The sequence below is a fragment of the Lissotriton vulgaris genome, chromosome 1_1 (genome assembly GCF_964263255.1).
Source record: "Lissotriton vulgaris chromosome 1_1, aLisVul1.2, whole genome shotgun sequence".
NCBI lineage: Eukaryota > Metazoa > Chordata > Amphibia > Caudata > Salamandridae > Lissotriton > Lissotriton vulgaris.
In genome coordinates, this window is record NC_141685.1 from 57,458,056 (window position 1) to 57,529,388 (window position 71,333).

The window sequence follows — 71,333 nt, forward strand, 5'->3', positions numbered from 1 at the left end:
ACTCTGAGGCAGCTGCGGTACGAGGGGACCCAGGGGAGACCCGGAAACTGTTGGCAGCATCTTGTGGGTAGCCTCCGTCCCTACCTGCATTATCTGGACTGACGATCTTTGATTCTAAAGCTCCCCCCATACCGCCAACCCAGATGCACATACTCAGTGCATTCTGGGAGTTGAAGTCCGTGCACTATCTCTGGACAGCAACAGGTGAGCCTAATTGACTGGGGAGGAGTGGCCAGACCCGAACATTAAGGGAAGCAGGACTGGGATTCATTTGTGAAGGCTTACCTCGCACGGCAAGGCGCTGAAGAAGGCCTACGCCGAAATGCATTCGCCACCCGTGCAACTGCTGCCAATAAATGCCTGGTTTACTCTGTAATCCCCTCTGGCCTCCGATTCTTCTTGTTTGGAGGGATGTTGTGCTGATATTTTCTGCTCCAGTCAGAGGGGCAGTGCGGATGGCCCTGTAGCAACAAGAGACCCGGAATCCAACTGACAATCATCGTTGTTATGCAGCGACTTTTCTGCTCGGGGGACCGAGAGATCCGGTGTCCGCCTCATTCTCCAGAAGGTCTCAGGCGGTAGGGGGTATTTTACCTCCGCTAGGATGCTATGCTCAATGGCTGTCCCTGCTGAATTTCCTACCTGGACTCTGAGGCAGCTGCGGTACGAGGGGACCCAGGGGAGACCCGGAAACTGTTGGCAGCATCTTGTGGGTAGCCTCCGTCCCTACCTGCATTATCTGGACTGACGATCTTTGATTCTAAAGCTCCCCCCATACCGCCAACCCAGATGCACATACTCAGTGCATTCTGGGAGTTGAAGTCCGTGCACTATCTCTGGACAGCAACAGGTGAGCCTAATTGACTGGGGAGGAGTGGCCAGACCCGAACATTAAGGGAAGCAGGACTGGGATTCATTTGTGAAGGCTTACCTCGCACGGCAAGGCGCTGAAGAAGGCCTACGCCGAAATGCATTCGCCACCCGTGCAACTGCTGCCAATAAATGCCTGGTTTACTCTGTAATCCCCTCTGGCCTCCGATTCTTCTTGTTTGGAGGGATGTTGTGCTGATATTTTCTGCTCCAGTCAGAGGGGCAGTGCGGATGGCCCTGTAGCAACAAGAGACCCGGAATCCAACTGACAATCATCGTTGTTATGCAGCGACTTTTCTGCTCGGGGGACCGAGAGATCCGGTGTCCGCCTCATTCTCCAGAAGGTCTCAGGCGGTAGGGGGTATTTTACCTCCGCTAGGATGCTATGCTCAATGGCTGTCCCTGCTGAATTTCCTACCTGGACTCTGAGGCAGCTGCGGTACGAGGGGACCCAGGGGAGACCCGGAAACTGTTGGCAGCATCTTGTGGGTAGCCTCCGTCCCTACCTGCATTATCTGGACTGACGATCTTTGATTCTAAAGCTCCCCCCATACCGCCAACCCAGATGCACATACTCAGTGCATTCTGGGAGTTGAAGTCCGTGCACTATCTCTGGACAGCAACAGGTGAGCCTAATTGACTGGGGAGGAGTGGCCAGACCCGAACATTAAGGGAAGCAGGACTGGGATTCATTTGTGAAGGCTTACCTCGCACGGCAAGGCGCTGAAGAAGGCCTACGCCGAAATGCATTCGCCACCCGTGCAACTGCTGCCAATAAATGCCTGGTTTACTCTGTAATCCCCTCTGGCCTCCGATTCTTCTTGTTTGGAGGGATGTTGTGCTGATATTTTCTGCTCCAGTCAGAGGGGCAGTGCGGATGGCCCTGTAGCAACAAGAGACCCGGAATCCAACTGACAATCATCGTTGTTATGCAGCGACTTTTCTGCTCGGGGGACCGAGAGATCCGGTGTCCGCCTCATTCTCCAGAAGGTCTCAGGCGGTAGGGGGTATTTTACCTCCGCTAGGATGCTATGCTCAATGGCTGTCCCTGCTGAATTTCCTACCTGGACTCTGAGGCAGCTGCGGTACGAGGGGACCCAGGGGAGACCCGGAAACTGTTGGCAGCATCTTGTGGGTAGCCTCCGTCCCTACCTGCATTATCTGGACTGACGATCTTTGATTCTAAAGCTCCCCCCATACCGCCAACCCAGATGCACATACTCAGTGCATTCTGGGAGTTGAAGTCCGTGCACTATCTCTGGACAGCAACAGGTGAGCCTAATTGACTGGGGAGGAGTGGCCAGACCCGAACATTAAGGGAAGCAGGACTGGGATTCATTTGTGAAGGCTTACCTCGCACGGCAAGGCGCTGAAGAAGGCCTACGCCGAAATGCATTCGCCACCCGTGCAACTGCTGCCAATAAATGCCTGGTTTACTCTGTAATCCCCTCTGGCCTCCGATTCTTCTTGTTTGGAGGGATGTTGTGCTGATATTTTCTGCTCCAGTCAGAGGGGCAGTGCGGATGGCCCTGTAGCAACAAGAGACCCGGAATCCAACTGACAATCATCGTTGTTATGCAGCGACTTTTCTGCTCGGGGGACCGAGAGATCCGGTGTCCGCCTCATTCTCCAGAAGGTCTCAGGCGGTAGGGGGTATTTTACCTCCGCTAGGATGCTATGCTCAATGGCTGTCCCTGCTGAATTTCCTACCTGGACTCTGAGGCAGCTGCGGTACGAGGGGACCCAGGGGAGACCCGGAAACTGTTGGCAGCATCTTGTGGGTAGCCTCCGTCCCTACCTGCATTATCTGGACTGACGATCTTTGATTCTAAAGCTCCCCCCATACCGCCAACCCAGATGCACATACTCAGTGCATTCTGGGAGTTGAAGTCCGTGCACTATCTCTGGACAGCAACAGGTGAGCCTAATTGACTGGGGAGGAGTGGCCAGACCCGAACATTAAGGGAAGCAGGACTGGGATTCATTTGTGAAGGCTTACCTCGCACGGCAAGGCGCTGAAGAAGGCCTACGCCGAAATGCATTCGCCACCCGTGCAACTGCTGCCAATAAATGCCTGGTTTACTCTGTAATCCCCTCTGGCCTCCGATTCTTCTTGTTTGGAGGGATGTTGTGCTGATATTTTCTGCTCCAGTCAGAGGGGCAGTGCGGATGGCCCTGTAGCAACAAGAGACCCGGAATCCAACTGACAATCATCGTTGTTATGCAGCGACTTTTCTGCTCGGGGGACCGAGAGATCCGGTGTCCGCCTCATTCTCCAGAAGGTCTCAGGCGGTAGGGGGTATTTTACCTCCGCTAGGATGCTATGCTCAATGGCTGTCCCTGCTGAATTTCCTACCTGGACTCTGAGGCAGCTGCGGTACGAGGGGACCCAGGGGAGACCCGGAAACTGTTGGCAGCATCTTGTGGGTAGCCTCCGTCCCTACCTGCATTATCTGGACTGACGATCTTTGATTCTAAAGCTCCCCCCATACCGCCAACCCAGATGCACATACTCAGTGCATTCTGGGAGTTGAAGTCCGTGCACTATCTCTGGACAGCAACAGGTGAGCCTAATTGACTGGGGAGGAGTGGCCAGACCCGAACATTAAGGGAAGCAGGACTGGGATTCATTTGTGAAGGCTTACCTCGCACGGCAAGGCGCTGAAGAAGGCCTACGCCGAAATGCATTCGCCACCCGTGCAACTGCTGCCAATAAATGCCTGGTTTACTCTGTAATCCCCTCTGGCCTCCGATTCTTCTTGTTTGGAGGGATGTTGTGCTGATATTTTCTGCTCCAGTCAGAGGGGCAGTGCGGATGGCCCTGTAGCAACAAGAGACCCGGAATCCAACTGACAATCATCGTTGTTATGCAGCGACTTTTCTGCTCGGGGGACCGAGAGATCCGGTGTCCGCCTCATTCTCCAGAAGGTCTCAGGCGGTAGGGGGTATTTTACCTCCGCTAGGATGCTATGCTCAATGGCTGTCCCTGCTGAATTTCCTACCTGGACTCTGAGGCAGCTGCGGTACGAGGGGACCCAGGGGAGACCCGGAAACTGTTGGCAGCATCTTGTGGGTAGCCTCCGTCCCTACCTGCATTATCTGGACTGACGATCTTTGATTCTAAAGCTCCCCCCATACCGCCAACCCAGATGCACATACTCAGTGCATTCTGGGAGTTGAAGTCCGTGCACTATCTCTGGACAGCAACAGGTGAGCCTAATTGACTGGGGAGGAGTGGCCAGACCCGAACATTAAGGGAAGCAGGACTGGGATTCATTTGTGAAGGCTTACCTCGCACGGCAAGGCGCTGAAGAAGGCCTACGCCGAAATGCATTCGCCACCCGTGCAACTGCTGCCAATAAATGCCTGGTTTACTCTGTAATCCCCTCTGGCCTCCGATTCTTCTTGTTTGGAGGGATGTTGTGCTGATATATATATATATATATATATATATATATATATATATATATATATTCACTGAAAAAACCATTGGTTATAGACCATATATAGTTAGGGATTAGCCTTTTCAAAACCTTATTTTACTCGCATAAAACCATTGAAATTCCATATATAGTTAGTTGCACTAACTATATATCGCGGACCCGCAATCCACTGCTAATGATGTCACATATTACATCATTCATGACATGGTCAGTGACATCACTGATGACATCACTGATGACATCTCAAATGACATCACTGATGACATCACTGATGACAACACCCAGTGACTGTATGTTTCTGTAAAGTTAAAATATGTCTTATATATTGAAGAATGAGTGGATGTATAAGAGTCTGGATGAAGGATTTAGTAGGTGCATGACTGACTGTATGAGAAAATGATTAAATGTGTCTCACTGAGTGCATGGGTTAGTGACTAAAGTGTCTTAATTTGGCAATCATTATATATGTTGTTCTGTAAACTGCTGCATGTGTAAATCAGTAGCTATATGAGTAACTATATGGGTTATTGAATGGTTGCCCAAGTATTTGTATGGGAGACTGAGTATGTGTGTGGGTGGCTGGGAGGTGTATGCCTCTGTGCATAGATGTGTGAACAGTTAATTCCCTAGGTGTATGGGTTCAAAATTGCATGTGGAAACAGCTGTATGGACAGTTGACTGTGTGCATGAGTGTATTGGTTAGTGAATGGATATCTCAGTGCTACATGTCAAAGTAAGTACATATGTAAAACACAGTCCATGTGAGAATTGACATATATAAATAACTGAACATAAGAGCCACTTAATGTGAGAGTGGCTGTATGGATCATTGTGATCTTGTATCAGGGATTGTATAAGAGAGTAAATATGTGTTAGTATATGTTTGAATAAGTAAGGTGTGTATAACTATATAGTTGAGGAAACGGAGGTGTGATTGATTCTTTGCATGACTGACTAGGTGTGTGAGTAACTCCATGGATGTGTGACAGTCTGTGAGTGTCTGTTTACACTGAGTGTATCTAAGGTTATATTACAGTCTGAAGATGTTCATTGTATTATCACATAAATGATATCATCAGTGATGTGATCAATAATGTCAAATGAGATGTCAGTGATGTCATCAGTGATGTCATTTGAGATGTCATCAGTGATGTCATCAGTGATGTCATTTGAGATGTCATCAGTGATGTCATCAGTGATGTCACTGACCATGTCATGAATGATGTAATATGTGACATCATTAGCAGTGGATTGCGGGTCCGCGATATATAGTTAGTGCAACTAACTATATATGGAATTTCAATGGTTTTATGCGAGTATAATAAGGTTTTGAAAAGGCTAATCCCTAACTATATATGGTCTATAACCAATGGTTTTTTCAGTGAATTTACAAGGTTTTGTAAATGCAAATTCCTAACTATATATGGACTATAACCTATGGTTTTTTCTGTGAATTTCAATGGTTTTTTAATAGCAAATATCAAAAGCTGTCAAATGTCAAGTACGTGATAGGTAAAAACGTTTTTGTGTTTATGCACGCTGATGTGCTTTGAACGCTGCCCTCCCCCCTCCCCTCTTTACTCTTAGTAGTACTCTCTCTTTGCAGATAGTGAACGGTAGTTAACGCAGACCTTTAACCCCGTTGTAATCCGTCGTGCCTGCTTGTCTCTCCATTTGATTGATTGTTAGCCAAGCATTTACTATTTTAGAATTGGTTCTCATTGGTTCATTCTCTATTTACAAACAAGCACAAAGTCGCAATACTCTGTTTAGTCTTTGCAGATACTGAAAAATCGTGTAAAAAAATATAAATAATCGAGCAAAATCAGTAGGCCACTAATTGGATCTCTTTTTGACGTCGCTAAAATAGAAACATTAGGAACAACCCTTCATGAGAAATACGAAAATAGTGAAATGAATTGAGCTCCACACCATGAGGGCTGCAAGACAGCTCGGCTCCGTCACCCACCCCGCCCAAAATAACGACAAACCCTATGCAAATATTAAAAATATATACAACACACCAGCAAAGTAACAGGGAAAAACATTTTATTAAATAACTATTTACATAACTATTTTATACTTTTTGTTGCCCGATCCGGCTAGCTCAATCGATCGAGCATGAAACTCATGCACTCTGATAGCAAGCGTTGCTGCTGATGCTATGCAGACCAAAACTGGTTTTCAGTTTGTACATTTTTCTAGATTTTTCCATCCGAGGTTGGTTGAGTTTGTAGAACGATGGCTTCAGATTTTCCACATACGGTGTGGTGGCGCGGACTGGGAGGGGGCGCTTCGCTCCTGCCCCCTCCCCAAGTAAGATTTTCATACGTGAAAGTACGTTAATGGTTTTGGTCCCTGAGTTGCTTCGATGTCACTGCCATTCTCAAATGGCATAAGTTCTGGATGTTGGGTGCCATAGTTCAGAGTTCTGAGCAGCGCTTGTAACACTGTCTGAAGCTGATTTCCACCTACTGCAGCTTCACTATTCCCAAAGTAAGTGAGGGTCGTTTGTGGACCTGACTGCATTTGAAAACAATGTGATATAGTACCTCCCTAAACCTCTTGACGGAGGCCCCCGAGGGGCGGTGTGATGGCACGGACTCGGAGAAGACGCTTGGCTCCGACCCCCTCCCCAAGTCTTATAGCACTGGTGTAGCCTGAGATCGCCCCCGACATAGGCGGCCGGCTCCCGGGGTCCGGCGGAACTTTTTGCCTTTTGATGACTCTTCTATTCTGGACCTTGTCCCACAATCCGTTTGGCCTGAAGACACGCTGTAGTGGGGCGCCCCTTTACCGTTTTAGTTGCCATTCCGCACGCTTTTGCTACACTGTGCCTCTTCCGCCATTCAGCTGTTTACCGCCCGCTCTTGCGAGTACAGCGTCTCGCTCACCATGTAGTTGAGTTGCTCCCGCTCTTGCGATGCAACGATAAGCGGCTGCCACAGGACTCTCAAAATGGCGGCCGGCTCTTCAGATTTGGGCGTGGTCCACTAAAATGGCCCTGGGACACCTTGGAACTCGGACGCTTCCCTGATAGGGCTTGGGTCCCATTCTCGAAAGCGTCCCCTCAGCCGTGAAGATTCTACAAAAGTCTTGGGGGCCCCCGACTCCCGCAGGCTTCTGGTGGGGAGCGGCTGCCATGTTTGCTCGTGGAATGGCCACGACGGAGCTACGAGATGGTGGTGCTCTCATGCTGACGCCAGCTTTAGTCTGAAACATCCAGAAACACTGTAGACTACCAATTCGATCAGTTCCGGTAGCGCCCCAACATGACCCGGTAGAAAAGAACTTGCCCTCCCCTCTTTGACTGATGGTTCTTGTTGTCTGTCCCCTCTGTTGTCATTTAACAGAACTTTTTGGACTGCTGAAAGGGGTTGTGTTCCGAACGCTGGTTGGTGGAGACATTTTGACTATATTCTTGACCTACGTTGTTGCGTAATGCGTTATATGACACGCCGCGTTAGCGCACCCGGAAGTGATCCGGGGCGCAGCGCGTAACGTAAGCATAACAGGTCATGTGACTTGTTAATAAAACTTTTCATTGGTTCATTTTACTTTTGTTATTTTAATGATGAAAAGCTTGGTCATATGACCTAAAAATTACGCTTTTTATTGGTTTCGAACATTATTTTTTTTTAAACATATATGTTGTGATGTTCCAGGCTAATGTACTTTCCCGGAAAATTTACAACTGTCCTGCAAGTAAAATATATTCCTTTTTCGAGAAAAAGGGCGTTTCTTCGTCCCATGACGGGCCGTTGAGTAAAAGAGGCTCGGCCTGCTGTCTTACTCGCCGATACGCCTGATTATCAGATTCTTATCGATCACTTTATGTTGCAGGAGTGGAAAACACAACTGCCCTTGACCATTTATCTTTACTGCGTTCCTACGTATTATACCTTTTATCCGTCATGTAATTGGACTGCTTTATTTCACTTGCCTTTTACTGATTCGAAAACAGTGAATAAAAGTAAAAACTTTACCAATGTAAATACTACTACCATGTTTTGTTTTAAAAACCTTTATTGTGAAAATATCAGTATACAAATACGGGCCTATAACCACGTGGGCCGGCCACGGAGCAAACTGGAAACGTATATGATGAGGAGACATTTACACTGTAGAGGAACGTAACGAGCGGGCCATTAGGAAGCAAGAACTAAGGTGTCTAACAGTTGCGGAATCGGTGGACGTACATTTTGTAATTAAAATACGACAAAGCCACTTACAAAAAAATCATCTAGATATACATTTGCGGGCAAGTACCATGGGTGACGTTAATTCGAACTTTCAATAGTACAGTAATCAATAACACATCAGAACTTAATATCAATAGGGATGTCGAAATATTCAATCAATTCTCGTCCCCGCCCGCCATGAGCATCAACACTACAGTCATATCTCGTGATATCAAGGTTGTTCAACCAGTACACAACAAGGAGTTACGAGTCCCATTTATACCGGCGCCATTTTGGGCGAGGCCGGGCAGGTCCAAGATATAGTCAAAATGTCTCCACCAACCATCGGCCAGACCAGAACCCCTTTCGGCCCTTTATGCTACAAGATGGTGTCTTCCATTTAGAAAATATTGTTGGCAGCATTTTGAAAGGAAAGATAAACAGCCGTTCTCCTAGTGAGTCTCACATTGTTACATTTAGGAAGAATGTTGAAGAGTAGTATGTTGAAAATCTGAAGCCATTGTTCTACAAACTCTCAACCAGCCTTGGATGGAAAAAAAAATCCTGAAGAATGTACAAACTGAAAACCAATTTTTGTCTGTATAGCATCAACAGCAACGCTTGAGTCAGCTTTGTGTGAAGCCGCCATTTTGATTCAATCAATAGCGTCCCCCTGCACACATTCAGGGACCTGGTCGTGTCTTCAGGTCAAACGGATTGTGGGTCAAGATGCAGAATGGAAAAGGGAAAAAGTTCCGCCGGACCCCGGGAGCCGGCCGCCTATGTCATGGACGATCTTTGGCCACACCAGGACAATAGTGAAGCTGCAGCAGGTGCAAATAAGCTTCAGACAGTGTTACAAACACTGCTCAGAACTCTCAACGATGGCAATCAACATCCAGGACTTGCCATCCGGATCTTGGCGCCTTGTGCTGGTTCCGACCTATTCACACATCGGTCCACTACTGACATCACCTCATAAGCCAACGGGGCACTCCACACCGACTTTCGGCGCAGCATTGTAGGATGGCCACACCAGTGCGGCAACTTGCTGGACACAACCTCGGTGCCATCCGAATCTCGGCGCGTTCGAGTCACTGTACCGCAAGAGTGACCGGAACTCATCTGGACACGCCGTCTTTCGGCGCAGCATTGTAGGATGGCCACACCAGTGCGGCAATTTGCTGGACACCACCTCGGGCAATAGTGAAGCTGCAGCAGGTGCAAATAAGCTTCAGATAGTCTTACAAGCACTGCTCAGAACTCTCAACTATGGCACTCAACATCCAGGACTTGCCATCCGGATCTTGGCGCCTTGTGCTGGTTCCGACCTATTCACACATCGGTCCACTACTGACATCACCTCATAAGCCAACGGGACACCCCACGCCGACTTTCTGCGCAGCATTGTAGGATGGCCACACCAGTGCGGCAACTTGCTGGACACCACCTCGGTGCCATCCGAATCTCGGCGCGTTCGAGTCACTGTACCGCAAGAGTGACCGGAACTCAGCTGGACACGCCGTCTTTCGGCGCAGCATTGTAGGATAGCCACACCAGTGCAGCAACTTGCTGGACACCAACACGGTGCCATCCGGATCTCGGCGCGTTGTGCTGCCTTCGGCCTATTCGCACATCGGTCCGCTACTGACGCCGCCTCACGTGCCAACGGATTTTCTACGCTTTTTGTAGCCCTATGCCGCATAACAGGTCATGTGACTTGTTTATAAAACTTTTCATTGGTTCATTTTACTTTTGATTTCCTAAAGATGGAAGGCTTGGTCATATGACCTAAAAATAACACTTTTCATTGGTTTAGAACATTTTTTTTTCCCAAACGATGAAAGCCCCACCTTGTTTCTGGATGTTTCAGACTGAAGCTGGCGTCAGCATGAGAGCACCACCATCTCGTGGCTCCGTCGTGGTCATTCCGCGAGCAATCATGGCAGCCGCTCCCAACCGGAAGCCTGCAGGAGTCGAGGGCCCCCAAGACTTTTGTAGAATCTTCACGGCTGAGGGGACGCTTTCGAGGATGGAGCCCAAGCCCTAGCAGGCAACCGTCCGAGTTCCAAGGTGTCCCAGGGCCATTTTAGTGGACCAGGCCCAAATCCGAAGAGCCGTCCGCCATTTTAAGAATCCAATGGCAGCCGCCTATCGCTGCACCGCAAGAGTGGGCGCAACTCAACTACATGGTGAGCGAGACGCTGTAGCCGCAAGAGCGGGCGATAAACAGCTGAATGGAGGACGAGGCACAGTGTAGCAAAAGCGGGCGGAATGGCAACTGAAACGGTAAAGGGGCGCCCCAGTACAGCAGACGAGCCTCCACCTGGGGACGCCCGTTCACGCCACCTCCCCCACGCGCCCCCCCCCCCCCCGGGGCGCCCCACGCCGTTTTTCGGAGCAGCATTGTAGGATACCAAAACCAGTGCGGCAAGTTACTGGACATCACCTGGGTGCCATCCACATCTCAGCGCGTTCTGCTGCCTTGGGACTATTCGCACAACAGACCGCAACTGACGAGGCCTCCCCGCGCACCACCCGGGATGCCCCACGATGTTTTTCTGAGCTGCATTGTAGGAAACCAAAAAACCAGTGCGGCACCCAGGTAACATCACCTGGGTGCCGTCCAGAACTCAGCACGTTGGGCTGCCTTGGGACTATTCGCACAAAAGACAGCTACTGACCATTGTTGCTTCTTTTTGCAAAAAAATGTTTAAATGTATTTACAGTTTTTGTTGCGTTCGATATATTTATAAAGTTAATAAAGTTTTATAATCCTACTTTGTTGGAGTACTATATATTTTTAAAAAATCGGGTGAATGGGGCCTTGAATCGGGTTATTGTCATGTATGGGGTAGTGAATAGGGTGAAAGGGAGGTGTCGGGCGGGCACAGGGTGTGATTCTCAGGGAAGAGCAGCGCAGATGGGGGGAAGTTTATGGCCCATGCATGAGAGAGAGAGCGGGGGTGACCAGTGCGTGGGGGAGATGCTTGCGAGGGAGGGGAGCCGTGCTGAGGATCGGCGGCGTGCAGAGAGTGGGTCTGGTCAAAGCATCTAAAATGGCTGCCGTGCACGACAAAATTGTGGCATTGGAAAAAAGGCAAGATGGCGCAGACAATGTTTATCAATAAGGATTCATTTATAACAAAATATTTTATCGCACTGACAAATTGGCGGTCAACACTTCCTGATTTCCATCGAATCGAACGTTAACAGACGTCACGCAGCAAAAAAAAAAAACGCTCACGCACAGCCGCTGGAAGACATGTATCAACATATATGAGCCTCCTCAGCCACCCTCAGAAAACATAAGGGATCAGGATACGTCTCCCGCACCCCCTTATACCTAGTAATTTAATTAAAACGAAACACAAAATGGCGAATTCCCGTTTCGCTACCAGTTTGCGGCCCAGTTCGCGGCCTGAGAAGCACTTCTACCGTGAAATATCAATTTTTTTTTATTTTCCCCACGGGACCCTTTAATAACCCCAACATCATTCCTAGGGGGTCAAGAGGGGTCTACCTTGCCTCCTTTCATTAAATTCCCCCTTCGTTTTTCACCTCTTCTTCTCTCTCGATCCTACCGAGAGACAAGATGGCGGCCGCACAGCCGCTGGAAGACATATATCAACATATATGAGCCTCCTCAGCCACCCTCAGAAAACATAAGGGATTAGGATACGTCTCCCGCACCCCCTTATACCTAGTAATTTAATTAAAACGAAACACAAAATGGCGAATTCCCGTTTCGCTACCAGTTTGCGGCCCAGTTCGCGGCCCGAGAAGCGCTTCTACCGTGAAAAATCAATTTTTTTTTATTTTCCCCACGGGACCCTTTAATAACCCCAACATCATTCCTAGGGGGTCAAGAGGGGTCTACCTTGCCCCCTTTCATTAAATTCCCCCTTCGTTTTTCTCCTCCTCTTGTCTCTCGATCCTACCGAGAGACAAGATGGCGGCCGCACCGGACTGTTTAGAATGTTGACAGACACCAAAGAGCCAATCAGCTTCGCTACGCAAAGCTCCGTTACGCGAAAAGTAAGCGGACCGGAGCGCAGCCCGGAGCGCTGTTACAGATATATATCTTGTTTTGAACGTTAATTTCTCAAAATCCACTGGAGCACATATATTGAGACCTAGCAAAGGCACATCGGGCTAACAGTCCCTACAATTTTGCCAAGTTTCGTGCAAATACATTCAGCCGTTCGGGCTAAAAGTGAGGCCAACCGCCCTATGAAAATTAACATGGGGAAAACGCGTTTTGGGACCCCCCTTTTTTCTCGGCCCCCCCTTGACGAAACCCCCCCAAATATTAACGGGCTGCTCAGAAACAAAATGTGCCATTTTCCTGAAAATTTCAGCCGATTCCGTCCACAAACGCCAAAGTTATTAGACATAGAATTTTCAAAAATCCCATAGGGAAAAAAATCCTAACTATATATACCTACTGGCGACAGCCAGTAGGTAATATATATATATATATATATATATATATATATATATATATATATATATATATATATATCAAACAAGGTTGCCTGCTGTAAGAAGATCCACACAGGTGAGTAACAATACTCCTCAATTTTATTGAAGAAAACAGCGGTGTCAAGCAGCAGAATGTCTCGCCATAATTCACTGCCGTGCCCAACGCGTTTCGTGCGCTGAAGCACTTTGTCAAGGCCTGCGGGTATCTCAGAGACATACAGGATGGGTGAAGCCTGTGGAATTGATCAAAACCTCAGTGAATTCTGCTCTGCAACTCCATTCCGTCTCACCACAATTAAGAAAACAGAATCCTCACATACCCTTGGGAAAACGACAAGTAACATTATTACATGCTAAAATGCATATAATCATCTCACAAAAGTGAAAATGAAAATACAGCAAGCAGTGAGAGCAGTGATGATTTTGGGGTTCTTCCTAACCTAGGGAGAGGACCAAGCAGAATCCTTGAACACAAACAGCACACGATGCTGAAATGATTTGGTGGTGGTCCCATCCTCCTAGGACCACCCCAAGCACAGGTATGGTCAAAAATATAATCCCAACCAATGGCCCTTCAAAGCATTATGGGACAAAATTTTAGAGTGCAGTGATTATTATAGTATCCAATATCAAAACCCTCGTCAGGGGGCAGGCTCTCCAGGCTCAGCTGAGAGCTAATACAATTATATTTACTAGAATCGTGCCCCATATTGCCCCGCTTTCAGCAAGCAAGAGCATTTTTCTGGTCTCACTTGCTAGATGTGGAACACAGTTTGCTGTGGCTTGGCCGGAGCGGTATAGCTCCCGCCAAGCCACAACAAACAGCTATGTCCCAGCAGTGGGCACCCCAGGAAATAGCTGGAGTCTGCCCTGGGGGTGCCCAGGGCCATTATTGCCTGCAGGTTCTTCATATTTTCCCCAGGGCTACGGAGGGGCCATGTTAACCCCGCAATACATTTAACATAAAAGAGGTGGCAGTCCCTGGGGTTGCAGGGGGGTCTGTGTGGCCCCCACGCATCAATTAACAGTAGAGACCTGGAGAGGTGGTCCCTGGGTCTCTGGGAAGACTGCGCTGCCCCCCCTTCCAAATTGACAAAACGCCCAGGGAGGTGGCATTCCCTGGGGCCACAGGGGTTCTGTGTGGCCCCCCGCATTATTTAAAATTAAAGCGCTGAGAAGGTGGCAGAACGGGGGGCCGCGCGACCCATGCTTTGTGTAAAGAGAAAGCCCCAGGGAGGTGGTGGACACCGAGGCAGGTGGGGAGTCAAAGAGCCCCCCAAATATAATTAAATAAGCACCGGGGAGGTGGTGTTTCCTGGGCAGTGGGGGAGGCTGTACAGGGCTCGACAAATCCACTCGCCCGCTCGCATTTCCGAGGGAGAATTGATTTGATTAGGACGAGCTATTTTTAGGTCCTACTCGCCCTTTCTGACGAGTAGGAAGACAAACTAACTTTTGTCCTTGGTCTTTGAAAACGGAGCAAAAGTGACAAGATAACAAGATTTAAAGGCATTCTTATTGCTCACAAAGGGAATGAGCAATGAAGATGCCTTTAAATCTTGTTATCTTGTCACTTTTGCTCTGTTTTCAGAGACGGATGTCAAGTAGGTTACAGTTAGGTCGAGGGGATTTTCCAAGGTACTAGACCTGCAGGACTAGTACAATTTTTCTGATTTTTCGAGCCCTGCTGTGCTAGCCTCCCCCACTTTAATTTTTAAAGAAGCCCCGGGAAGGTGATGGCCCTTGGGGCAATATTCAGCTTCATGGGGGGGACCTGTGTGCCCCTCACTCTATTATTTTTAGAAATGCCCTTAGGACCTGGCCCACACAGTAGATCACGCTTGGTTTAACAACAAAAAATTCGGCAGGGTCCACGGATCCTGCTGAAATTATTTTCTTTTAATGCTTTTTTGGCCATGCGAGGTCCTTGTGGGACCCCCTCCCCCCCTAAAAGACCCAGTAGGGTCAGTGTGTTTCTACCCGACACCCTTTTCTTTTTTAATGTTTTTTTCTGTGACTTGATTCAAGCAGAGTCACAAGATGGCTTCCAACACTTCCTGGTTTGAAGTGTTGGTACCCAATCAGATCACAGCAGGAGGTTGGGAGGAGTTGCGGGTCCTCCCTGTCCCAAGCTATTTCTTTAAATAACTATGCAACTACTGTACAGATTTAAAGAAATCACAAAAAGGCACTTCCCTGAATCAACATCCATTTTCCTGCCAAATCTGGTGTTGTTCTGTTAAGCAGGTCAGGGCTGTAGCCATGTCTAAATTTCCTATGGAAATTAACACGGGGAAAAAGCGTTTTGGCCCCAACCCCTTTTTTTAAGCCCACGCTTGACAGATCACTCCGAAAAAAGACAGCAGCTAAAGTGAGTTGCAAACTACTTTTAAAAATTTCACAAGGATTCATCAAATGACACCAAAGTTATTGGCAAATGAAAAACGCTCTTTCTATATAAACTACATCCTAATTAGAACTACCTATTGGCAACCACCTGTAGGTGATATATACACACACATCTGATATATATATATACTTGCCATTTTGTTGTAAAGGCATGCGGGGAAAAGGCATGCATGGTAAATGGTGCATTGTAAATGCTATTTCCCTCTATGTCCAGTTTATCGAGGCCTGGGGTTTAGTGTCACATCAAGAGATACCGCAGGATTAGACTAATTAAGACTCGAATTGGTCTCATAGCGTTATGGTACTCAATGGGACATGAACCTAAACTGAGTCAATGCCATCTACGGAGTCCACTTCGAAGGGCCTTTGCTACCAGTGTCTTGATAGCTTCCAGTATCACTTACGCTTCTTTTAGTGCTGAGGCAGATTTGGTATTTGGTTTACCTCCGAACGAAAGGCCTGACTAGTCCAGTTGAAACTTCAAATTTAAATTTGGAGAAGACTGTTGACTCAGTCGTCACCTTTGTACATTGACAGGGGTTCTTTTCAGAGCATATAAAGGTGATGGACGCCCACATTCGATTTTGATGGCAATCCACCAAATGTTTACAAAGTGGGAGTTTGTTTCTTAAAAAAAACACTGGGAGTTTTTTCACAGGGAGTGTGGATCATTATTTTCTTTTCTGTCCATCGCTACCAGGTTTTACCTGGAGGTGACTAACAAAAACAAGCATTTGCAATGCCATAGGTCTCGCATTTTCAAGAGTTAGAGCTTTGGGCATTGCAAATAGCAAAGTATTTTACCTAACTATAAAATGTGAGGTTTGGTTTGATTATGCATGTAAACTTGAGCGTATGTAAGGTAAAATAAAAAGTAAATGTTAAATGAAAATAGAATCAAAAGGTATTTAACTATTAAGCACATGTAAGATAAGGAAAACAGTCCAAAGTGAATATATTATAATATGTTATAAGATGAGATGATCCTTTGCCAGTTACTTTATCTTTACCGACCGCTGTTCTTCCTGTAAGATAGCGTTTGTGACTGGGCGGTATGTGTGTAAAGCTCTTTGTGGCGAGCCCGGCAGGATAAAACAAAAGCATGGCCGCTAACTTCAATATGAAGCGGTGTGTGTAGAAAAGGAAGGCTTGGCCGCTACTATTAAAGAATGTGAAAAAGTGAATGAGAGGTGTGGCACACACAAGTCATATGTCATAATTAACCACCACATGTTAAACATACTTACAGATGGTATATGCATGTATATATACTCAAATGTACAAAATAAAATTAAACCAATGAAAAATGTAGGCACCTTACTAATCTATTATAGCATACCGGGAGGGCAAGGGTGATAAAGCGGGCAGTCCTGTTCAGAACACTGCTAGCCGGTGACTGCCTGTCTGCATCCTTCTGTGTACCTGTTTCTACCTGGGGATGAGGTGCCTGTTCTGCAGCACTACACACACACCGTGTACCACACACACATCTGTGTTGAACAGTTTACTCCGCGTTCAACATTGCGTCGTTTGGGTTTCTTGTTATGTATGCTTTCATTGTTTTAAATTTTACTGGTATTACGACCTTCTCTCCTGCACAACACTTCATTTAGCAAAGGAAATCCTAGGTGCGAGAAAGCGAGCACGAGAGCAAGCCCTCTCACAGGGGCAGGGGAAGTAAACAAAAGAAGACAAACATCTGCACCCAATACACTTGCTGAGTCCTCAGTAGGCACATAATATGGTGTTACTTTCACTAGTAGATTAGTTTTGTACCAGTTTTTAACTGCACCGTGTTCTTCCCTTTTGAGGCGCTGCCTCGCATCTAAGTCAGTCCAAAAACTGCATCGTTTTGCACATATCTTATAAAAATGTTTGTTTTGCAAATGTACTGTGTACCAGCATAAGAGAGCAGGAGGGCAGGATACCAACATGTAGCTTCAGCGGTAAACCAGAAGCTACCAGCAGCATTGTGGGGAAGGAGCTACAATCCTAACTACGCCACACTACAACAAGCAGCGACAAATGGAATGCTGTCCGATCACAAGCTGGTAAATGGAAGCAGCTGAAGTAAGCGCGCCGTGCCGGCACACCATACGCGTGCACATGTCCTGTCCGGGCTCGTGCACATCTTCTGTACCCCTTAAAAAAATTAATCGACGACAATAGATCTCGCCAAGTGTGCAGTAAATGCGCTGCATTGCTAGGCGAGACCTAAAAAGGACAGTACATGATCCACCCTAAATAAGGTGGGCAGTGTAATGCCCCTCCTTTGACGATCCCTACTCTATTGGTTATCAGAGGAAGCTTGAAACCCTTAAGGTCTGCCATCCAGGCGGTTTTATTCTTTCGTGTTTGCAAAGGAGTACCCAAACTCAAATCAGGTCATAAAAGTCTAGGGGACTATGCTCTTGTTTGGGTAACACCCAGTATTCCAGCCCTGGCCCTACACGGGCAGAGCTCTTTTACCCTTCCGGGAGGAGCTTCAAATGGGTGAAGATGATAACCTTCAGGCCGGCCTGAACCTTCCAGATCCGACGGCCACTTTATACACTGTTGAACAATTACTTCTCGTTTTGAATGTCCTTCGGTGTGAGGCACCAAGGGCAGCTCTACAATCGTTCTGCTTCTTCAGCGTGGGTGTTCCAACACTGTTATTGTTCTGATTGCTTGTTCTACTGCTACTGCTCTGGCAATAGTTTATGGAGGAACCCAAAGGATATGATAGCTCATCCTATCTCTTTAAACCGGATATGGCACCACTGAGGGGTTAGTCCACTCCTTTGGTCTGAAAGTGTTATCCTTTGCTGATGACACACAGCTGTTCCTTAGGCTGGACAGGGATTCTGACAATTCCATCAGCCGTCTGAGGGTGTGCTTGACAGTCATTTACTTCCTGATGACTACTAAATGTATAAATATGGATAGCGTTAAAACGGAAGTTCTTCTTATTGCTAGAGGACTCTCACAGGAAAGCCAGAGCTTCGTCCCACACCAGCTGAGCCTGAATAGGTTAAAAACCTTGGAAGTACATTTGACAGCGATGTCTGTTTTCTTCCTCAAATTCAACAGGATTACTGGAATGATTCAACAAAACTACTACTCACTCCTGAAAGAGTTGAGAGGGTAAGAGCTTCTTTTTCTCTCTCGGCTGGACTACCTACCTCAGCTTGTGGAAGGCTGCAAGGGGAAGACAGCTACACTTTCAGAATATGCTGTTCAGAATATGATGGCAATGATAGAGTTAGGGTGCAGAACTATCATCATATCCTATCACTGCCTCCTTGATGAAAAACAGGTCAACTTTAAACTCCTCTGTCTCAATCATCAGACGTCTTACAAAGTACAAAGGTGGTCCAACCTCCGGGCCTGACGTGTTAGTGCCCGCACACTACTCCTACACGACTTCTAAGACCCAACGCCTGGGTCCTAAATGATATTCCTCACTTCCAGAGCGCTGGATGGGGGTGAAGGACCTTCAGCGAGCTGGTGCATCATCTATTGCCCTCGCTTACAGAGGGCTGGATGGGGGTGGAGAACCTTCAGTGAGCTGAGGAATTATCTATTGTCCTCTCTTCCAGAGGGCTGGATGAGGGTGAAGGACCTTCAGCGAGCTGAGGCCTCACCTATTGTCCTCTCTTCCAGAGGGCTGGATGAGGGTGGAGGACCCTCAGTGACCTGAGGCATTACCTATTGTCCTCTCTTCCAGAGGGCAGGATGAGGGTGGCGGACCTTCAGTGACCTGAGGCCTCACCTATTGTCCTCTCTTCCAGGGGGCTGGACGAGGGTGAAGGACCTTCAGTGACCTGAGGCATCACCTATTGTCCTCTCTTCCAGGGGGCTGGATGAGGGTAAAGGACCTTCAGTGACCTGAGGCATCACCTATTGTCCTCTCTTCCAGGGGGCTGGATGAGGGTGAAGGACCTTCAGTGACCTGAGGCATCTCCTATTGTCCTCGCTTCCAGAGCGCTGGATGAGGGTGGAGGACCTTCAGTGACCTGAGGCATCACCTATTGTACTCTCTTCCAAAGGGCTGGATGGGGATTGAGGACCTTCAGTGACCTGAGGCATCACCTATTGTCCTCACTTCCAGAGGGCTGGATGAGGGTGGAGGACCCTCAGTGACCTGGTGCATCATCTATTGCCCTCGCTTACAGAGGGCTGGATGAGGGTGAAGGACCTTCAGTGATATGAGGTTTCACCTATTGTCCTCGCTTCCAGAGGGCTGGATGGGGTGGAGGACCTTCAGTGACCTGAGGCATCACCTATTGTCCTCTCTTCCAGGGGGCTGGATGAGGGTGAAGGACCTTTAGTGACCTGAGGCATCACCTATTGTCCTCTCTTCCAGGGGGCTGGATGAGGGTAAAGGACCTTCAGTGACCTGAGGCATCACCTATTGTCCTCTCTTCCAGGGGGCTGGATGAGGGTGAAGGACCTTCAGTGACCTGAGGCATCTCCTATTGTCCTCGCTTCCAGAGCGCTGGATGAGGGTGGAGGACCTTCAGTGACCTGAGGCATCACCTATTGTACTCTCTTCCAAAGGGCTGGATGGGGATTGAGGACCTTCAGTGACCTGAGGCATCACCTATTGTCCTCACTTCCAGAGGGCTGGATGAGGGTGGAAGACCCTCAGTGACCTGGTGCATCATCTATTGCCCTCGCTTACAGAGGGCTGGATGAGGGTGAAGGACCTTCAGTGATATGAGGTTTCACCTATTGTCCTCGCTTCCAGAGGGCTGGATGGGGTGGAGGACCTTCAGTGACCTGAGGCATCACCTATTGTCCTCTCTTCCAGGGGGCTGGATGAGGGTGAAGGACCTTCAGTGACCTGAGGCATCTCCTATTGTCCTCGCTTCCAGAGCGCTGGATGAGGGTGGAGGACCTTCAGTGACCTGAGGCCTCACCTATTGTCCTCTCTTCCAGGGGGCTGGATGGGGATTGAGGACCTTCAGGGACCTGAGGCCTCACCTATTGTCCTCACTTCCACAGTGTTGGATGAGGGTGGAGGACCCTCAGTGACCTGGTGCATCATCTATTGCCCTCGCTTACAGAGGGCTGGATGAGGGTGAAGGACCTTCAGTGATATGAGGTTTCACCTATTGTCCTCGCTTCCAGAGGGCTGGATGGGGTGGAGGACCTTCAGTGATATGAGGCATCACCTATTGTCCTTGCTTCCAGAGGGCTGGATGAGGGTGGAGGACCCTCAGTGACCTGAGGCCTCACCTATTGTCCTCACTTCCACAGTGTTAGATGAGGGTGGAGGACCCTCAGTGACCTGAGGCCTCACCTATTGTCCTTGCTTCCAGAGGGCTGCATGCGGGTGGAGGACCTTCAGTGACCTGAGGCCTCACCTATTGTCCTCACTTCCACAGTGTTGGATGAGGGTGGAGGACCCTCAGTGACCTGAGGCCTCACCTATTGTCCTCGCTTCCAGAGGGCTGCATGCGGGTGGAGGACCTTAAGTGACCTGAGGCTTCACCTATTGTCCTCTCTTCCAGGGGGCTGGATGGGGATTGAGGACCTTCAGTGACCTGAGGCCTCACCTATTGTCCTCACTTCCACAGTGTTGGATGAGAGTGGAGGACCCTCAGTGACCTGAGGCCTCACCTATTGTCCTCACTTCCACAGTGTTAGATGAGGGTGGAGGACCCTCAGTGACCTGAGGCCTCACCTATTGTCCTTGCTTCCAGAGGGCTGCATGCGGGTGGAGGACCTTCAGTGACCTGAGGCCTCACCTATTGTCCTCTCTTCCAGGGGGCTGGATGGGGATTGAGGACCTTCAGTGACCTGAGGCCTCACCTATTGTCCTCACTTCCACAGTGTTGGATGAGGGTGGAGGACCCTCAGTGACCTGAGGCCTCACCTATTGTCCTCGCTTCCAGAGGGCTGCATGCGGGTGGAGGACCTTAAGTGACCTGAGGCTTCACCTATTGTAAATACAGCAATGCCCCTGCGCTATACAAGTGTATGAGATTTTTGGAGAAATAACATATATATATAGAAAGCACTTTCATTCAGTATGAAACCACACTTAGGAATTGTTTTTTGAGAATCCGTTACTCCAGGTTCAGGTACAACAGTTCCGAGAAAGAAAGAAAACAGTTCCGTCCTTGATATTCAATCATGGGTTTATTGTTCCTTTGTGAATGCCAACACGTGTTTCATCGCAGGGAACAACTGCGAATCTTCAGGGCTTCAATAAGGACAGTGTGACAAACGATATCAGAGTAAAGGGTCCGTATTGGGACCAAACTCATTTGAGTAGGTTCAGGATGTGTAGCACGCTGCCTGCGTGTTAGGGGAAACTTCTATTTGTTCAATGATCGTCACAAAACCGGGAGGAGTAATATTGCGTGTGCGCGATGTCTCGTGAGAGACCAGAAATCCTTTAACAGGCGGGTACACCTTGTTATTTTCAAACTCCCTCTTGAGATTCCCGGTGCCGTTCTCCGAGTGACGGTCACTCGGAGAACGGCACCGGGAATCTCAAGAGGGAGTTTGAAAATATTACTCCTCCCGGTTTTGTGACGATCATTGAACAAATAGAAGTTTCCCCATTCACAAAGGAACAATAAACCCATGATTGAATATCAAGGACGGAACTGTTTTCTTTCTTTCTCGGAACTGTTGTACCTGAACCTGGAGTAACGGATTCTCAAAAAACAATTCCTAAGTGTGGTTTCATACTGAATGAAAGTGCTTTCTATATATATATGTTATTTCTCCAAAAATCTCATACACTTGTATAGCGCAGGGGCATTGCTGTATTTATGTTACTTGTGTGGATCGTCCAGATCCAACTTTGAGCGGTTAAGTGAGATTACCGCCCGCCCTTTTGCCTGTACCCACTACCTTACTGTGCTCTCAACCGTGCGGACACACTGGTGTGCGCCTATTTCCCTGGTTAATTCTAAACTCCTTGTTGTTTCGCTTCACCTATTGTCCTCTCTTCCAGGGGGCTGGATGGGGATTGAGGACCTTCAGTGACCTGAGGCCTCACCTATTGTCCTCACTTCCACAGTGTTGGATGAGAGTGGAGGACCCTCAGTGACCTGAGGCCTCACCTATTGTCCTCACTTCCACAGTGTTGGATGAGGGTGGAGGACCCTCAGTGACCTGAGGCCTCACCTATTGTCCTCGCTTCCAGATGGCTGGATGCAGGTGGAGGACCTTCAGTGACCTGAGGCCTCACCTATTGTGCTCACTTCCACAGTGTTGGATGAGGGTGGAGGACCCTCAGTGACCTGAGGCCTCACCTATTGTCCTCGCTTCCAGAGGGCTGCATGCGGGTGGAGGACCTTCAGTGACCTGAGGCCTCACCTATTGTCCTCACTTCCACAGTGTTGGATGAGGGTGGAGGACCTTCAGTGACCTGAGGCTTCACCTATTGTCCTCTCTTCCAGGGGGCTGGATGGGGATTGAGGACCTTCAGGGACCTGAGGCCTCACCTAATGTCCTCACTTCCACAGTGTTGGATGAGGGTGGAGGACCCTCAGTGACCTGGTGCATCATCTATTGCCCTCGCTTACAGAGGGCTGGATGAGGGTGAAGGACCTTCAGTGATATGAGGTTTCACCTATTGTCCTCGCTTCCAGAGGGCTGGATGGGGTGGAGGACCTTCAGTGATATGAGGCATCACCTATTGTCCTTGCTTCCAGAGGGCTGGATGAGGGTGGAGGACCCTCAGTGACCTGAGGCCTCACCTATTGTCCTCGCTTCCAGATGGCTGGAAGCGGGTGGAGGACCTTCAGTGACCTGAGGCCTCACCTATTGTCCTCACTTCCACAGTGTTAGATGAGGGTGGAGGACCCTCAGTGACCTGAGGCCTCACCTATTGTCCTTGCTTCCAGAGGGCTGCATGCGGGTGGAGGACCTTCAGTGACCTGAGGCCTCACCTATTGTCCTCTCTTCCAGGGTGCTGGATGGGGATTGAGGACCTTCAGTGACCTGAGGCCTCACCTATTGTCCTCACTTCCACAGTGTTGGATGAGGGTGGAGGACCCTCAGTGACCTGAGGCCTCACCTATTGTCCTCGCTTCCAGAGGGCTGCATGCGGGTGGAGGACCTTAAGTGACCTGAGGCTTCACCTATTGTCCTCTCTTCCAGGGGGCTGGATGGGGATTGAGGACCTTCAGTGACCTGAGGCCTCACCTATTCTCCTCACTTCCACAGTGTTGGATGAGAGTGGAGGACCCTCAGTGACCTGAGGCCTCACCTATTGTCCTCACTTCCAGATGGCTGGATGCGGGTGGAGGACCTTCAGTGACCTGAGGCCTCACCTATTGTCCTCACTTCCACAGTGTTGGATGAGGGTGGAGGACCCTCAGTGACCTGAGGCCTCACCTATTGTCCTCGCTTCCAGATGGCTGGATGCAGGTGGAGGACCTTCAGTGACCTGAGGCCTCACCTATTGTGCTCACTTCCACAGTGTTGGATGAGGGTGGAGGACCCTCAGTGACCTGAGGCCTCACCTATTGTCCTCGCTTCCAGAGGGCTGCATGCGGGTGGAGGACCTTCAGTGACCTGAGGCCTCACCTATTGTCCTCACTTCCACAGTGTTGGATGAGGGTGGAGGACCTTCAGTGACCTGAGGCATTACCTATTGTCCTCTCTTCCAGAGGGCAGGATGAGGGTGGAGGACCCTCAGTGACCTGAGGCTTCACCTATTGTCCCCTCTTCCAGAGGGCTGGATGAGGGTGAAGGACCTTCAGTGACCTGAGGCATCACCTATTGTCCTCTCTTCCAGGGGGCTGGATGAGGGTGAAGGACCTTCAGTGACCTGAGGCATCTCCTATTGTCCTCGCTTCCAGAGCGCTGGATGAGGGTGGAGGACCTTCAGTGACCTGAGGCATCACCTATTGTCCTCTCTTCCAAAGGGCTGGATGGGGATTGAGGACCTTCAGTGACCTGAGGCATCACCTATTGTCCTCACTTCCAGAGGGCTGGATGAGGGTGGAGGACCCTCAGTGACCTGAGGCCTCACCTATTGTCCTCGCTTCCAGATGGCCGGATGAGGGTGGAGGACCCTCAGTGACCTGAGGCATCACCTATTGTCCTCGCTTCCAGAGGGTTGGATGAGGGTGAAGGACCTTCAGTGACCTGAGGCCTCACCTATTGTCCTCACTTCCAGATGGCTGGATGCGGGTGGAGGACCTTCAGTGACCTGAGGCCTCACCTATTGTCCTTACTTCCACAGTGTTGGATGAGGGTGGAGGACCCTCAGTGACCTGAGGCCTCACCTATTGTCCTCGCTTCCAGATCGCTGGATGCAGGTGGAGGACCTTCAGTGACCTGAGGCCTCACCTATTGTGCTCACTTCCACAGTGTTGGATGAGGGTGGAGGACCCTCAGTGACCTGAGGCCTCACCTATTGTCCTCGCTTCCAGAGGGCTGCATGCGGGTGGAGGACCTTCAGTGACCTGAGGCCTCACCTATTGTCCTCACTTCCACAGTGTTGGATGAGGGTGGAGGACCTTCAGTGACCTGAGGCATCTCCTATTGTCCTCGCTTCCAGAGCGCTGGATGAGGGTGGAGGACCTTCAGTGACCTGAGGCATCACCTATTGTCCTCTCTTCCAAAGGGCTGGATGGGGATTGAGGACCTTCAGTGACCTGAGGCATCACCTATTGTCCTCACTTCCAGAGGGCTGGATGAGGGTGGAGGACCCTCAGTGACCTGAGGCCTCACCTATTGTCCTCGCTTCCAGATGGCTGGATGAGGGTGGAGGACCCTCAGTGACCTGAGGCATCACCTATTGTCCTCGCTTCCAGAGGGCTGGATGAGGGTGAAGGACCTTCAGTGACCTGAGGCCTCACCTATTGTCCTCACTTCCAGATGGCTGGATGCGGGTGGTGGACCTTCAGTGACCTGAGGCCTCACCTATTGTCCTTACTTCCACAGTGTTGGATGAGGGTGGAGGACCCTCAGTGACCTGAGGCCTCACCTATTGTCCTCGCTTCCAGATCGCTGGATGCAGGTGGAGGACCTTCAGTGACCTGAGGCCTCACCTATTGTGCTCACTTCCACAGTGTTGGATGAGGGTGGAGGACCCTCAGTGACCTGAGGCCTCACCTATTGTCCTCGCTTCCAGAGGGCTGCATGCGGGTGGAGGACCTTCAGTGACCTGAGGCCTCACCTATTGTCCTCACTTCCACAGTGTTGGATGAGGGTGGAGGACCTTCAGTGACCTGAGGCATTAGCTATTGTCCTCTCTTCCAGAGGGCAGGATGAGGGTGGAGGACGCTCAGTGACCTGAGGCTTCACCTATTGTCCTCTCTTCCAGAGGGCAGGATGAGGGTGGCGGACCTTCAGTGACCTGAGGCCTCACCTATTGTCCTCTCTTCCAGGGGGCTGGATGGGGATTGAGGACCTTCAGTGACCTGAGGCATCACCTATTGTCCTCTCTTCCAGGGGGCTGGATGAGGGTGAAGGACCTTCAGTGACCTGAGGCATCACCTATTGTCCTCTCTTCCAGGGGGCTGGATGAGGGTGAAGGACCTTCAGTGACCTGAGGCATCTCCTATTGTCCTCGCTTCCAGAGCGCTGGATGAGGGTGGAGGACCTTCAGTGACCTGAGGCATCACCTATTGTCCTCTCTTCCAAAGGGCTGGATGGGGATTGAGGACCTTCAGTGACCTGAGGCAACACCTATTGTCCTCACTTCCAGAGGGCTGGATGAGGGTGGAGGACCCTCAGTGACCTGAGGCCTCACCTATTGTCCTTGCTTCCAGATGGCTGGATGAGGGTGGAGGACCCTCAGTGACCTGAGGCATCACCTATTGTCCTCGCTTCCAGAGGGCTGGATGAGGGTGAAGGACCTTCAGTGACCTGAGGCATCACCTATTGTCCTCTCTTCCAGAGGGCTGGATGGGGATTGAGGACCTTCAGTGACCTGAGGCATCACCTATTGTCCTCACTTCCAGAGGGCTGGATGAGGGTGGAGGACCCTCAGTGACCTGAGGCCTCACCTATTGTCCTCGCTTCCAGATGGCTGGATGAGGGTGGAGGACCCTCAGTGACCTGAGGCATCACCTATTGTCCTCGCTTCCAGAGGGCTGGATGAGGGTGGAGGACCCTCAGTGACCTGAGGCCTAACCTATTGTCCTCGCTTCCAGAAGGCTGGATGCGGGCGGAGGACCTTCAGTGACCTGAGGCCTCACCTATTGTCCTCACTTCCACAGTGTTAGATGAGGGTGGAGGACCCTCAGTGACCTGAGCCCTCACCTATTGTCCTCGCTTCCAAAGGGCTGCATGCGGGTGGAGGACCTTCGGTGACCTGAGGCCTCACCTATTGTCCTCTCTTCCAGGGGGCTTGATGGGGATTGAGGACCTTCAGTGACCTGAGGCCTCACCTATTGTCCTCACTTCCACAGTGTTGGATGAGGGTGGAGGACCCTCAGTGACCTGAGGCCTCACCTATTGTCCTCGCTTCCAGAGGGCTGCATGTGGGTGGAGGACCTTAAGTGACCTGAGGCTTCACCTATTGTCCTCTCTTCCAGGGGGCTGGATGCGGGTGGAGGACCTTCAGTGACCTGAGGCCTCACCTATTGTCCTCACTTCCACAGTGTTGGATGAGGGTGGAGGACCCTCAGTGACCTGAGGCCTCACCTATTGTCCTCGCTTCCAGAGGGCTGCATGTGGGTGGAGGACCTTAAGTGACCTGAGGCTTCACCTATTGTCCTCTCTTCCAGGGGGCTGGATGCGGGTGGAGGACCCTCAGTGACCTGAGGCCTCACCTATTGTCCTCGCTTCCAGATGGCTGGATGCAGGTGGAGGACCTTCAGTGACCTGAGGCCTCACCTATTGTCCTCACTTCCACAGTGTTGGATGAGGGTGGAGGACCCTCAGTGACCTGAGGCCTCACCTATTGTCCTCGCTTCCAGATGGCTGGATGCGGGTGAAGGACCTTCAGTGACCTGAGGCCTCACCTATTGTCCTCACTTCCACAGTGTTGGATGAGGGTGGAGGACCCTCAGTGACCTGAGGCCTCACCTATTGTCCTCACTTCCAGAGGGCTGCATGTGGGTGGAGGACCTTCAGTGACCTGAGGCCTCACCTATTGTCCTCTCTTCCAGAGGGCAGGATGAGGGTGGAGGACCCTCAGTGACCTGAGGCGTCACCTATTGTCCTCTCTTCCAGAGGGCAGGATGAGGGTGGCGGACCTTCAGTGACCTGAGGCCTCACCTATTGTCCTCTCTTCCAGGGGGCTGGATGGGGATTGAGGACCTTCAGTGACCTGAGGCATCACCTATTGTCCTCTCTTCCAGGGGGCTGAATGAGGGTGAAGGACCTTCAGTGACCTGAGGCATCACCTATTGTCCTCTCTTCCAGGGGGCTGGATGAGGGTGAAGGACCTTCAGTGACCTGAGGCATTTCCTATTGTCCTCGCTTCCAGAGCGCTGGATGAGGGTGGAGGACCTTCAGTGACCTGAGGCATCACCTATTGTCCTCTCTTCCAGAGGGCTGGATGGGGATTGAGGACCTTCAGTGACCTGAGGCATCACCTATTGTCCTCACTTCCAGAGGGCTGGATGGGGATTGAGGACCTTCAGTGACCTGAGGCATCACCTATTGTCCTCACTTCCAGAGGGCTGGATGAGGGTGGAGGACCCTCAGTGACCTGAGGCCTCACCTATTGTCCTCGCTTCCAGATGGCTGGATGGGGGTGGAGGACCTTCAGTGACCTGAGGCCTCACCTATTGTCCTCACATCCAGAGCGCTGGATGAGGGTGGAGGACCTTCAGTGACCTGAGGCTTCACCTATTGTCCTCGCTTCCAGAGGGCTGGATGGGGGTGGAGGACCTTCAGTGACCTGAGGCCTCACCTATTGTCCTCGCTTCCAGATGGCTGGATGCAGGTGGAGGACCTTCAGTGACCTGAGGCCTCACCTATTGTCCTCGCTTCCAGATGGCTGGATGCAGGTGGAGGACCTTCAGTGACCTGAGGCCTCACCTATTGTCCTCACTTCCACAGTGTTGGATGAGGGTGGAGGACCCTCAGTGACCTGAGGCCTCACCTATTGTCCTCGCTTCCAGATGGCTGGATGCGGGTGAAGGACCTTCAGTGACCTGAGGCCTCACCTATTGTCCTCACTTCCACAGTGTTGGATGAGGGTGGAGGACCCTCAGTGACCTGAGGCCTCACCTATTGTCCTCACTTCCAGAGGGCTGCATGTGGGTGGAGGACCTTCAGTGACCTGAGGCCTCACCTATTGTCCTCTCTTCCAGAGGGCAGGATGAGGGTGGAGGACCCTCAGTGACCTGAGGCGTCACCTATTGTCCTCTCTTCCAGAGGGCAGGATGAGGGTGGCGGACCTTCAGTGACCTGAGGCCTCACCTATTGTCCTCTCTTCCAGGGGGCTGGATGGGGATTGAGGACCTTCAGTGACCTGAGGCATCACCTATTGTCCTCTCTTCCAGGGGGCTGAATGAGGGTGAAGGACCTTCAGTGACCTGAGGCATCACCTATTGTCCTCTCTTCCAGGGGGCTGGATGAGGGTGAAGGACCTTCAGTGACCTGAGGCATTTCCTATTGTCCTCGCTTCCAGAGCGCTGGATGAGGGTGGAGGACCTTCAGTGACCTGAGGCATCACCTATTGTCCTCTCTTCCAGAGGGCTGGATGGGGATTGAGGACCTTCAGTGACCTGAGGCATCACCTATTGTCCTCACTTCCAGAGGGCTGGATGGGGATTGAGGACCTTCAGTGACCTGAGGCATCACCTATTGTCCTCACTTCCAGAGGGCTGGATGAGGGTGGAGGACCCTCAGTGACCTGAGGCCTCACCTATTGTCCTCGCTTCCAGATGGCTGGATGGGGGTGGAGGACCTTCAGTGACCTGAGGCCTCACCTATTGTCCTCACATCCAGAGCGCTGGATGAGGGTGGAGGACCTTCAGTGACCTGAGGCTTCACCTATTGTCCTCGCTTCCAGAGGGCTGGATGGGGGTGGAGGACCTTCAGTGACCTGAGGCATCACCTATTGTCCTCACTTCCAGAGGGCTGGATGAGGGTGGAGGACCCTCAGTGACCTGAGGCCTCACCTATTGTCCTCGCTTCCAGAGGGCTGGATGGGGGTGGAGGACCTTCAGTGACCTGAGGCTTCACCTATTGTCCTCGCTTCCAGAGGGCTGGATGGGGGTGGAGGACCTCCAGTGAGTGCAGGTATCACAAACTGAATTTCCTTCTTTTTGTTCCTCAACTCAACCCTTCCCTCAGTAAAGTCATTTTGGCTTCAGGAACGACTTGACAACATACTTATTCCGCTGATGTGATGTTCTGTTAGCTTGGACTTTGCCTGCCTGTTTTATCCCTATCAGTCTATTCTTGGTCCCCAAGGACCATGACCACTGTGGCAAAGTCACGCTCTACTGGTAACGTGTTACTACAGCTCCAGGGCCCTGGATCAAGCTTCTTGTTGCTTTGGTGACTGTGTCCAGCTGGGCTTGAAGGATCTTGTGGTTTGTGGGTCTCTCACTGCTTTGAGGTCACCGCCAGCAAGGACTTTTGTCAGCGGTGCCTCGTGCAAATCTTCCTTCCAGGCAGGACTTCTGTCAGCGGTGCCTTGTGCAGATCTTCCTTCCAGGCAGGGGCTTCTTTCCTCAATGATCAGTTCAAAGGTCGGGTGAGGTTCAACTGGCATAGGTCAACTTCTTTATTGAAATTCTACTGGTCAAGCCACAGGGCTCAAGCTGTGAAATGAAGGACAATCTGGATTTTCTGAGCTCCGTGGAAAATGTATGCAGTTCTTTCACATCCACCACGTACTGCAAGACTTCAAGAACTGAAGCTAGAGATTCCAAGGATGAATACAACTGCTCTTTCTGCATATCCACTTGAAAATGGCAACTAGTGAACATACGGACTGTACCAGCTCAGTGCACAGAGCTTTTCAAGAACCTCGAGGTACATTGACTTACTCTATCTGTTGTAACAGAAGATGGTGATCCTTGGTAACATCAATGCTCTTTGGACAAGGTCATACATTTTGCTATCAGAATCCAATTAATCCTGCCCAGACACACACCTTCAAGTCCATATTGCATGAAGCTGGGCAGTCTTAGTCCTCAGCAAGCCCTTTGTAAATTGATGACATTTCTTACACCTCCTGGACAGAACTGTATGTTAATCAACCATTTTTTCATACCATGTACCATTGTCTTACTTCTGTTGTTTCAACATGGACGTGTTGCTGTCTGCTTATCACAACAGCTCCTTTATTTAAAACCTCAGTCACCAGTTTGTTTTACATCATACCTACCTAGCTGTTTACTATTTCTGACCTAAAGAAATCTCGGGAAGAAATGTTTTGCTGCCGTTTTCTACATAAATAGTTAATGATTTACTGCTGCAGGAACCGTGCAGTAAGATACACTTTATTGGGACTAAAGGTACTTTGTTAGAAAAGCTGCAACTACTAGAATAATACCATAACAAATGCAGAGCACACAGTACAACAACACAGACCAGGTAGGAGAATCTGATGCAAATAATGCAATAATGCAGGTCACACACTAGGAGAATCTAATGCAAAAAAAGCAATAACACAGGCCAGGCACTAGGATTGATGCAAACAATGCAATAACACAGGCCAGGCACTAGGAGAATGTGACGCAAACAATGCAATAACACAGGCCAGGCACTAGGAGAATCTGATGCAAACAATGCAATAACACAGGCCAGGCACTAGGAGGGTCTGACGCAAAAAATGTAATTTCAGGTGCAGAGGCTAGCTCTGTATACTATAGGTACAGATTCACACCATGTCATGGTATCTTTGCATAGTTTAAGCCAACAAGTGTTCTGCTCCACTAGATTGTAGGTCTTACAGTTTCTATTGTGATGGGCATTAGGTGAGCTAGTTCACTGGGTCACAAAGGATGCCTTTATGCAGGGCCCAAATGGGTTCTTCAGATACCAAGCACTGGAATTGCCTATCTGAGCTCTTCTGTGAAATTATGTCCATCACACCCTCTTCCATCGTCACACGAGGTGCAACTGGCAGGATTCTACAATAAGCCAAACCAGAGGACCTTTCTTAAATTTGCCTTTCAACCGGTCTCCAATTAGCAAGAGAGATTTTTTGTAATTTGCAGCAGTCGCCAACAAGAAAAGAGGATCTTTTTATTTCACCTCTGCCGGCTTCCTGCTCTGACGTGGAGACAAATGGGATGGAACAGGCTACAGGAGGCCGGATGTGTATCCCACCCCTATGCCAGACATCCTGTGAACAACAAGGGGGTTCCTCAGGGAAGCTACCAGGGGCCCCGGATAGAAGAGCCCAGCTCAGCCCCAGGGGCCCCCAGATAGAAGAGGCCAGCTCAGCCCCAGAGGCACATGGATAGAAGAGCCCAGCTCAGCCCCAGGGCCTCGGATAGAAGAGCCCAGCTCAGCCCCAGGGGCCCCCGGATAGAAGAGCCCAGCTCAGGACCATGGGCCCCCAGATAGAAGAGCCCTGCTAAGCCCCAGGGGTCCTCGGACAGAAGAGCCCAGCTCAGCACCAGGGGCCCCTGGATAGAAGAGCCCAGCACAGCCCCTGGGGACCCCGGATAGAAGAGCCCAGCTCAAGACCAGGGGCCCCAGATAGAGGAGCCCAGATCAGCCCCGGGGCTCCCGGATAGAAGAGCCGAGCTCAGCCCCAGGGCCCCCAGATAGAAGAGACCAACTCAGCCCCAGGACCCCTGAATAGAAGAGCCCAGCTCAGTCCCATGAAACCCGGATATAAGAGCCCAGCTCAGCCCCAGGGGCCCCGAATAGAAGAGCCCAGCTCAGCCCCAGGGGCCCCCAGATAGAAGTGCTCAGCTCAGCCCTGGGGGCCCCGGATAGAAGAGCACAGCTCAGCCCCAGAGGCCCCCGGATAGAAGAGCCCAGCTCAGCCCCAGGGCCTCCGATAGAGGAGCCCAGCTCAGACCCAGGGGCCCCCGGATAGAAGAGCCCAGCTCAGCCCCAGGGGCCCCGGATAGAAGAGTCCAGCTCAGCCCCCCAGAGGCCTCTGGATGGAAGAGCTCAGCTCAGCCCCAGGGCCCCTGGATAGAAGAGCCCAGCTCAGCCCCACGGGCCCCCGGATAGAAGAGCCCAGCTCAGCCCCAGGGCCCCCTGGATAGAGGAACCCAGCTCAGCCCCAGGGCCCCCAGATAGAAGAGCCCAAATCAGCGCCAGGGCCCCTAGATAGAAGATCCCAGCTCAGCCTCAGGGGCCCCCGGATAGAAGAGCCCAGCTCAGCCCCAGGGCCCCCTGGATAGAGGAACTCAGCTCAGTCTCAGGGCCCCCAGATAGAAGAGCCCAGATCAGCGCCAGGGCCCCTAGATAGAAGAGCCCAGCTCAGCCCCAGGGGCCCCCGGATAGATGAGCCCAGCTCAGCCCCAGGGGTCCCGGATAGAAGAGCCCAGCTCAGCCCCAGGGGCATCCTAGATAGAAGAGCCCAGCTCAGCCCTGGGGGCCCCGGATAGAAGAGCCCAGCTCAGCCCCAGAGGCATACGGATAGAAGAGCCCAGATCAGCCCCAGGGCCTCTGATAGAAGAGCCCAGCTCAGCCCCAGGGGCCCCGGATAGAAGAGCCCAGCTCAGGACCATGGGCCCCCAGATATAAGAGCCCAACTCAGCCCCAGGGGTCCCCGGACAGAAGAGCCCAGCTCAGCCCCAGGGGCCCCTGGATAGAAGATCCCAGCTCAGCCCAAGGGGCCCCAGGATAGAAGAGGCCAGCTCAGCCCCAGAGGCACACGGATAGAAGAGCCCAGCTCAGCCCCAGGGCCTCGGATAGAAGAGCCCAGCTCAGCCCCAGGGACCCCCGGATAGAAGAGCCCAGCTCAGGACCATGGGCCCCCAGATAGAGGAGCCCTGCTAAGCCCCAGGGGTCCTCGGACAGAAGAGCCCAGCTCAGCCCCAGGGGCCCCTGGATAGAAGAGCCCAGCACAGCCCCAGCGGACCCCGGATAGAAGAGCCCAGCTCAGGACCAGGGGCCCCAGATAAAAGAGCCCAGCTCAGCCCCGGGGCTCCCGGATAGAAGAGCCGAGCTCAGCCCCAGGGCCCCCAGATAGAAGAGACCAACTCAGCCCCAGGGCCCCTGAATAGAAGAGCCCAGCTCAGTCCCATGAAACCCGGATATAAGAGCCCAGCTCAGCCCCAGGGGCCCCGGATAGAAGAGCCCAGCTCAACCTCAGGGGCCCCCAGATAGAAGTGCTCAGCTCAGCCCTGGGGGCCCCAGATAGAACAGCACAGCTCAGCCGCAGAGGCCCCCGGATAGAAGAGCCCAGCTCAGCCGAGGGCCTCCGATAGAGGATCCCAGCTCAGCCCCAGGGGCCCCCGGATAGAAGAGCCCAGCTCAGCCCCAGGGGCCCCGGATAGAAGAGTCTAGCTCAGCCCCCCAGAGGCCTCTGGATGGAAGAGATCAGCTCAGCCCCAGGGCCCCTGAATAGAAGAGCCCAGCTCAGCCCCCAGGGGCCCCGAATAGAAGTTCCCAGCTCAGCCCCGGGGCTCCCGGATAGAAGAGCCCAGCTCAGCCCCACGGGCCCCCGGATAGAAGAGCCCAGCTCAGCCCCAGGGCCCCCTGGATAGAGGAACCCAGCTCAGCCCCAGAGCCCCCAGATAGAAGAGCCCAGATCAGCGCCAGGGCCCCTAGATAGAAGAGCCCAGCTCAGCCTCAGGGGCCCCCGGATAGAAGAGCCCAGCTCAGCCCCAGGGCCCCCTGGATAGAGGAACCCGGCTCAGCCCTAGGGCCCCCAGATAGAAGAGCCCAGATCAGCGCCAGGGCCCCTAGATAGAAGAGCCCAGCTCAGCCCCAGGGGCCCCCGGATAGATGAGCCCAGCTCAGCCCTAGGGGTCCCGGATAGAAGAGCCCAGCTCAGCCCCAGGGGCTCCCAGATAGAAGAGCCCAGCTCAGGACCATGGGCCCCCAGATAGAGGAGCCCTGCTAAGCCCCAGGGGTCCTCGGACAGAAGAGCCCAGCTCAGCCCCAGGGGCCCCTGGATAGAAGAGCCCAGCTCAGCCCCAGCGGCCCCGGATAGAAGAGCCCAGCTCAGGACCATGGGCCTCCAGATATAAGAGCCCAACTCAGCCCCAGGGGTCCCCGGACAGAAGAGCCCAGCTCAGCCCCAGGGGCCCCTGGATAGAAGATCCCAGCTCAGCCCAAGGGGCCCCAGGATAGAAGAGGCCAGCTCAGCCCCAGAGGCACACGGATAGAAGAGCCCAGCTCAGCCCCAGGGCCTCGGATAGAAGAGCCCAGCTCAGCCGCAGGGGCCCCCGGATAGAAGAGCCCAGCTCAGGACCATGGGCCCCCAGATAGAGGAGCCCTGCTAAGCCCCAGGGGTCCTCGGACAGAAGAGCCCAGCTCAGCCCCAGGGGCCCCTAGATAGAAGAGCCCAGCACAGCCCCAGCGGACCCCGGATAGAAGAGCCCAGCTCAGGACCAGGGGCCCCAGATAAAAGAGCCCAGCTCAGCCCCGGGGCTCCCGGATAGAAGAGCCGAGCTCAGCCCCAGGGCCCCCAGATAGAAGAGACCAACTCAGCCCCAGGGCCCCTGAATAGAAGAGCCCAGCTCAGTCCCATGAAACCCGGATATTAGAGCCCAGCTCAGCCCCAGGGGCCCCGGATAGAAGAGCCCAGCTCAACCCCAGGGGCCCCCAGATAGAAGTGCTCAGCTCAGCCCTGGGGGCCCCAGATAGAACAGCACAGCTCAGCCGCAGAGGCCCCCGGATAGAAGAGCCCAGCTCAGCCCAGGGCCTCCGATAGAGGATCCCAGCTCAGCCCCAGGGGCCCCCGGATAGAAGAGCCCAGCTCAGCCCCAGGGGCCCCGGATAGAAGAGTCCAGCTCAGCCCCCCAGAGGCCTCTGGATGGAAGAGCTCAGCTCAGCCCCAGGGCCCCTGAATAGAAGAGCCCAGCTCAGCCCCCAGGGGCCCCGAATAGAAGTTCCCAGCTCAGCCCCGGGGCTCCCGGATAGAAGAGCCCAGCTCAGCCCCACGGGCCCCCGGATAGAAGAGCCCAGCTCAGCCCCAGGGCCCCCTGGATAGAGGAACCCAGCTCAGCCCCAGGGCCCCCAGATAGAAGAGCCCAGATCAGCGCCAGGGCCCCTAGATAGAAGAGCTCAGCTCAGCCTCAGGGGCCCCCGGATAGAAGAGCCCAGCTCAGCCCCAGGGCCCCCTGGATAGAGGAACCCGGCTCAGCCCCAGGGACCCCAGATAGAAGAGCCCAGATCAGCGCCAGGGCCCCTAGATAGAAGAGCCCAGCTCAGCCCCAGGGGCCCCCGGATAGATGAGCCCAGCTCAGCCCTAGGGGTCCCAGATAGAAGAGCCCAGCTCAACCCCAGGGGCTCCCAGATAGAAGAGCCCAGCCCAGCCCTGGGGGCCCCGGATAGAAGAGTCCAGCTCAGCCCCAGAAGCACACGGATAGAAGAGCCCAGCTCAGCCCCAGGGCCTCTGATAGAAGAGCCCAGCTCAGCCCCAGGGGCCCCGGATAGAAGAGCCCAGCTCAGCCATAGGGACCCCCTGATAGAAGAGCCCAGCTCAGCCCGGGGGGCCCTGGATAGAAGAGCCCAGCTTAGCCCCAGGGGCCCCCGGATAGAAGAGTCCAACTCAGTCCCAGGGGCCCCCGGATAGAAGAGGCCAGCTCAGCCCCCAGGGCCCAGAGGATAGAAGAGCCCAGCTCAGGGACCCCCGGATAGAAGAGCCCAGCTCAGCCCCAGGGGCCCCGGATAGAAGAGCCCATCTCAGGTGCCCCCGGATAGAAGAGCCCAGCTCAGCCCCAGGGGCCCCCGGATAGAAAATCCCAGCTCAGCCCCAGGGGCTCCCGGATAAAAAAGCCCAGCTCAGCCCCAGGGGACCCCAGATAGAGGAGCCCAGCTCAACCCCAAGGGGCCCCGGATAGAAGAGTCCAGCTCAGCCCCAGGGGCCCTGGATAGTAGAACCCAGTTCAGTCCCAGGGGCCCCCGGATAGAAGAGCCCAGCTCATCCTCAAGGGCCCCTGGAGACAAGAACCCAGCTCAGCCCGAGGGGCTCCGGATAGAAGAGCCCTGCCCAGACCCAGGGGTCCCGGATAGGAGAGTCCAGCTCAGCCCCCCAGAGGCCTCTGGATGGAAGAGCTCAGCTCAGCCCCAGGGCCCCTGGATAGAAGAGCCCAGCTCAGCCCCCAGGGGCCCCGAATAGAAGTTACCAGCTCAGCCCCGGGGCTCCCGGATAGAAGAGCCCAGCTCAGCCCCACGGGCCCCCGGATAGAAGAGCCCAGCTCAGCCCCAGGGCCCCCTGGATAGAGGAACCCAGCTCAGCCCCAGGGCCCCCAGATAGAAGAGCCCAGATGAGCGCCAGGGCCCCTAGATAGAAGAGCCCAGCTCAGCCTCAGGGCCCCCGGATAGAAGAGCCCAGCTCAGCCCCAGGGCCCACTGGATAGAGGAACCCAGCTCAGCCCCAGGGCCCCAAGATAGAAGAGCCCAGATCAGCGCCAGGGCCCCTAGATACAAGAGCCGAGCTCAGCCCCAGGGGCCCCCGGATAGATGAGCCCAGCTCAGCCCCAGGGGTCCCGGATAGAAGAGCCCAGCTCAGCCCCAGGGGCTCCCAGATAGAAGAGCCAAGCCCAGCCCTGGGGGCCCCGGATAGAAGAGCCCAGCTCAGCCCCAGAAGCACACGGATAGAAGAGCCCAGCTCAGCCCCAGGGCCTCTGATAGAAGAGCCCAGCTCATCCCCAGGGTCCCCGGATAGAAGAGCCCAGCTCAGCCATAGGGACCCCCTGATAGAAGAGCCCAGCTCAGCCCGGGGGGGCCCTGGATAGAAGAGCCCAGCTCAGCCCCCAGGGGCCCCGAATAGAAGTTCCCAGCTCAGCCCCGGGGCTCCCGGATAGAAGAGCCAGTTCAACCCCACGGGCCCCCTGATAGAAGAGCCCAGCTCAGCCCCAGGGCCCCCTGGATAGAGGAACCCAGCTCAGCCCCAGGGCCCCCAGATAGAAGAGCCCAGATCAGCGCCAGGGCCCCTAGATAGAAGAGCCCAGCTCAGCCTCAGGGGCCCCCGGATAGAAGAGCCCAGCTCAGCCCCAGGGCCCCCTGGATAGAGGAACCCGGCTCAGCCCCAGTGCCCCCGGATAGAAGAGCCCTGCTCAGACCCAGGGGCCCCGGATAGGAGAGTCCAGCTCAGCCCCCCAGAGGCCTCTGGATGGAAGAGCTCAGCTCAGCCCCAGGGCCCCTGGATAGAAGAGCCCAGCTCAGCCCCCAGGGGCCCCGAATAGAAGTTCCCAGCTCAGCCCCGGGGCTCCCGGATAGAAGAGCCCAGCTCAGCCCCACGGGCCCCCGGATAGAAGAGCCCAGCTCAGCCCCAGGGCCCCCTGGATAGAGGAACCCAGCTCAGCCCCAGGGCCCCCAGATAGAAGAGCCCAGATGAGCGCCAGGGCCCCTAGATAGAAGAGCCCAGCTCAGCCTCAGGGCCCCCGGATAGAAGAGCCCAGCTCAGCCCCAGGGCCCACTGGATAGAGGAACCCAGCTCAGCCCCAGGGCCCCAAGATAGAAGAGCCCAGATCAGCGCCAGGGCCCCTAGATACAAGAGCCGAGCTCAGCCCCAGGGGCCCCCGGATAGATGAGCCCAGCTCAGCCCCAGGGGTCCCGGATAGAAGAGCCCAGCTCAGCCCCAGGGGCTCCCAGATAGAAGAGCCAAGCCCAGCCCTGGGGGCCCCGGATAGAAGAGCCCAGCTCAGCCCCAGAAGCACACGGATAGAAGAGCCCAGCTCAGCCCCAGGGCCTCTGATAGAAGAGCCCAGCTCATCCCCAGGGTCCCCGGATAGAAGAGCCCAGCTCATCCCCAGGGGCCCCCAGATAGAAGAGCCCAGCTCAGCCCGGGGGGGCCCTGGATAGAAGAGCCCAGCTCAGCCCCCAGGGGCCCCGAATAGAAGTTCCCAGCTCAGCCCCGGGGCTCCCGGATAGAAGAGCCAGTTCAACCCCACGGGCCCCCGGATAGAAGAGCCCAGCTCAGCCCCAGGGCCCCCTGGATAGAGGAACCCAGCTCAGCCCCAGGGCCCCCAGATAGAAGAGCCCAGATCAGCGCCAGGGCCCCTAGATAGAAGAGCCCAGCTCAGCCTCAGGGGCCCCCGGATAGAAGAGCCCAGCTCAGCCCCAGGGCCCCCTGGATAGAGGAACCCGGCTCAGCCCCAGTGCCCCCAGATAGAAGAGCCCAGTTCAGCGCCAGGGCCCCTAGATAGAAGAGCCCAGCTCAGCCCCTGGGGCCCCCGGATAGATGAGCCCAGCTCAGCCCTAGGGGTCCCGGATAGAAGAGCCCAGCTTAGCCCCAGGGGCTCCCAGATAGGAGAGCCCAGCCCAGCCCTGGGGGCCCCGGATAGAAGAGCCCAGCTCAGCAACAGAAGCACACGGATAGAAGAGCCCAGCTCAGCCCCAGGGCCTCTGATAGAAGAGCCCAGTTCAGCCCCAGGGGCCCCAGATAGAAGAGCCCAGCTCAGCCATAGGGACCCCCTGATAGAAGAGCCCAGCTCAGCCCGGGGGGCCCTGGATAGAAGAGCCCAGCTTAGCCCCAGGGGCCCCCGGATAGAAGAGTCCAACTCAGTCCCAGGGGCCCCCGGATAGAAGAGGCCAGCTCAGCCCCCAGGGCCCCAAGGATAGAAGAGCCCAGCTCAGGGACCCCCGGATAGAAGAGCCCAGCTCAGCCCCAGGGGCCCCGGATAGAAGAGCCCATCTCAGGTGCCCCCGGATAGAAGAGCCCAGCTCAGCCCCAGGGGCCCCCGGATAGAAAATCCCAGCTCAGCCCCAGGGGCTCCCGGATAAAAAAGCCCAGCTCAGCCCCAGGGGACCCCAGATAGAAGAGCCCAGCTCAACCCCAAGGGGCCCCGGATAGAAGAGTCCAGCTCAGCCCCAGGGGCACTGGATAGTAGAACCCAGCTCAGTCCCAGGGGCCCCCGGATAGAAGAGCCCAGCTCATCCCCAAGGGCCCCTGGAGACAAGAGCCCAGCTCAGCCCAAGGGGCTCCGGATAGAAGAGCCCAGCTCAGACCCAGGGGCCCCAGATAGAAGAGTCCAGCTCAGCCCCCCAGAGGCCTCTGGATGGAAGAGCTCAGCTCAGCCCCAGGGCCCCTGGATAGAAGAGCCCAGCTCAGACCCCAGGGGCCCCGAATAGAAGTTCCCAGCTCAGCCCCGGGGCTCCCGGATAGAAGAGCCCAGCTCAGCCCCACAGGCCCCCGGATAGAAGAGCCCAGCTCAGCCCCAGGGCCCCCTGGATAGAGGAACCCAGCTCAGCCCCAGGGCCCCCAGATAGAAGAGCCCAGATGAGCACCAGGGCCCCTAGATAGAAGAGCCCAGCTCAGCCTCAGGGCCCCCGGATAGAAGAGCCCAGCTCAGCCCCAGGGCCCCCTGGATAGAGGAACCCAGCTCAGCCCCAGGGCCCCAAGATAGAAGAGCCCAGATCAGCGCCAGGGCCCCTAGATACAAGAGCCGAGCTCAGCCCCAGGGGCCCCCGGATAGATGAGCCCAGCTCAGCCCCAGGGGTCCCGGATAGAAGAGCCCAGCTCAGCCCCAGGGGCTCCCAGATAGAAGAGCCCAGCCCAGCCCTGGGGGCCCCGGATAGAAGATCCCAGCTCAGCCCCAGAAGCACACGGATAGAAGAGCCCAGCTCAGCCCCAGGGCCTCTGATAGAAGAGCCCAGCTCAGCCCCAGGGGCCCCGGATAGAAGAGCCCAGCTCAGCCATAGGGACCCCCTGATAGAAGAGCCCAGCTCAGCCCGGGGGGCCCTGGATAGAAGAGTCCAACTCAGTCCCAGGGGCCCCCGGATAGAAGAGGCCAGCTCAGCCCCCAGGGCCCCGAGGATAGAAGAGCCCAGCTTATTGACCCCCAGATAGAAGAGCCCAGCTCAGCCCCAGGGGCCCCGGATAGAAGAGCCCAGCTCAGGTGCCCCCGGATAGAAGAGCCCAGCTCAGCCCCAGGGGCCCCCGGATAGAAGAGCCCAGCTCAACCCCAAAGGGCCCCGGATAGAAGAGTCGAGCTCAGCCCCAGGGGCCCTGGATAGTAGAACCCAGCTCAGTCCCAGGGGCCCCCGGATAGAAGAGCCCAGCTCATCCTCAAGGGCCCCTGGAGACAAGAGCCCAGCTCAGCCCGAGGGGCTCCGGATAGAAGAGCCCAGCTCAGACCCAGGGGCCCCGGATAGAAGAGTCCATCTCAGCCCCAGGGGCCCTGGATAGTAGAACCCAGCTCAGCCCCAGGGGCCCCGGGATAGGAGAGCCCAGTGTGATAATATGCTTTGTACCTTTAATTCTTAGAATCCTATTAGGGGTTCTTGTCTAGAATGTAGACAACTCGGCAGAAATATTTAAATTTAATTGTAAAGTGAAGTTTATTTAAAACATTACGGGCCGAAAAGGAGCGCGAGCAGTGACAAGCGCGAGCTAGAAGTAAGCGCGAGCTGAAAGGGAGCGTGAGCTGTAAAGAGCGCGAACTGACGCAAGCACGAGCTGAGTGTGATACGTGCTACGCGTCACCTGCGTTTCATCTATGCGTTCCATCTTCAGTGAAAGAGCGCATTTCTTTCCATGCGTTTCATCTGTGCGTTCCACCGTCTGTGAATGTTCGGATTTGTTTCGTCACAATATCGGTGTGTTCTACCTTCAGTGAAACAGCGCATTGTTCTACCTTCAGTGAAACAGCGCATTTTATATCGTCACAATATCTCCATTCCAAATTTTTTTTTTTTTTTTTTCAACTCTAATAAGGGAGAGCATTGTTACCTACAACTACTTCTCAGCGAGATTAAGACTTTTACTCATTTTAACTCTGTGCAGACCAGCTTGATAAATCGTTCCTTCAAAAAAAGGTGTGTAAGTTATATAAAAAAAAACTCGAACATTTTTCTGCCACACTTCTTTATATTTAAACAAAAAGGAAAAGAAAAGAACTTGTATGTATTGAAGTACTTTATAAAAAAAAATATATAATAAACAAGTGAACATTTAATATTTAAAAAAAGCTAAGAGCATTAAAGGAAGACAAAAAAATGCAGAATGTTACTCAACCAGCATTTTTCTTAGTTAGCCCCGGAGAACCTAATGTAAAGTGGAAAAAGTGGAAGAAAATGTTTGCGAATTATGCCAGAGTATGCGGTACAAATTTGAGTGTGGAAAGGAAACTTGCTCTTCTTCTACATTGTCTGGGTGGTGAAGGACAAGATGTTTTAGAACACCTACCAGATTTACCTGCGGCAGAACAAAGAAATTTGCCATATTACAATTGGACCGTCACTACTTACCAAGGTTAAGCACTATAATGGAACGATACCACTTTGAGAGAACAAAAAAAAGATGAGACAGTTGAGGAATATGTATCATCGCTAAGAAAATTCGCTTCTTCGTGCAATTTTGGACAAACTCTTGACAAAAGAATACGTGATCAATTTGTTTTGAGGTGTGCACATGATGACATTAGAAAAGAGTTATGGTTGAAAGATGAACCTCCACTTGAGGAAGTTTTAGTTATCACAAAACAAGTGGAGCATATGACTAAATGTGTAGGTGAATTAAAAAAAGAAAAAGAGAAACCTGAAACAAAGGAAGAAACTAAGGTGGAAGATGTTGTATGTCAAGTAAAAAAGCAGGAGGGTGGTTTTGTGCAAGAAAAATGTAATGAATCCTAACATGTCTAGTGCTTCATATTCTGCTCAAACTAGTAAGTTTTCTTGTTTCAGATGTGGTCAAACATCACATTTAGCAAATTCCCCAACTTGCCCTGCGTTAAACATTTTGTGTAACGTATGTGGAAAGAGAGGGCATTATGCAAAGTTCTGTAGAACAAACATGTTAAAAGGTGATGTAATGAAAAAAAGGTGGTCTCAACCTCAAGTTAGAACCGTGAGTTTTGAGATAAAATGCAATAAGACTGATCATCCTTCACATTTGGTGAAAGTAGAGAATAGAATGATAAATTTCAAGTTTGATTCTTGTTCTCGCATTACCATAATTGATGAGAAATTATTTAAGGAGACTTTTCCAAGCACTCCTAAATTAATGAGATCTGATATATCACCTTAAGGTTATAGTGACAAACCAATAAAAATCTTAGGGTATTTTTTGGGTGAGATAGAATTGGGCAGTCGAATAACTGTTGGTAAAGTATATGTAGCAAAGAAAGGTGATGCGTTATTGGGGTGGTTACATCAAAGGGAACTTGGTGTGAAACTCGATCCCAATGCCTCACCTCAAGTTCAAATTCAGGAAGTGCATGAGAGTGACGACAGGATGTTTACGTGGCTATAAACATCATATCAAACTGAAAGAGAATGCAATTCCTATTGTAGCAAAAGTGAGGAGAATCCCTTTGGTAGAACAAACGAAAGTTCAAGAAGAAATTGACAAGCTGATTAGTAATGGAATAATTGAGCCTGTAGAGGCAACTGAGTGGTTGGATCCTATTGTTGTCGCGAAGAAACCGACAGGCGAAATTCGTCTTTGCATTGATTTAAGGTCACTGAATAAGGAAGTAGTTGTGGATAGGTTTCCGTTACCAAACATTGATGAGTTGGTTGGCACTTTGGGTGCAGCAAAATACTTCACCACTCTTGACCTAGCATCTGCCTACCACCAGGTAGAACTGGATGAGTCCTCCCAGGAGCTGACGGCTTTCATCACTCCTATGGGAACATTTAAATACAAAAGAATGCCCTTTGGTCTTGTTTCGGCAGCTTCTGTATTTCAAAGAATCATGGCTAAGATTTTGAAAGGTTTGTGTGGTGTGAAGTGTTATCAGGATGATTTGTTGATATTGGAAATAATTTGCGTGAACATAATGAATGTGTGTGTCTTGTTCTTAGACGTTTGGGTGAAGCTGGTATGTCCTTGAAGAAAAGTAAGTGCAAATTCGGTGTACAAGAAGTAAATTATCTTGGACATAGAATTACTGGTGAGGGTGTTTTCCCCAAAAAAGAACTAGTAGAGACAATTTCAAAGATAAACGAACCTGTTAATAAGGATGAGTTACTTTCCTTTTTGGGGATGGTTGAGTTCTATGGAAAGTTTATCACTAATTTTGCGGAAAAGACACATAGCCTGAGGAAGTTGACTGCTAAGAATGCTGTTTTTGATTGGTCTGATGACTGCAGAAAAGAATTTGAAGGTATAAAAATGGAATTAAATAAGGCTCCATCTCTGCATGCCTTTGTCCCTGGTCTTCTGACTTTTATGTTCACTGATGCCAGTGATAAAGGCCTTGGAGCTATTTTGTTGCAAAGGAAAGATGGGCGAGATTTATTGATTTGTTGTTCATCGAGGTGCCTTAGGGGTGCGGAAATGAATTACTCGGTAATAGAGAAGGAGTCTCTTGCCATTTTTTGGGCTTTGAGGAAATTTAGGAATTTGATCTGGGGCTCAAAGGTGCGTGTTTTATCGGATCATAAGCCCTTAAGAGAAGTATTTTCAAAGAAGGGTTTGGATGCCATTTCTTCAAGAATTAGAAAATGGGTGATCTCATTACAGGAGTTTGATTTTGAGGTGGATTACATTCCTGGTGTGGCTAATAAGTCAGCGGATTGTTTATCAAGACTAGTTAGTGTAGAGAATTTCAAGAAGAAGATTCTTATGAAACAGATGACAATATCAGTGTTTGTGAAGTTACGGAAGGAGCTGTTGAGGAATGTGAATGGAGGACTGAGTTGGATAAAGATGAAGAGATTTCTAAGGTTATTTGTTCCTTGAAGAACCATAGTCGTTTAGAAAAACCATGGTTATTGGTTTCAGATGAACTTTCTATTACTGATGATGGTCTTCTCACTCATGGGATGAAGTTAATTCCACCAGTTGGTATTAGAAAAAAATTGTTATCTCATGCTCATTGTGGACACCTAGGCATTGTCAAGACTAGGGAAATTCTCCGTTTGAAGTTTTGGTGGCCTGGCATGGATCTAGAAATAGAGAGAATAGTGAGAGATTGTCCTGAATGTTGTGCAAGTGATAAAGACTAGACAGATGCCCATGGTAAAAAGGAATTTACCCAATCATCCTTGGAATGAGGTTGCTATCGACATTGTGGGTCCTTTGTCAGGAGTTTCTGATACTCCATTTTTAATTGTTGTGATAGATTTATATTCAAGATGGATTGAGGTGTCTGCTGTAAGAGACATAATTTCAGATGCTGTTATCAAATTTTTGGATGGTGTTTTTTTAAAAGAAAGTTTTCCCAATAGTTTACTTTCAGATAATGGGCCTCAGTTTTGTTCGAAGTTATTTGAGGATTATTTAAAGAAGTGTGGTGTGGCCCATAAGAAATGTTCTTTGTATCATCCTCAGTCGAATGGTGCTGTCGAGAGAGTTAACAAGACCCTTAAAGAAGCTATTCAGTTGGCAAGGTCTTCTGGCTTAGACTGGAAGGTATCTCTTAAGGACAGAATTACTAGTTATCGCATGGCTCCTCATTCCACTACTGGGAGATCTCTTTTTGAGTTGTTCAAGGGAAGGGTTCCAAATACTTTGTGGTGTCCAGGCTGGATGAAGTTGAACAAAGGTTTTGTTGATAATAGCGTTGGGGAATGGAGATGTAAGGAATTAGACAAACAAATTACTAGGAAAGAATATTTTGATAGTAGAAAGTCTGTTAAATTTCAAAAGTTCAAACTTGGTGATCTTGTTCGCATCAGAGCTCCTGTGGGGTGTAGGCCTTGGTCAAAGTTTACTGAGGTTCGCTCTGTGGTGAAAATCTTCAGGAATGCTGTCAAGACGGATGATGGGAGGATATGGAATAACAGTTGTGTGGTTTTGGTTGATTCAAGGTTGCCGGTTGTTGAAAGTGCTCACAGTGTTGAGGCTGGTTCAGGCAATTCCCGTGACTATTCTCCTGGGTTTCCGAGTTTGTCATTTTTTTCTAGAATGGGTCAAAGAGTGCGTAGACCTCCCTCTTACTTAAAAGATTATGTTTAAGTTTTTGTTTTTTTTCTTTCTTTCTTTCTTTGTTTTGTTAGAAAGGGAGATGTGTGATAATATGATTTGTACCTTTAATTCTTGGAATCCTATTAGGGGTTCTTGTCTAGAATGTAGACTTCCCTTGAAGTCAGTTGATCGTTTGAACTTCGTGGATGAGGTTATTAAATACCCACTTACTTGAATCTGATGACTCCTGCTTCTTCATTTAATGTGGTAAACACCACACCCAGCTCAGCCCCAGGGGCCCCGGATAGAAGAGCCCAGCTCATCCCCGTTGCCCCTCGATAGTAGAACCCAGCTCAGCCCCAGGGGCCCCAGATAGAAGAGCCCAGCTCAGCCCCAGGGGACCCGGATAGAAGAGCCCAGCTTAGCCCCAGGGGCCCCTGCATAGAAGATCCCAGCTCAGCCCAGCTCCTGCAGAGATTCCCTCCAGGATTATTCAGTCTATTTCTACAAACACAGCAGAAGGTGCTGACAATCCATCCCTCCCTGCTCTCTGTGAGCGAGCCCTCCCCCCACCTTACTTGAGGTGTCTTGGGTCATGGTTCCCCCACGTGTGGGTGTCTGGGCGGTCCGGTCTTCCCTGCCCACTCCGAGACCCAGCATCTAAACCTTAGAAGACCCGCTATACTAATAGGTAAGTGTTCGTACAAATGTACAATTATTTATTCCTACTCTATTTGAGTTCAGATAAAAAGTATGAAAAAGAGATGGGAAAACAAAGGGTAGAGAATTACATTATTCGGTTCCCATCCACCTCCCACCCAATTATCCCTGAGGAATCATTAAGTCCTTTAGATTTGACATCATATCGGAGATTTACAGTCTCTGTCTTTAGTTACGCTTTAGGATTAGTTGTGAGTTTCGGGGAGCGGTGAGGGCCAGTCTCAGTAAGTTCTTTCAGATATGCCTCTGCCAGGATTTCACTTGTAAAGCTTTTTGTAGCTCCCTTATAAATGATTTTCAGACGTGCAGGGTTTTGCAGATATATGGTGGCACCTATTTTTTCAAAAGGGGCAAAAAGTTGTCGCAACCTCCACCGGCGTTCTACTGTTGCATGAGCAAAGTCAGGGCGTGCAAAGAAGCTGATTCCTTTAAATTCTCTTTTACTAGTAGTTCTGGCAATATCGTAGATAATTTCTCTCAAAAGAAAGTTCCCAAAGTGGACCAGAATAGCTGTTGGGTATTTATATGCCTTATGTGAGTATTTCGGGGCTGTCAGGGGAAAACGATGAGCCCGTTGGATCTCTCTCTCTAAATCCCACGATTTTATTTCTGGGAGGGCTGTTTTTAAGAGTTCCGATATGAACCCCTTTGGATCGTTTCCTTCTGCTCCTTCTGGAATTCCCAGAATTCGTAGGTTGTTTTTCCTTCCTCTGTTTTCCAAGTCCTCCACTTTGGTCATAAGATCTTCAATTATACCTGACTGCTGCTTTTCCTTAGTTTGTAGATTGAGTACATCTGACTCGAGGTTTTCTGTACGAGTTTCAATTGATTTCATTCTATCCACTATTTCTGAACAAGTATTGTCGATTTTTTGGATGAAGCCCTGTAGTTTTTTGATTGCAGCATGATTCTGTTGATTATCTGTTTTCACGTCCGCATGAAAGTGCTTTATAGACTTGAGGACATCACTCAAGGATGGTTCTGGATGGTTTTCTAATCTTACACTATCCTTATCCATATTTTCGCTTCCTCCTTCTTCGTTGGTCAATTGCTTATGATAGGGTCTCCCATCCAGTTTAGGAGTTGAGTTTTTCCGTGCATGTCTTTTCTTAGCCTTAACTTGCTCTGGATTACTCCCCTGATCAGTGGTTTCATCATAGGTTGGTCGTTGCACTCTCCTGTATTTTGTTCTTCCTTTTGTCACCTCTTTTTTCTGGAGTATTGTCTTGCCTTGATTCATTTATTTCCTTCTCATCGGGGTGGTCTGGGGCCACTATGGTGGTAGCATCCGGTTCTTGATTATCGCTCATTCCACTGCTCTCTGTTGTATCACCGGAGATTGAGAGTCCGGTTTCGTATATATCAGAATCCCCCTCATCAGCAGATTCTTCGTTTGACGTCTCTGAGCAGCAGGGTTGTATTATCGTGCGCAACTGTTCTGATTCCGAATTGTCTTTTTTAATAGCTGTTGCCTTAGTAGATTAGTTATCATTAGGCTGGTGTTGTAAGATCACGTTTTTTGATGCCTTCACGATGTCGATACCATTGCTGAACTGTATTGCTCTGATTCCTTTTCTAGGAGGGAGGCCGATTGCTGGGTCTTCCCGGTCTGGATATGGTTCAAGTCTTTGGACATCTGACATAATACGTTGGGGTTTTCCATTTTTCCCTCCTACGTTTGAATTTTCCAGAGGAAGTAGGCTGAATATAGTAGAAATCCTGGGTTGATTCTCCCCTGGTTGTCCGGTAGTTTTAGCTGCCGCTTTTAGATCTTTGATGGTTTGTAGGCGTTTTGCTTTTTTAGCCATAAACTCTAACTGCTCGTCAGTGTTAGTGTCGTTGTTATCTTCACTGTCTTCCTTAGTATCACTGTACTCACAGTTATTTAATTTTTCATGTTTTTTTACTTCACTTGTCGCTTCCTTTTTTTCTTTTTCTTTTTCATTTTGACTTGTGCCCTTAATCTTATTTTTTTCCTTGCTTTCTATACTTTTTTGTTTTTCGTGACTTTCTTTCCTGATTTTATCTATCTTGTCTGTTTTATCTTCTTGTGCTTTGGATCCTCTCGTCTCAATTCTTCTTTGTGTGTTATTGTTGTTGATTAGTTTCTGTGAGCTAATCCCTGTTTCTTGTTTCGGGATGTTTTCTCTATCCTCTACACCTGTGTTTTTTAGGGTTAATTCACCTTGATTTGTTTGTTCCTCTGTCATTTCTGAAGCTTTCTGGATTTTGGTTATCTCCTTCTGAGAGCTGGTTTGATCCATCATTTGATCAGCAGTTCTACACCTCTTGGTCCTCTCGACTTTTCCCCTTCTCTGTGTTACGTCCCTTGTTGTAGACACAGTTGATGTTGTTGCGTTAGAGACTTTCCTTGGCCCAAATGAACGTCTAGCGTTCTTCTTTTTTTTGACAAATTCTACAGTAACCTCCGTTGGTTTGTTGGCTACAGGTACAGTTGTTGTCTCTCTTGTCGTTATCTTTCTTATCCTTGCTTGTCTGGTATCTCTTGTTATTGCTATTGCTATGGCTACTTCAAGTCGATACAACCCGGGTGCTTTTCCAGTCCTGCTAGCAATTGCAATAGTTCTAGGGTTTGTAAAGGTTGTAGTTTTCAGCCATAGCGCTGTGCGCGCTGTACGTGTTTTAACAGTTGAAAGCAATAGTGTTGACAATAGTGATTGTCTTACATTTTTTGACAGGTTTGTCATGGGGGTGGTCTATGGAGATGTTGACCACCTTTCAGTTTCAGTTGCTGTTTCTGTGTCTCTGACGGTGCCCCTTAGGTGCCTTGTTGCCTTGTTATTTGGTATTTGTTATTTGTTGCCCTTGCTGCTATATTCGATAAATATATATATTACTATTGCTTCAATTCTATTGGTTTTTTTTTTAGAATCCTTCCTCCCCCCAAGCCGTTTGTCGTTGCAGCAGTGGACTGCTGTTGATTTTTTCCAAATATTCACTATTTGCGGTACCCAGGCTCACAGGACCGCAGGAGTAAGCTCTGATTCAGCTCCGGTTTCGGCCTCGTAGAGCGTGAAGGAGCGTTGCCTGGCAACCGAACGTGAGGCCTTAAAGCCGCGCAGCACTGGTCCGCGGATGACGTCGTCCAGCAACAGCAGCTCCGTAGAGCAGATCGGCACGGCACAACGAGCACAACGAGGGGCGCCAGTAGACAGCTGCAGAGGCAGAGGCTCGAGGCTTGAGGCGAAGAAAAAGGCAGCGGCGAAAGGCAGTGAAAAGGCAATGGTAGCGGGAGGCAGCGGGGGGCAGCAGTGACTGAATGACGGTAAGACCGAACAGCAACAAAAACAGCAAGCAGATGCATGGGTCGAAAGGCTGACGGGGGATAGAGAAAATCAGTACATGATTAAGTGATTAAGGGCTAGGCTGGGTTTTTAGCTTTGACTCACGTTTCTCTGTTTTTCTCTGTAATGTCTTAGGTTCCTCCAGCCCAGATTATTGTCCGCTTTTTTCCGCTTTTCGCTACTAGCTGACCCAGTTTCTTTTCCTAATCTGGTTTTTCCTTTTTAGAAATTCTCAGCCCTCGGTCCGCAGATTCTCCCTCACTCTCTCACTTCGAATCCATTCCACAGTGACTATAGTAACTATAGTCGGTTTTCTCATTTTTTCTTGTTTCCTTTCCTCAGGGGATTTAGGATGGTCAGACCTTACTTAATCCATCTGTATGCAGGCAGGCATTCGTGCAGGCAGGCGAGCAGGCCTTAGCTTAGCAAACATCTCGGAGCTGGTAACCTCGGAGCTGGTGAGCAGACGACCTCTCACTCAGACGCCATCTTGCCTCCCCAAAAAAAAGGGAGGGATGGAAAGGGAGAGGGGGGAGGAGGGGGGGGCGGGGCTCACCCAGCTTACATTACTAACTACTAATAAAATCAGACATACTAGTAACTTTTCATCAAGGCCACAAATACAACTTGGACAGCCAGAATACCTAGAAAAAAACACCAAATTTCGATGGCCTCACTAAAAATTGTTTCTGCTAATATCTGTGGACTAAATGATATACGTAAAAGGCAAAATGTAGCTATAGCTCTCCGATCAATCGGAGCCAATATTATTTGCCTCCAAGAGACGCATATAGAAGGACGGGAAAAAAAACTACTACAAACTTTGGGGTACACATTGATCACAGCCACAACACAACCTACAAAAACCCACGGAGTTGCTATCCTGGCATCAGATAAAGAAATCAAATTTCCCTGCACTGCAGCAGAGAAATTCAGGAGATGGGTGATCTCCGAATGTATCTATGGGGCTGGGAAGCGTATAACTATCTGCTCCATTTATGGATGCGTTACTGACGATCCAGATTTTCTGGAATTTATCACCAGCAAATTATCCGACTGGCCACCACCGATTGTTATGTGTGGGGACTTTAATCTAAACCTACCGTCAGATTGGACTTATGATCAAAATTTCAAATATAACGGTAGGAAACCTAGGGTATTCAGGGAATTTGTAACGCTATGTAAAACACAGGGATGAACAGATTTATGGCAATATAAGTTCCCCCAAAATGCGGGATACGCCTATTTTTCACATATCCATCAAACATTTTCAAGATTGGATTATATGCTAATCTCAAATAATATTATAACAAAGTGCCACCTGGAAAAACTCCCTATGGTGTTTTCGGATCATAACCCCTTGCTTTTAAAAATAGATATTGATAGAATACAGCAAGATCAGGTTAGTTGGACATTTGAAAGGACACTATTAATGAACGAAAAATACTGCCAAATGATGGAAAAATGGATACCAGAATTCCTTGAAGATAATATAGGCAGTACATCCCTAGATGTGGTCTGGGACACACTCAAAGCTGCTATCAGGGGTGAAACAATCCGATTCTCCATAAGATATAACAAGGAAAAAAAAAACAATAACTGAATTAAATAGGAAACTAGCCGAAGCTGAGGAGGAAGTTGTAAAAACTGTTGTAGCGGGTCAAAATACTGAAAGTGTACTACAAAAGGTGTCAATAGCCAAAAACTGAATAATTGAAATCTTTGCTACAAGAGCTATTGACAAGGCTACCTCAAATAAAGAAAAGGCTTACGAATTAAATGAGCAAGTAGGGCATCACTTAGCTGTCCACACAAGAAATCAAAATATTATAAATACTATAAAAGAAATCAAAGATAAAAATAATCTATTAACGCAAGACCCAGAAGTAATTAAAGCAGAATTTCAGGCATATTATCAAAATCTATATACAGAGACAGATAAAAATCAACATCTAATCAACACATATCTAGACCAAGAACCGAGACCTAAATTTTCACAAAATGATTATGATAGCCTTGAAGCTGTACCCCAATGGATCGAGATTCTACTCTCTATTAACAGCTTGCCTTCGGGGAAAGCCGCAGGATTGGACGGTATACCGGTCGAATTTTATGTAAAATTTTACAAACCACTAAAAGCAATACTCACGGCTCTTATGATTCAAGTATTCATAACGGGAAAACCATCAAAATCTTGGTCAATGGCAAAAATAGTAATCTTCCCCCCAAAAAAACAAGGATCCAACTGAACTCGGATCATACCGCCCCATAACTCTGATTAACTGCGATTCAAAAATCTATTCTAAGATGTTAGCCACCCGATTAGCACCGATCATCCATAAAATCGTATCGGTACGACAACATGGATTTGTCCCCGGTCGCTCAACTACAGATCACATACAAAGGGTGATTACTCTCTTCAATATAACAGATGTCACAGGAGACCCTATGGCACTTATATTATTGGATGCAGAAAAAGCATTCAATAGGGTCTCCTGGCAATATCTTTGGACAGCCATGACAAAGAGTGGAATCGGAGATCAATTCATTAACGCTATTCAGAGCTTATATTATAAACCAGAAGCCGTTGTGATGATAAATGGCGGAATGACGGGTAAGATCAAAATAACTAGGGGAACCAGACAAGGATGTCCATGCTCACCCTTATTATTTGCAATATTCATCGATCCCTTTATCAGTAAATTAGAATGTAATCAAAATATCTTACCAATAAAAACACCGAACGGAAATACTAAAACACTAGCTTACGCCGATGACATCGCGATCACCACAAGCAATCCCTACGTAACAATAAAGCTGTTAGAAGAAGAGGCCTTACGTTTTGGAGAAATCTCTGGATATAAATTAAATGAAACTAAAACTCAGATAATAATCAACAAAAATATCAACTTAAGAGATGAAAGAAGAGTGGGAAATGCTACATATCTCGGCGTTAATATTACCTCTAATTTGGATGAACTTGTTAAAATCAACATAGATCCGCTTCTAAAACAATCATCGGACAGCCTCAGCAGACTAAACAATTTACATCTAACTCTTATATGGAGATGCAATGTTATCAAAATGATTTATTTACCGAAATGTTTATATTTTTTTCGCACCATATGTTTAAATTTTGATCCACTAATATTCAAACAAATCGATACACTTTTTTCTAGATTCATATGGGGATATCAAAAAACACGCCGAGCATATAAGCACATCTCACTTCCAAGAATGAGAGGGTGTCTTGCAGCCCCAAAACTTAAAATATATTGGTGGGCTACATTGATGAGTTACAGCAAAGGCTTACTCCAGTCGGATGATTCTCCGATTGTTGAAGGGGACGTCCCTTCTCCGTGCAGACTTATTCTGGGAGCAGAAACTGGTGATCATTTGTGGCGACTAACATATGACAATCACTTCAAAAAAGTCCGATTTAAAACACTGTTAGGCACTTACAACGCTTGGTCTAACATCCGTAAAATACTAGGAATCGGTAGATACTCTCATTACACCAGTCTCATCCGAAATCATAACCTCCCAGGAATATTTCAGGATACGTGCATGATCAGATGGATCAATACCGGGATTACACATTTGAGGGTATTTTTTTCATCATTGGCCATTAAATCTTTCGAGGAATTAAAGATGGAATTTGGGCTTGAACATAGGGATTTTTTTTAAATACCTCCAAACTAGAGATTTCATAATAAAAAAAGGGGGAGGCAGGGCTGAGTTTCAGAAAGTCCCGATAATAGAAGCTATTATAGGCATGATTCCTATCAAAATAGGAGATATTTATAAAACTTTAATCTCACTGCTACCAGATGATCTGGCTAGACATAGTCACAAATGGCAAAACAAACTAAAAATCACTATAGACGGCGTACAATCAGCATTTCAATTCTCTCAAACATCACTAATATCTACGAAATTACAGGCTCAATATTATAAGACTTTCTTTCAACTATATTACACACCATCTCAGATTGCCAAATGGAGTATGGGTAAAGGCACAAATTGTCCAAAATGTGCTACACATGCCGCCGATATAGTACACATATTTGCCACATGCAATTCACTAACTATTATCAGATCAGAAATTTCTAAATTTCTTTCTGACATTTTTCAAAGTCCAGTCGTCATCACGACAACAGAAATAATGTTGGGACTAGAACAAGGTCTAAGATCCAGGGAAACACAGGGCCTGATATCCATATCTATGGCCATCTTCCGGATCTGTTTGGCAACTGGATGGCTGGATCCAACTCCTCCACTATTCCAACAGTGGCGATCAAGACTGCTAGCTAGCTATAGCCTAGAAATAGCTATATACAGGAGGAAGGGGACACACAGGAAAAAAAGGGTCTCGAGATATGGGGTCCCCTAATTAATTGGCTGCAAGATAATGAATATTGATAGGCAGTAAGTAACTTATAAATTGTGTGAAACTAACATGACTTAATAACTTGCAAACGAATGGGCGAGCGAGCATGGAAATAGAGAATAAATATCTCTAACTTTTATAATTTATTTATCTAATAATCTAGCTACTTTACTCTTTTTCTCCTCTCCCTCTTGTCTATGACTATGTGCTAGTATGTCCTCCATTATATGTTACCATATTTAACAAGATTTAGTGAAACAAGTGTATATATTTATGCTTTTGTAATGGAATTCTTGACCAAAAAAGTTTATAAGCTGGATGGGCATGGGTGGGGAGGGACAAAGGGTGGGAAGGGACTAAATTCAAAATGCACTGAATAAAGAACTGTTTAAAAAAAAAAAGAAGGTGCTGACAATCTCCTACCTGAGCGGAGAACTGTGCAGACATGTCCAGGATCTCTCCTCCCTCTGGGGCAGGTCTGGGGTCTGAGGGGGTGATGAAGGTAGCTGCACTCCAGACAGGGCTCCTTCCTCCTCTGCAGCACACGAGGAGAGATAGAAAATGATGTCACCACCGCTGCTGGTGCTGTCTCTGCCGCTGCTGACCCGGAAGAGGAAACTGTTCTCCCTTTCACCCAATGTGCAGCTCAGTGGATTTCATCAGCAGGCGAGGATCGCCCACTGGTGGCCGCTGATGGAACCGCCGCCTCCAGTCTCTAGGACTGAATTTGAAATGACAGCCTGAATTTCATTAAATAGATGAAAATGTGTATGCAACTCACTGTTAGAATAAATCTAGACAGCGTTTTTCTAATTTCCCTGTTTCTGTGGGTAAATCTTTATATTTGTTAGGGCTGTGTACACTCAAACAGCATTTCAACGGTTTGCCCCAAATTAAATTTTGCATTTCTCTGCAATGTTTACCTCCTCACTCCCTTCAAAGTTTCACTTAAAGATTAAGAAGATTGTAGGCACAATAACTTCATAAGACAGAACAATCAGGTTTGACTCTCACAGATTTCTCCCTCAGTGGATGGTCCCATGGCAATGAGTGAACGGTGCCGGGTCTGAGGATGAGAGGGTATTCCAGCACTAACTAATGCCAGACTCCTTCATACAGGCTCTTATTAGAGTTACCACCTTTTGGTCATGTTTTAAGATTTTGCAAAGACCCGGATATTATTCTTCAATAAGACTTTGTGTAAAATTGTTTGTATTATTTATTAACATGGCTTTGCTGTCTTTGTTTACTTTAACTATCAGTCATGATTCATTAAGGCAGTTCTAGAACACATTGAACAAGTGATTTTTACTTATATTTGATATTTTAACTTTGCACTTATTGAAGAAAACAATATCAGCGTTAGGTTATTTTCCTACTTTTTGTACTGGCCGGAGCATTAAAATACTGGCCATACCACGCCTATAAAAGACCAGCCAGGTGGTAACCCTCTCTCCTATCATAGGTCACTCCTCGACCACGCACCATCAATGAGCGGTTGCAGGAGGGCTTCGTAGCACTGTCAGGCAAGTTGCATTTGTTGCCTCCACAATTACATCAGATCCGACAGGCACACATCAGAGCATTCAAAGTCTCACTCATCATAAGTGACACTCACACATTTAGAGGTTGTGCTGAAGTCTCACTCACACCTTGCTGAATCTTATCACTGGGAGACGGGAGGGGGTCCTAGTACTCTATATGTGACTTTGCTCGTACTTCCACTGTGTGCGGAGTAGCCGCTTACAACTAAAGAGGGAGACACTATTCACTTCATAGAGTTCAGCAAACCCACTGTCCTACAATTTGATATCACTACATTTTCAATATTTCACCTTGACAGCCGCACAGATTATACATTTCGTGTAATGTTAATTTGGATGTCTGTATTCATGATTTGGATTTTACCTGTGAACTCATCATTCCTATAATTTCACTAATATCTCTTCCTCTGACATTATCATAGTCAAATGTTATGTGACATCACTTCATGTGAGGTCATCAGTAGGATAATTTATTTTGGCTCCTAAGAATCTAAAAGATTCGAGCTCTGTGAAGCACGTACATGAGCGCTCCTTTGGAGTAAGGGCAGGCACACAACGCCCATAGGGCTCAAAGGGCTTCAGCCTCCCTCTCTCCCCCCCTCACCCCCTGTCGTGGGTGTCAGCCCAGGCTGAGACAGCTTCCCGTGCACACACACAGACAGTTTTTAAGCTGCTGTAGCCGGGCTGATCTAGCGTCCGTCTTATTGCCGCCGCACATGAGTACTTCACAGGTCTTTAAAAGGGCATTTATTTGTTAGCGAGGCTTTGTTGCTGTTTCACCCCTTCTTAGAGCTCCTGCAACTCCACTCTGCCTATTGCTGGAAGAATTAGTCCCCCCCCCCCGAAAATATTTGTAGCCCCCCCCTCTAGAAATTTGGCTCTAGTTGCGCCTCTGAGTAAGGGGGAGAAGCATGGTCTTTGCGGACAGATGAACACATCTGGAAGCAGTACAGGCGCTCCCCTGACACGTTCCTGCCAAGCTATGCTACCAGCATTCAGACCAGAAGAGTGCTCATCTCTGCAAAAAGATATGAAATGTGTGTTTCAGTTTAATTGCACTTCATGTCAGTGTTGTTGAACTTTACAATGGTCACAAAGTGGTTCCTCACTTGCGATCCTACGAGTACCTTCAGTCTCTTATTTTCACGCTGTGCTGTTTCTCCAACTAAATTGCCCTCCAAAAGAGCATACAGTCTTTTCTGAGAGAGAAGTAACAGTTATGTTTCCTGGAGAAAGTGGTTAATGGCGCTGTCTATGTTTCTGCTGATTCTTGGATGTGACTAAAGTGAGTCAAATTCTGTGCCGAGGTGGGTTCACTAAGAGAATCCCTTCAAAATGTACATTGACGCTGTATGAATCTGGCTTTGTATATGGTATGCCCACTAGGTTGTCATTCCATGCACAAAGATCAGGGGTTCCCCTAAAAGTGTGCAGGGCTCAATGTAAATCCCAAAGTGCTCTAATAGTGGGAGTGAGGGCGAGCAGCCTTAGGCCTCTATGTAAATCCCAAAGTGCTCTGCTAGTGGGAGTGAGGGCGAGCAGCCTTAGGCCTCTATGTAAATCCCAAAGTGCTCTGCTAGTGGGAGTGCGGGCGAGCAGCCTTAGGCCTCAATGTAAAACCCAAAGTGCTCTGTTAGTGGGAGTGCGGGCGAGCAGCCTTAGGCCTCAATGTAAATCCCAAAGTGCTCTGTTAGTGGGAGTGCGGGCGAGCAGCCTTAGGCCTCAATGTAAAACCCAAAGTGCTCTGTTAGTGGGAGTGCGGGCGAGCAGCCTTAGGCCTCCATGTAAATCCCAAAGTACTCTGTTAGTGGGAGTGCGGGCGAGCAGCCTTAGGCCTCAATGTAAATCCCAAAGTGCTCTGTTAGTGGGAGTGCGGGCGAGCAGCCTTTGGCCTCAATGTAAAACCCGAAGTGCTCTATTAGTGGGAGTGCGGGCGAGCAGCCTCAGGCCTCAATGTAAATCCCAAAGTGCTCTGCTAGTGGGAGTGCGGGCGAGCAGCCTTAGGCCTCAATGTAAAACCCAAAGTGCTCTGTTAGTGGGAGTGCGGGCGAGCAGCCTTAGGCCTCAATGTAAAACCCAAAGTGCTCTGTTAGTGGGAGTGCGGGCGAGCAGCCTTAGGCCTCAATGTAAATCCCAAGTGCTCTGTTAGTGGGAGTGCGGGCGAGCAGCCTTAGGCCTCAATGTAAATCCCAAAGTGCTCTGTTAGTGGGAGTGTGGGCGAGCAGACTTAGGCCTCAATGTAAAACCCAAAGTGCTCTGTTAGTGGGAGTGCGGGCGAGCAGCCTTAGGCCTCAATGTAAAACCCAAAGTGCTCTGTTAGATGGAGTGGGGGCGAGCAGCCTTAGGCCTCAATGTAAAACCCAAAGTGCTCTGTTAGTGGGAGTGCGGGCGAGCAGCCTTAGGCCTCAATGTAAATCCCAAAGTGCTCTGTTAGTGGGAGTGCGGGCGAGCAGCCTTAGGCCTCAATGTAAATCCCAAAGTGCTCTGTTAGTGGGAGTGCGGGCGAGCAGACTTAGGCCTCAATGTAAAACCCAAAGTGCTCTGTTATTGGGAGTGCGGGCGAGCAGCCTTAGGCCTCAATGTAAAACCCAAAGTGCTCTGTTAGATGGAGTGGGGGCGAGCAGCCTTAGGCCTCAATGTAAAACCCAAAGTGCTCTTTTAGATGGAGTGGGGGCGAGCAGCCTTAGGCCTCAATGTAAATCCCAAAGTGCTCTGTTAGTGGGAGTGCGGGCGAGCAGCCTTAGGCCTCAATGTAAATCCCAAAGTGGTCTGTTAGTGGGAGTGCGGGCGAGCAGCCTTAGGGCTCAATGTTAATCCCAAAGTGCTCTGTTAGTGGGAGTGCGGGCGAGCAGCCTTAGGGCTCAATGTAAATCCCAAAGTGCTCTGTTAGTGGGAGTGCGGGCGAGCAGCCTTAGGCCTCAATGTAAATCCCAAAGTGCTCTGTTAGTGGGAGTGCGGGCGAGCAGCCTTAGGCCTCAATGTAAATACCAAAGTGCTCTGTTAGTGGGAGTGCGGGCGAGCAGCCTTAGGCCTCAATGTTAATCCCAAAGTGCTCTGTTAGTGGGAGTGCGGGCGAGCAGCCTTAGGCCTCAATGTAAATCCCAAAGTGCTCTGTTAGTGGGAGTGCGGGCGAGCAGCCTTAGGCCTCAATGTAAATCCCAAAGTGCTCTGTTAGTGGGAGTGCGGGCGAGCAGCCTTAGGCCTCAATGTAAATCCCAAAGTGCTCTGTTAGTGGGAGTGCGGGCGAGCAGCCTTAGGCCTCAATGTAAATCCCAAAGTGCTCTGTTAGTGGGAGTGCGGGCGAGCAGCCTTAGGCCTCAATGTAAAACCCAAAGTGCTCTGTTTGTGGGAGTGCGGGCGAGCAGCCTTAGGCCTCAATGTAAATCCCAAAGTGCTCTGTTAGTGGGAGTGCGGGCGAGCAGCCTAGGCCTCAATGTAAATCCCAAAGTGATCTGTTAGTGGGAGGGCGGGCGTGCAGCCTTAGGCCTCAATGTAAATCCCAAAGTGCTCTGTTAGTGGGAGTGCGGGCGAGCAGCCTTAGGCCTCAATGTAAATCCCAAAGTGCTCTGTTAGTGGGAGTGCGGGCGAGCAGCCTTAGGCCTCAATGTTAATCCCAAAGTGCTCTGTTAGTGGGAGTGCGGTCGAGCAGCCTTAGGGCTCAATGTAAATCCCAAAGTGCTCTGTTAGTGGGAGTGCGGGCGAGCAGCCTTAGGCCTCAATGTAAATCCCAAAGTGCTCTGTTAGTGGGAGTGCGGGCGAGCAGCCTTAGGCCTCAATGTAAATCCCAAAGTGCTCTGTTAGTGGGAGTGCGGGCGAGCAGCCTTTGGCCTCAATGTAAAACCCAAAGTGCTCTATTAGTGGGAGTGCGGGCGAGCAGCCTCAGGCCTCAATGTAAATCCCAAAGTGCTCTGCTAGTGGTAGTGCGGGCGAGCAGCCTTAGGCCTCAATGTAAAACCCAAAGTGCTCTGTTAGTGGGAGTGCGGGCGAGCAGCCTTAGGCCTCAATGTAAATCCGAAAGTGCTCTGTTAGTGGGAGTGCGGGAGAGCAGCCTTAGGCCTCAATGTAAAACCCAAAGTGCTCTGTTAGTGGGAGTGCGGGCGAGCAGCCTTAGGCCTCAATGTAAAACCCAAAGTGCTCTGTTAGATGGAGTGGGGGCGAGCAGCCTTAGGCCTCAATGTAAAACCCAAAGTGCTCTGTTAGATGGAGTGGGGGCGAGCAGCCTTAGGCCTCAATGTGAAACCCAAAATGCTCTGTTAGTGGGAGTGCAGGCGAGCAGCCTTAGGCCTCAATGTAAATCCCAAGTGCTCTGTTAGTGGGAGTGCGGGCGAGCAGCCTTAGGCCTCAATGTAAATCCCAAAGTGCTCTGTTAGTGGGAGTGTGGGCGAGCAGACTTAGGCCTCAATGTAAAACCCAAAGTGCTCTGTTAGTGGGAGTGCGGGCGAGCAGCCTTAGGCCTCAATGTAAAACCCAAAGTGCTCTGTTAGATGGAGTGGGGGCGAGCAGCCTTAGGCCTCAATGTAAAACCCAAAGTGCTCTGTTAGTGGGAGTGCGGGCGAGCAGCCTTAGGCCTCAATGTAAATCCCAAAGTGCTCTGTTAGTGGGAGTGCGGGCGAGCAGCCTTAGGCCTCAATGTAAATCCCAAAGTGCTCTGTTGGTGGGAGTGCGGGCGAGCAGACTTAGGCCTCAATGTAAAACCCAAAGTGCTCTGTTAGATGGAGTGGGGGCGAGCAGCCTTAGGCCTCAATGTAACACCCAAAGTGCTCTGTTAGATGGAGTGGGGGCGAGCAGCCTTAGGCCTCAATGTAAATCCCAAAGTGCTCTGTTAGTGGGAGTGCGGGCGAGCAGCCTTAGGCCTCAATGTAAATCCCAAAGTGCTCTGTTAGTGGGAGTGCGGGCGAGCAGCCTTAGGGCTCAATGTTAATCCCAAAGTGCTCTGTTAGTGGGAGTGCGGGCGAGCAGCCTTAGGGCTCAATGTAAATCCCAAAGTGCTCTGTTAGTGGGAGTGCGGGCGAGCAGCCTTAGGCCTCAATGTAAATCCCAAAGTGCTCTGTTAGTGGGAGTGCGGGCGAGCAGCCTTAGGCCTCAATGTAAATCCCAAAGTGCTCTGTTAGTGGGAGTGCGGGCGAGCAGCCTTAGGCCTCAATGTAAATCCCAAAGTGCTCTGTTAGTGGGAGTGCGGGCGAGCAGCCTTAGGCCTCAATGTAAATCCCAAAGTGCTCTGTTAGTGGGAGTGCGGGCGAGCAGCCTTAGGCCTCAATGTAAATCCCAAAGTGCTCTGTTAGTGGGAGTGCGGGCGAGCAGCCTTAGGCCTCAATGTAAATCCCAAAGTGCTCTGTTAGTGGGAGTGCGGGCGAGCAGCCTTAGGCCTCAATGTAAAACCCAAAGTGCTCTGTTAGTGGGAGTGCGGGCGAGCAGCCTTAGGCCTCAATGTAAATCCCAAAGTGCTCTGTTAGTGGGAGTGCGGGCGAGCAGCCTTAGGCCTCAATGTAAATCCCAAAGTGCTCTGTTAGTGGGAGTGCGGGCGAGCAGCCTTAGGCCTCAATGTAAATCCCAAAGTGCTCTGTTAGTGGGAGTACGGGCGAGCAGCCTTAGGGCTCAATGTTAATCCCAAAGTGCTCTGTTAGTGGGAGTGCGGGCGAGCAGCCTTAGGGCTCAATGTAAATCCCAAAGTGCTCTGTTAGTGGGAGTGCGGACGAGCATCCTTAGGCCTCAATGTAAATCCCAAAGTGCTCTGTTAGTGGGAGTGCGGGCGAGCAGCCTTAGGCCTCAATGTAAATCCCAAAGTGCTCTGTTAGTGGGAGTGCGGGCGAGCAGCCTTAGGCCTCAATGTTAATCCCAAAGTGCTCTGTTAGTGGGAGTGCGGGCGAGCAGCCTTAGGCCTCAATGTAAATCCCAAAGTGCTCTGTTAGTGGGAGTGCGGGCGAGCAGCCTTAGGGCTCAATGTTAATCCCAAAGTGCTCTGTTAGTGGGAGTGCGGGCGAGCAGCCTTAGGGCTCAATGTAAATCCCAAAGTGCTCTGTTAGTGGGAGTGCGGGCGAGCAGCCTTAGGCCTCAATGTAAATCCCAAAGTGCTCTGTTAGTGGGAGTGCGGGCGAGCAGCCTTAGGCCTCAATGTTAATCCCAAAGTGCTCTTTTAGTGGGAGTGCGGGCGAGCAGCCTTAGGCCTCAATGTAAATCCCAAAGTGCTCTGTTAGTGGGAGTGCGGGCGAGCAGCCTTAGGCCTCAATGTAAATCCCAAAGTGCTCTGTTAGTGGGAGTGCGGGCGAGCAGCCTTAGGCCTCAATTTAAATACCAAAGTGCTCTGTTAGTGGGAGTGCGGGCGAGCAGCCTTAGGCCTCAATGTTAATCCCAAAGTGCTCTGTTAGTGGGAGTGCGGGCGAGCAGCCTTAGGCCTCAATGTAAATCCCAAAGTGCTCTGTTAGTGGGAGTGCGGGCGAGCAGCCTTAGGCCTCAATGTAAATCCCAAAGTGCTCTGTTAGTGGGAGTGCGGGCGAGCAGCCTTAGGCCTCAATGTAAATCCCAAAATGCTCTGTTAGTGGGAGTGCGGGCGAGCAGCCTTAGGCCTCAATGTAAATCCCAAAGTGCTCTGTTAGTGGGAGTGCGGGCGAGCAGCCTTAGGCCTCAATGTAAAACCCAAAGTGCTCTGTTTGTGGGAGTGCGGGCGAGCAGCCTTAGGCCTCAATGTAAATCCCAAAGTGCTCTGTTAGTGGGAGTGCGGGCGAGCAGCCTAGGCCTCAATGTAAATCCCAAAGTGATCTGTTAGTGGGAGTGCGGGCGTGCAGCCTTAGGCCTCAATGTAAATCCCAAAGTGCTCTGTTAGTGGCAGTGCGGGCGAGCAGCCTTAGGCCTCAATGTAAATCCCAAAGTGCTCTGTTAGTGGGAGTGCGGGCGAGCAGCCTTAGGCCTCAATGTTAATCCCAAAGTGCTCTGTTAGTGGGAGTGCGGTCGAGCAGCCTTAGGGCTCAATGTAAATCCCAAAGTGCTCTGTTAGTGGGAGTGCGGGCGAGCAGCCTTAGGCCTCAATGTAAATCCCAAAGTGCTCTGTTAGTGGGAGTGCGGGCGAGCAGCCTTAGGCCTCAATGTAAATCCCAAAGTGCTCTGTTAGTGGGAGTGCGGGCGAGCAGCCTTTGGCCTCAATGTAAAACCCAAAGTGCTCTATTAGTGGGAGTGCGGGCGAGCAGCCTCAGGCCTCAATGTAAATCCCAAAGTGCTCTGCTAGTGGTAGTGCGGGCGAGCAGCCTTAGGCCTCAATGTAAAACCCAAAGTGCTCTGTTAGTGGGAGTGCGGGCGAGCAGCCTTAGGCCTCAATGTAAATCCGAAAGTGCTCTGTTAGTGGGAGTGCGGGAGAGCAGCCTTAGGCCTCAATGTAAAACCCAAAGTGCTCTGTTAGTGGGAGTGCGGGCGAGCAGCCTTAGGCCTCAATGTAAAACCCAAAGTGCTCTGTTAGATGGAGTGGGGGCGAGCAGCCTTAGGCCTCAATGTAAAACCCAAAGTGCTCTGTTAGATGGAGTGGGGGCGAGCAGCCTTAGGCCTCAATGTGAAACCCAAAATGCTCTGTTAGTGGGAGTGCAGGCGAGCAGCCTTAGGCCTCAATGTAAATCCCAAGTGCTCTGTTAGTGGGAGTGCGGGCGAGCAGCCTTAGGCCTCAATGTAAATCCCAAAGTGCTCTGTTAGTGGGAGTGTGGGCGAGCAGACTTAGGCCTCAATGTAAAACCCAAAGTGCTCTGTTAGTGGGAGTGCGGGCGAGCAGCCTTAGGCCTCAATGTAAAACCCAAAGTGCTCTGTTAGATGGAGTGGGGGCGAGCAGCCTTAGGCCTCAATGTAAAACCCAAAGTGCTCTGTTAGTGGGAGTGCGGGCGAGCAGCCTTAGGCCTCAATGTAAATCCCAAAGTGCTCTGTTAGTGGGAGTGCGGGCGAGCAGCCTTAGGCCTCAATGTAAATCCCAAAGTGCTCTGTTGGTGGGAGTGCGGGCGAGCAGACTTAGGCCTCAATGTAAAACCCAAAGTGCTCTGTTAGATGGAGTGGGGGCGAGCAGCCTTAGGCCTCAATGTAACACCCAAAGTGCTCTGTTAGATGGAGTGGGGGCGAGCAGCCTTAGGCCTCAATGTAAATCCCAAAGTGCTCTGTTAGTGGGAGTGCGGGCGAGCAGCCTTAGGCCTCAATGTAAATCCCAAAGTGCTCTGTTAGTGGGAGTGCGGGCGAGCAGCCTTAGGGCTCAATGTTAATCCCAAAGTGCTCTGTTAGTGGGAGTGCGGGCGAGCAGCCTTAGGGCTCAATGTAAATCCCAAAGTGCTCTGTTAGTGGGAGTGCGGGCGAGCAGCCTTAGGCCTCAATGTAAATCCCAAAGTGCTCTGTTAGTGGGAGTGCGGGCGAGCAGCCTTAGGCCTCAATGTAAATCCCAAAGTGCTCTGTTAGTGGGAGTGCAAGCGAGCAGCCTTAGGCCTCAATGTTAATCCCAAAGTGCTCTGTTAGTGGGAGTGCGGGCGAGCAGCCTTAGGCCTCAATGTAAATCCCAAAGTGCTCTGTTAGTGGGAGTGCGGGCGAGCAGCCTTAGGCCTCAATGTAAATCCCAAAGTGCTCTGTTAGTGGGAGTGCGGGCGAGCAGCCTTAGGCCTCAATGTAAATCCCAAAGTGCTCTGTTAGTGGGAGTGCGGGCGAGCAGCCTTAGGCCTCAATGTAAATCCCAAAGTGCTCTGTTAGTGGGAGTGCGGGCGAGCAGCCTTAGGCCTCAATGTAAAACCCAAAGTGCTCTGTTAGTGGGAGTGCGGGCGAGCAGCCTTAGGCCTCAATGTAAATCCCAAAGTGCTCTGTTAGTGGGAGTGCGGGTGAGCAGCCTTAGGCCTCAATGTAAATCCCAAAGTGCTCTGTTAGTGGGAGTGCGGGCGAGCAGCCTTAGGCCTCAATGTAAATCCCAAAGTGCTCTGTTAGTGGGAGTGCGGGCGAGCAGCCTTAGGGCTTAATGTTAATCCCAAAGTGCTCTGTTAGTGGGAGTGCGGGCGAGCAGCCTTAGGGCTCAATGTAAATCCCAAAGTGCTCTGTTAGTGGGAGTGCGGACGAGCATCCTTAGGCCTCAATGTAAATCCCAAAGTGCTCTGTTAGTGGGAGTGCGGGCGAGCAGCCTTAGGCCTCAATGTAAATCCCAAAGTGCTCTGTTAGTGGGAGTGCGGGCGAGCAGCCTTAGGCCTCAATGTTAATCCCAAAGTGCTCTGTTAGTGGGAGTGCGGGCGAGCAGCCTTAGGCCTCAATGTAAATCCCAAAGTGCTCTGTTAGTGGGAGTGCGGGCGAGCAGCCTTAGGCCTCAATGTAAATCCCAAAGTGCTCTGTTAGTGGGAGTGCGGGCGAGCAGCCTTAGGCCTCAATGTAAATCCCAAAGTGCTCTGTTGGTGGGAGTGCGGGCGAGCAGACTTAGGCCTCAATGTAAAACCCAAAGTGCTCTGTTATTGGGAGTGCGGGCGAGCAGCCTTAGGCCTCAATGTAAAACCCAAAGTGCTCTGTTAGATGGAGTGGGGGCGAGCAGCCTTAGGCCTCAATGTAAAACCCAAAGTGCTCTGTTAGATGGAGTGGGGGCGAGCAGCCTTAGGCCTCAATGTAAATCCCAAAGTGCTCTGTTAGTGGGAGTGCGGGCGAGCAGCCTTAGGCCTCAATGTAAATCCCAAAGTGCTCTGTTAGTGGGAGTGCGGGCGAGCAGCCTTAGGGCTCAATGTTAATCCCAAAGTGCTCTGTTAGTGGGAGTGCGGGCGAGCAGCCTTAGGGCTCAATGTAAATCCCAAAGTGCTCTGTTAGTGGGAGTGCGGGCGAGCAGCCTTAGGCCTCAATGTAAATCCCAAAGTGCTCTGTTAGTGGGAGTGCGGGCGAGCAGCCTTAGGCCTCAATGTTAATCCCAAAGTGCTCTGTTAGTGGGAGTGCGGGCGAGCAGCCTTAGGCCTCAATGTAAATCCCAAAGTGCTCTGTTAGTGGGAGTGCGGGCGAGCAGCCTTAGGCCTCAATGTAAATCCCAAAGTGCTCTGTTAGTGGGAGTGCGGGCGAGCAGCCTTAGGCCTCAATGTAAATCCCAAAGTGCTCTGTTAGTGGGAGTGCGGGCGAGCAGCCTTAGGCCTCAATGTAAAACCCAAAGTGCTCTGTTAGTGGGAGTGGGGGCGAGCAGCCTTAGGCCTCAATGTAAAACCCAAAGTGCTCTGTTAGATGGAGTGGGGGCGAGCAGCCTTAGGCCTCAATGTAAAACCCAAAGTGCTCTGTTAGTGGGAGTGCGGGCGAGCAGCCTTAGGCCTCAATGTAAATCCCAAAGTGCTCTGTTAGTGGGAGTGCGGGCGAGCAGCCTTAGGCCTCAATGTAAATCCCAAAGTGCCCTGTTAGTGGGAGTGCGGGCGAGCAGCCTTAGGCCTCAATGTAAATCCCAAAGTGCTCTGTTAGTGGGAGTGCGGGCGAACAGCCTTAGGCCTCAATGTAAAACCCAAAGTGCTCTGTTAGTGGGAGTGCGGGCGAGCAGCCTTAGGCCTCAATGTAAATCCCAAAGTGCTCTGTTAGTGGGAGTGCGGGCGAGCAGCCTTAGGCCTCAATGTAAATCCCAAAGTGCTCTGTTAGTGGGAGTGCGGGCGAGCAGCCTTAGGCCTCAATGTAAATCCCAAAGTGCTCTGTTAGTGGGAGTGCGGGCGAGCAGCCTTAGGCCTCAATGTAAATCCCAAAGTGCTCTGTTAGATGGAGTGGGGGCGAGCAGCCTTAGGCCTCAATGTAAAACCCAAAGTGCTCTGTTAGATGGAGTGGGGGCGAGCAGCCTTAGGCCTCAATGTAAAACCCAAAGAGCTCTGTTAGTGGGAGTGCGGGCGAGCAGCCTTAGGCCTCAATGTAAATCCCAAGTGCTCTGTTAGTGGGAGTGCGGGCGAGCAGCCTTAGGCCTCAATGTAAATCCCAAAGTGCTCTGTTAGTGGGAGTGTGGGCGAGCAGACTTAGGCCTCAATGTAAAACCCAAAGTGCTCTGTTAGTGGGAGTGCGGGCGAGCAGCCTTAGGCCTCAATGTAAAACCCAAAGTGCTCTGTTAGATGGAGTGGGGGCGAGCAGCCTTAGGCCTCAATGTAAAACCCAAAGTGCTCTGTTAGTGGGAGTGCGGGCGAGCAGCCTTAGGCCTCAATGTAAATCCCAAAGTGCTCTGTTAGTGGGAGTGCGGGCGAGCAGCCTTAGGCCTCAATGTAAATCCCAAAGTGCTCTGTTAGTGGGAGTGCGGGTGAGCAGACTTAGGCCTCAATGTAAAACCCAAAGTGCTCTGTTATTGGGAGTGCGGGCGAGCAGCCTTAGGCCTCAATGTAAAACCCAAAGTGCTCTGTTAGATGGAGTGGGGGCGAGCAGCCTTAGGCCTCAATGTAAAACCCAAAGTGCTCTTTTAGATGGAGTGGGGGCGAGCAGCCTTAGGCCTCAATGTAAATCCCAAAGTGCTCTGTTAGTGGGAGTGCGGGCGAGCAGCCTTAGGCCTCAATGTAAATCCCAAAGTGGTCTGTTAGTGGGAGTGCGGGCGAGCAGCCTTAGGGCTCAATGTTAATCCCAAAGTGCTCTGTTAGTGGGAGTGCGGGCGAGCAGCCTTAGGGCTCAATGTAAATCCCAAAGTGCTCTGTTAGTGGGAGTGCGGGCGAGCAGCCTTAGGCCTCAATGTAAATCCCAAAGTGCTCTGTTAGTGGGAGTGCGGGCGAGCAGCCTTAGGCCTCAATGTAAATCCCAAAGTGCTCTGTTAGTGGGAGTGCGGGCGAGCAGCCTTAGGCCTCAATGTTAATCCCAAAGTGCTCTGTTAGTGGGAGTGCGGGCGAGCAGCCTTAGGCCTCAATGTAAATCCCAAAGTGCTCTGTTAGTGGGAGTGCGGGCGAGCAGCCTTAGGCCTCAATGTAAATCCCAAAGTGCTCTGTTAGTGGGAGTGCGGGCGAGCAGCCTTAGGCCTCAATGTAAATCCCAAAGTGCTCTGTTAGTGGGAGTGCGGGCGAGCAGCCTTAGGCCTCAATGTAAATCCCAAAGTGCTCTGCTAGTGGGAGTGCGGGCGAGCAGCCTTAGGCCTCAATGTAAAACCCAAAGTGCTCTGTTTGTGGGAGTGCGGGCGAGCAGCCTTAGGCCTCAATGTAAATCCCAAAGTGCTCTGTTAGTGGGAGTGCGGGCGAGCAGCCTTAGGCCTCAATGTAAATCCCAAAGTGCTCTGTTAGTGGGAGTGCGGGCGAGCAGCCTTAGGCCTCAATGTAAATCCCAAAGTGCTCTGTTAGTGGGAGTGCGGGCGTGCAGCCTTAGGCCTCAATGTAAATCCCAAAGTGCTCTGTTAGTGGGAGTGCGGGCGAGCAGCCTTAGGCCTCAATGTAAATCCCAAAGTGCTCTGTTAGTGGGAGTGCGGGCGAGCAGCCTTAGGCCTCAATGTTAATCCCAAAGTGCTCTGTTAGTGGGAGTGCGGGCGAGCAGCCTTAGGCCTCAATGTAAATCCCAAAGTGCTCTGTTAGTGGGAGTGCGGGCGAGCAGCCTTAGGCCTCAATGTAAATCCCAAAGTGCTCTGTTAGTGGGAGTGCGGGCGAGCAGCCTTAGGCCTCAATGTAAATCCCAAAGTGCTCTGTTAGTGGGAGTGCGGGCGAGCAGCCTTAGGCCTCAATGTAAATCCCAAAGTGCTCTGTTAGTGGGAGTGCGGGCGAGCAGCCTTAGGCCTCAATGTAAAACCCAAAGTGCTCTGTTAGTGGGAGTGCGGGCGAGCAGCCTTAGGCCTCAATGTAAATCCCAAAGTGCTCTGTTAGTGGGAGTGCGGGCGAGCAGCCTTAGGCCTCAATGTAAATCCCAAATTGCTCTGTTAGTGGGAGTGCGGGCGAGCAGCCTTAGGCCTCAATGTAAATCCCAAAGTGCTCTGTTAGTGGGAGTGCGGGCGAGCAGCATTAGGCCTCACACAGAGAGTGGAAGACATTTATTGCACAACATTGACCAATAATGGACACACAGCTCAATGAGGAGATCCACACCACTTTTGGAAAAATATACTTTGTTTGTATTTTATTTTAAGACCAAGATCTTCGCAAAAAGGTAAGTACATTTTTAAATAAAAACACTTTTCGCTTTTAAAAGTTGGCATTTAGAATATGTTTGAAGCAATTCAATGTTCCCTATGGTGAAAACAATAATGCAGTTTAACAGGTAAGTTCCCCACTTACAAATCCAGTATTCGGGCCCAAAGGTCAGCAAGGAGCACGGGTTAGGTGAGTATCAACACTGCACCACTAGCAGCACAGGGGCGGCTGAGTGCAGAGGTCAGAGTCAGAGTTCGGCCCAATGCTTTTCAATCAATCAATCAATCAGAACAATTTGTAAAGCGCGCTACTCACCAGGAAGGGTCTCAAGGCGCTGGGGGGGGGCGTTACTGTTCGAAAAGCCAGGTCTTGAGTTGCTTCCTGAAGGAGAGATGGTCCTGGGTCAGCCGTAGGTGGATGGGGAGGGAGTTCCATGCCTTGGCCGCCAGTTAGGAGAAGGATCTCCCTCTGGCGGTGGCTCTGCGGATGCGTGGTACGGTGGCGAGGGCAAGGCTGGTCAATCGCAGCTGGCGGGTGGGCGTGTAGAAAGTGAGGTGGTTGTTGAGGTATTTGAGGCCCAGGTCGTGGAGAGCTTTGTGTGCGTGGGTGAGGAGTCTGAACGTGATCCTCCTGCTGACGGGGAGCCAGTGCAGGTCTCTCAGGTGGGCCGAGATGTGGTTGTGGCGGGGGATGTCCAGGACGAGTCGTGCGGAGGCGTTCTATATGCGTTGAAGTCTTTTCTGTAGTTTGGCTGTGGTTCCCGCAGTCCATTCGGCTGGTGACGAGTGCCCGGGTGACCGTTTTCCTGGTTTCGTGGGGATCCATCGGAAGATCTTACGGAGCATGCGCTGGGTGTTGAAGCAGGATGACGATACGGCGTTGACTTGTCTGGTCATTGCGAGGGCGGAGTCCAGGATGAAGCCCAGGTTTCGTGTGTGGTCCGTTGGCTTGGGGGTGGTGCCCAGGGCAGGGGGCCACCAGGAGTCGTCCCAGGCGGAGGGGGATGATCCTAGGATGAGGACTTCCGTCTTGTCTGAGTTCAGCTTCAGGCGGCTGTTCTTCATCCATTCGGCGACGTCCTTCATTCCCTCGTTTAGGCTGGCTCTGGCGTTTGCCGGGTCGTTGGTGAGGGAGAGGATCAGCTGGGTGTCATCGGCGCTTGAGATGATGTTAAGGTTCTGTTGGCGTGCGATGGCTGCGAGGGGGATCATGTAGATGTTGAAGATGGTGGGGCTGAGCGAGGATCCTTGAGGTACGCCGCAGATGACTTCGGTGGCCGCGGATCGGAATGGGGGGAGGCAGACTCTCTGGGTTCTTCCGGCGAGGAACGAGGTGATCCACTCCAGTGCTTTCCTTTGGATTCCGATGTTGCTGAGGCGCTGTATTAGGGTGCGGTGGCAGACTGTGTCGAATGCTGCAGAGAGGTTCAGGAGGATGAGAGCAGCTGTTTCCCCATTGTCGAGCAGGGATCTGATGTCGTTGGTGGCTGCAATGAGGGCGGTCTTGGTGCTGTGATTGGCTTGGAAACCGGACTGTGAGGGGTCCAGGGATCAGTTCGTCTCAAGGAAGGTGGTGAGCTGTATGTTGATGCTCTTCTCGATGACTTTGGCAGGAAAAGGGAGGAGCAAGATGGGGCGGAAGTTCTTGAGGTCGGTGGGGTCCGCTGTCGGTTTCTTCAGGAGGGCGCTGAGCTCGGCATGCTTCCAGCTCTCCGGGAAGGTGGCGGTCTTGAAGGAGATGTTGATGATGTTCCGGAGTTGGGGTGCGATGATAGAGCCAGCCTTTTGAAGACGTGGTGGGGGCAAGGGTCGGTAGGGCATCCAAAGTGGATGGTGTTCATCGTGCGGGTAGTGTCTTCGGAGCTGACCGGGGTCCAGTTGCAGAGGGTGGTGGTGGGGGCGTTGTTTCGGTGGTTGGGTGCGTGGTTGGTGCTTCAAAGCTGTTGTGTATGTAGGCGATCTTGCGGTGGAAGAAGGAGGCGAGTGAGTCGCAGAGGTCTTGCGAGGGTGTGATGTCGTTGTTTCCCGCAATGGGGTTGGAGAGCTCTTTGACGATGCTGAAGAGTTCCTTGCTGTTGTGGGTGTTGGTGTCCAGGCGTTCTTTGAATGATGTCCTTTTGGTGGTGCGGATCAGCTGGTGGTGTGTGCGGGTGGCGTTCTTGAGGGCGGTAATGTTTTCTGTGGTCTGGTTGTGGCGCCAGGCTTATTCGAGGGTGTGGCAGTTTTTCTTGGATGTTTTGAGTTCGTTGGTGAACCTCAAAGCTTTTTTGCTGCCGTGTCTGCTGGGAGGGTTCTTCAGTGGTGTGAGGTCGTCGGTGCAGTTGATGAGCCACTGTGTGAAGATGCGGGCTGCTTCGTTGGGGTCTGTCGTGTTGGTGGGAGGGTTCTGGCTGAGGGAGGTGGTGAGCTGGTCGGCGGTGATCTTGCTCCAGCTCCTGCGGGGAACCTGTTGCGGGTGGTGGTGGGTCGTGGTTCTCTTGGTGCTGAAGTGGACGCAGCTGTGATCGGTCCAGTGAAGTCCGGTGGAGTGGCTGAAGGCGATGTGCTTGCTGGAGGAGAAGACGGGGTCAAGCGTGTGGCCGGCTTAGTGGGTGGGGGTGTTCACCAGTTGCTTGAGTCTGAGGTTGGCGAGGTTGTCCAGCAGGGTAGTGGTGTTGTTGTCGTTGTTGTTCTCCAGGTGGAAGTTGAAGTCCCCTAGGAGGATGTAGTCAGAGGAGGTGAGGGCGTGGGGGCTGATGAAGTCTGCGATGGCTTCGCTGATTTGTGTGCGTGGTCCCGGGGGTCTGTAGATGAGAGTGCCTCTGAGGGTGGTCTTGGGGTCCGTGTGTATCTGGAAGTGGAGGTGCTCGGCGGCGGTGAGGGTGTCGTCGGAGTTGGTCGTGATGCGGATGGTGATCCTGTGGACGATGGCGATGCCTCCTCTGGTCTGGTTGACGCGGTCCTTCCGGGTGATCTTGTATCCGTTCGGGGTGGTTATGGCGATGTCGGGTGCTGAGGAGGCGTTCATCCATGTTTCCGTGAGGAAGGCGACGTCTGGAAATGTTGAGTCGAGCAGGTTCCAGAATTCGATGGTGATTAAATGGTAACTTGATCGTTCAGCAATAAATAACAGTGTTATATAAGCCAAACAAGGCAAGTTATCATGAGAAAGTAGTTATTTTGGGTGCA